Source organism: Glycine max, chromosome 10 (genome assembly GCF_000004515.6).
Source record: "Glycine max cultivar Williams 82 chromosome 10, Glycine_max_v4.0, whole genome shotgun sequence".
Classification (NCBI taxonomy): Eukaryota; Viridiplantae; Streptophyta; class Magnoliopsida; order Fabales; family Fabaceae; genus Glycine; species Glycine max.
The window spans coordinates 24404224-24460313 of record NC_038246.2 but is presented as its reverse complement, the minus strand read 5'-3'; the positions used below and the strand labels follow the sequence as shown (position 1 = coordinate 24460313).

The 56090-nt window shown below is 35.0% G+C and overlaps 3 protein-coding genes across 13 annotated transcripts; 2 read left to right on the top strand and 1 right to left on the bottom strand.

Moving 5' to 3' along the window:
- The first annotated feature begins 10228 nt into the window (after window positions 1-10228).
- Window positions 10229-14365, top strand: TFIIB1 (transcription factor TFIIB). The gene is given in 7 exon segments (NM_001251414.1): window positions 10229-10584; window positions 10851-10875; window positions 12595-12724; window positions 12815-12945; window positions 13073-13161; window positions 13823-13899; window positions 14113-14365. Coding segments are annotated over 7 exon segments (942 nt in total). The 3' UTR covers window positions 14247-14365.
- A 10141-nt stretch (window positions 14366-24506) lies between these two features.
- Window positions 24507-27501, top strand: LOC102668683 (protein MAIN-LIKE 2-like). The gene is made up of 5 exons (XM_006589909.1): window positions 24507-24678; window positions 25777-25844; window positions 26559-27163; window positions 27259-27349; window positions 27430-27501. The coding sequence occupies exons 1-5, from the start codon at window positions 24507-24509 to the stop codon at window positions 27499-27501; spliced, it is 1008 nt and encodes a 335-aa protein (XP_006589972.1).
- A 6388-nt stretch (window positions 27502-33889) lies between these two features.
- LOC102669698 (uncharacterized) lies at window positions 33890-44382 on the bottom strand. Of its 11 annotated transcripts, XR_005886827.1 has the most exons (8): window positions 42427-42494; window positions 42016-42320; window positions 41777-41908; window positions 41597-41697; window positions 39997-41489; window positions 39701-39820; window positions 38710-38921; window positions 33909-34353 (listed from the first exon to the last, which is right to left on the bottom strand). XR_005886827.1 is itself a non-coding variant. In XM_041006090.1 (6 exons), exons 3-6 carry the CDS (start codon window positions 42084-42086, stop codon window positions 41336-41338), a joined length of 444 nt encoding a protein of 147 aa, XP_040862024.1. In that variant the 5' UTR covers window positions 42087-42492; window positions 43776-43863; window positions 44061-44367; the 3' UTR covers window positions 41204-41335. The 11 variants fall into 11 exon arrangements, 2 of the variants coding, with proteins under 2 accessions (XP_040862024.1, XP_014618591.1); XR_005886828.1 differs by having other exon boundaries at window positions 33899-34353; window positions 41597-41672; window positions 42016-42492; XR_005886823.1 differs by having other exon boundaries at window positions 33900-34353; window positions 42016-42492.
- Window positions 44383-56090: the final 11708 nt, after the last annotated feature.

Here is a 56090-nt window from a genome sequence, read left to right as displayed (position 1 = left end):
CGCCGTGCATTATTATAGCTCGGGCCAGGAGTTGTATTATTGGATGGTCGGGGTGTGGCTGGAGCTGTGTGTTGGGCAGGCGTTTTTTCTGTTGTGGGAGGTCCTTTCACTTGATTTGGGAGGGAACTCCCGGCTCGGATCGAAAAGTTCGGGGGTTTGTGCTGGTATGAGTTTTGGACATTTTGGGGCGCTTTCATCCATGTTGGGGCGGTGGTGACCGCGTGGGTATCTCCTTCCTTTTTCCTCGTGCCCACCACTGGGACTCTTCTGTTGTTTTTGGGGGCAACGTTGGAGGCATATTCAAACTTGCCTTTTCTCAGTCTGGACTCGATTCTTTCTCCGGCGAAGACGAGGTCTGCAAAGTTAGCTGGCATGTATCCTATCAGCTTCTCATAGTAGAACGTAGGCAACGTATCTACCATAATTGTGATCATCTCCCTCTCAATCATGGGCGGGACGACTTGGGCTGCGAGATCTCTCCACCTTTGGGCATATTCTTTAATGGGCTCATGTTCTCGCTTGGTCATACTCTGAAGCTGGTTCCGATCAGGAGCCATATCCGTGTTGTATTGGTACTGCCTAATGAAGGTAGTTGCCAAGTCTTTCCACAACTGGATCTGAGAAGCTTCCAGATTGGTATACCATGCCACTACTGCTACGGCTAAGCTGTCTTGAAAGAAATGCATCAACAACTTTTCGTCCGTTGAATATGCCCCCATCCTTCGGCAATACATCCGAAGATGACCTTTTGGACACATAGTCCCTTTGTATTTATCAGAGCACTTGGATCCACCTCAAGGCCCTTTTTGGATAACGTGATGAGTTTCAGAACTTCTCGTTTTATAAAAAAGAACAAAGCTTTTATCTAGCCAAGATCATACAAAAGTGTTACAACAGAACCTAACGGTTTCTAATTATATGGGCCATCAAATCTATCATGTGTTGACAGTAATTGATTAGCCCGTGAATTTCCTCAGGGGCTGAACACACTTCAACGATGGCGTTCGCTTTGGCTAGTAGTCGCGGGAGGTCTTGACTTCCATTTAAGGTCAAGGCAAACCTATCCATCCACATGGTCGCTTCTTGATGCAATGCATCAATCACCCTCCCTCTTGCTTCCTTCTCGGCGTACGCTTGTGCGAAGTCCTCTACTAGTTTTTGTTCATGGGTCAACGACTGGTTTAACTCTTCCTTGTATTGCCCTATGATAGCTAGCATGCTTTGCTCCGTGGCTTCCAAGTGTTGAGCCAAACTCCTCTTGGATCTAAAGCAAGCAGCTAACTCTTCTTTTAAGATCATGCCATGCACCCGTGACTGGTCCCTTTCCTCTCTCCAGAGCTTGAGCTCATTGTTGCTGCCCCACAAAGCTCCTCGGAATTTATCTCGGCCATGTTCCTCCTTGCGGGCCCTTTTGGTTTCTTGTTCAAGGGCTCTTGCAGCGGCCGCATTTTCCTCTCGTAACTCGGTGCACTTTCTCCGGATGTTTGTAGTGGCTGACTTGAATTTTTCTTTGGCGAGTCTTGCCTTTCCTAGCTCTAATTTTAGAGCTTGGACTTCTTCATCCTCTTCCAGAGCTTTGAAGTTCTCCTCATTGATAACTTTCAACTTGGAGAGCCAATCTAACCCTCGCGTATGAACCCTCAGCCATTCATGATAACCACCGATGATGCCATTACGGATGCCCCTAAGTTCTTTATCTTTCCTCAACGGACTTCTCCAGGCCTTGTGGACTCTTTGTACAACCTTGAGACTTTGCCTGCCGAAATCTCTCACAAGGAAAGGCGAGAGGCTCTCTTCCGTTGACGCTCCCCTCATGGGGTACCCTAGCTGTCTTATGGAAAGTGCGGGATTATAGTTAATACAACCCCTCGTCCCTATCAACGGAACGTTAGGGTAGTCCCCACACGAGAAAAGAACTCCCACATTTCCTTCCTTCCATCGAGGAAACCAATTGATTGTGCTGCCTCCTATCCCAGCCAAGTGTTGGTCCCAATCGACTCTTCTCTTTTCGACGCACGAGCGATAACTTTGAAGCGGACACGGGTGTCTTATGTCTTGTTGGAATAGGTGCGAAACCAACCACACACAAAGAGCGGGTAAGCAGCAGACGATCCGTGCACTGTTCTTCTCGCACCTTCGATCAAATGTATCAAATAAGTCCGCCAAGATAGCCACCAGTGGGCTCTCCTTGCTATGGGGATATGCAAGGAAAGCATCAATTGCGGCTAGGTCCACCAAACCGTCCACGTTCGGAAAGAGGACAACCCCAAAGATTAGCAAAGCTAGTATATCCGCAAATGGGACCCACTTTTCTTGACTTGCCATATCCCTTGCCTTGCCTTCCAAGTATTTCCGCGGTAGGCCCACTACGCCGTTTTGATTTTGCTTCATACGATCCAACTCTCTCGCCGAATCTCCGACCACAGCTGCAATCTTGCTCAAGGAGGGAAGAAACCCGGAGAAAAGATACGGTTTTCTTCCCCCAAGAGGGCATCCTAATATCTCCTCAAATTCTTCAACAGTCGATACCATTTGGAAGTCCCTAAATGTGAAGCATCTCAACGGCTGGTCATAGTATTGGGCGAGGGATACAATAGCTTTCGTAAATACCTCCGCTGCGGTCAAACCTAAAATCTTTCCGTACACTTTGCGGAAGGCTTGCCTTTGGAGAGGTCCCATCAATCGTCCCAACTCCTTAAGGCTGGTGACATCTAGACCCTTAATCTTGACTTGATAAAATCTTTTTCTGTTTTGATTTGTCCCCATCATTTACCTAAAAAAGGGATGGATCAAGACTCCGATATGAATGATGCAATGCGCATGCATGAAAACAGAAAGAAAACAAAACAAGGGGTAATTTACATATACGAGACCAAAAAAGATCCATCTTTTTAATACTACGTTGTAGGCATTATGGCGCCTCAACGTATGTATTAAAAAGTGACGTATTACTCTAACAAAACATCACTAGCAAAACTATATTTTATGTGTTATTCGCAGAGAAATGCATGAGAACAAATGGCACGAAGTGTGTTTGCTCTATGCCCTTATTTGGGAACCTATAGGGTAATATCTAGGGGTCTCTAATAACTACTCCCAACGATTCATAACTCACATGGCTATTTTCACTATTATCAAGCAAGTCAGAGACCTAGCATGATCATAGATTCACCTCCACTCCTTAGATTCCCATGAACCCGGATATAGGGCCCCCTTTTTTACTCAAACCCGTGGGTGCTTAGAATGCAGTGTAAAAATGTGGAAAAGACAACAATTATTACATTTTACACAGTTCAACAAATGCACACACAAAGTTTCACAATTCCACAATTCTTTAAAATAGGCCTAACTCACAAAAAAAACAGTCCCCAGTGGAGTCGCCAACTGTCGCAGCATGCCCTTTTGCGGGCGAGCAAGGCGAGGTTCTCGGGTGCGCTTTCCAAAGGAGGAAAGAAGCGTGGAGTCGCCACCAATGTTTATTTGTGAAAAACGTCGGAAAAACCGAAGGAAACCGGTCATAAAGAATATTCCAAGTTCGGGAGTTGTATTACGTTTGAGGAAGGTATTAGCACCTCTCACGTTTGTCTCAAAGGACAACAACCTAATTTTTAGAATTGTGGAAATTGTGCTACCTTAACTTTTATTTCTTTTTATTTTTGAGGTCGACAAAAACGGGGCTCTTGCTCCTACGTACCCTCCATCGAAGAGGAAATCAGACCTACGTAGTTCTTTTTAAAGGTGAATCAAGCGATTCTTTTTACTTGGAAGGTGATCATTTTAAGGCGTTGGACCTTAAAAATGATCCATTTACTTGGTAAGAAAAACCGAGATAATAAACTTTCAAATCCTTTTTTAGTGATTTTTTGTTGACGAGCTTGACTTTGCGGATTGATTTTAGCCTTAGTTATTAGTCAATTCAATTAAGAAAGAGAAATCCCAAAGAGAAACGTCCAATTGATTTTTCTGCTTTATTTTACTAAAAGGTATTTTTGATTATTATATTATTATTTTACCTCTTTTTTTGATTTCCAACGTGGTTACGGCACGATCGAACGGTCGGATTTCATTTTAACAGAAATTAACGGATATTACAAATCAAATGATCAGTGAAAATTTATTTTATTTTTTGATTAGGCGAGAAATGACTTAAATAAATGACTGAAGCACGTCAAAAAGGGGTACAGAAAGTAAATGAAACGAGAATAAAAGTACACGAAACAAATGGGGACCACCACGGGTGCATAGAATGAATTGAAAAGCTCGATTTGGGGTACTTACCGGTTGAAGATCGAAGAACAATGAAGAACGAATGATGAATGACGAAGAACGGTTGAAAATCTTCGCGTAATTACCCACGGAAACGTTACGGAAGTGCCTCGGCTTGGATTTTCTTCACGGAAACAATTATCCTCAGCAATTTCAAGTGAATACGAAGTGCCAAGAAGGCTGAACCTTTTTCTTCTTCACTCCTCCCCCTATGTATAGCAAAATAGGGGAGGAGTTTGCCACCCAGCTCGCCCAGGTGAGCCAGGTTGCTTCCTCCAGAAGCAACCACCTTCTGGAGGAAGAATCTGGAAGGCCCAAGTGGGCCTAGTTGCTATTTACATCCCCTTTTTTTACTAAATACACCCCCTTTTACTTTTTTGGTGATTCTTTTTTCGTAATGTTACGAAACTTTACGAATTTCGTAACGATACTTATTTTCTTTCCGTAAGGTTACGGAACCTTACGGATCATGTAATTACTCTTTTTTAGCTTTCGAAAAAGTTACGAAAACTCACGGATTGCGTAACAATACTTCCTTTTGATTTCCGGCACGTCTCGGGACTTCACATATTGTGCAGCAAAGGGTGCCAAGTACTTTGAAGCGGTCAATTAAAGGTTGTATGCCATCAAGCAATAGTCCCCGGACGAAATTAGGGTATGACAGGGTCCATAAAAAATATTTGAGGTAGAATGAACTTGAAATGAGTATTGAGGCATATATGATGAGAACCCTAATGGTTGAAAACTTTGTTGACATCCTTGAGATGCGTATCCAGAGAAGGCTGCTAATTGATATTATGCTTGTGATGGATGATGTTGGGGCATATATCCAAAAACATGCACTGGAGGTACATTGGGTTCAACATATGATTGATGTTGGTGATGACCATGATAATACTGTAAATTAAGATTTACAAAGTTAGAAATAATAATGAATCATAATATCAATAATTTTTTAAAATTCTAAATTAAACTTACAACCTCAATAGATAGTGTTCCCTCACGCAATATATATCGTCTAGTTCGACGTATATACCATTGCATGTATTATGAATTTTCATGCAAAATACCTTGGTCCATTTCACCGTGAACAATATAATCATTCCAATGATTCCATTTGGCAATCTAGTGACGATGATGGTGAGGCCAAAAAATATTTGTTCTCTCTCTCTCTCATATCTATGTCATGGAGTTGATCTAGGTTTGGCGGGTCATCTGAAATAATTTGTTGCAATCCAAATTGTCTAATGACCCTATCTGTTGGATGTCATTCCATAATTGCAGAACATGTGAGAGGAACTTTTACCCGAACAATCATTGATACCTCAACATCATTAATTAATGACATTATTTCTGGTGTGTCATAAAGAGTCCACAAGAACTGCAACACATACATTATTATTTTCACATGTTCGAATAGGAAACAAAAAAATACTTAACTCATCAAAATTAAGAGATGAACCTCATTCATATGTAGTCTATCAAATATGACACATATCAATCTCACTTAATTGGTGGGAATGTTTGTTTAGGTCATTGGATGAGACCACCTTTGTGCAAGAGGAAATTCGAGTCCTTTGAACAACATACTGCATTATTTCAGCTTCACTTAAAAGGCCACAATGGTGCAGTTTTTTATGCATTTTTCCAGCACTTTAACTGACATATTGACTACTTGCAAATGGCCAAATTACTGCACCAAATGGTCTGCATTATACAAGCTTTCTGCAACGAAAAATGCCCAAATGAGCAGCACATTTTGGACAAGTTTTCAGCATGTTGAAGTCGTCAATTTACACACGACTTAAAAGTCGTTGAAATTTTCACGACTTCACTGTTTGCTTTTTCAATATTTAAATATGTTATATATTACAGTGTTATAATTTTAAATCAGTTATAAGATTTAACTTATATGTAATTTAGGGTTTAGTTAGATAAATCATTATACGTGTTAAATTAATTTTGTTTTAGTGTTTTACAAGTTAAAATAATTCATTACATAATAATATGTTAGGGTTTAGTCATTTAATAAATTATAACTGTTAAGTTAATATTAATTTAGGGTTTTAGAAATTTAAATTAGTTATACACTACATTATGTTATGGTAGCTATTATTATTTTTATTGACACAAACGTATGATGTAGTAGTAGTATTCACTATATACATTAAACTGTTCACTATGATGTAAGTTATAAAAGGAGGTCTCTTTCACACTTCGAATTCACGTTTACACAACCTTGCATCTAAATCAAAATAAAGGTTCTCTCATTTTCACTTTCTACTTAGAGTGTTATCGGTATATATTTTTTTATTTAGCGTTAGATACAAAAAATTGGGGACTTTTACTAGAAGTGTGTATTTTTTTTTTCAATTTTTCTTGGTTTGGTGTTTTTTATTTAATGATAGATACACTAAATTATTTACATTTTTACTAATAATTTACTTTTGTATTTTTTGACAGATGGCTAGCGAAGAACCCATATTAAGATATAATGTTAGTGACTTCAATGACAACGATCAACAACACGATTTTCATGAACATGGAGAACCAAGCAATCAAAGTGAGTCATCTTCATATTTGAAACTCAAAGTAGCCAACTTTCAAAAAATCAAGAGTACTCAAATCCTTATCAAAATAGAGGGGGTGCTAGTACAAATGACCTTTATGAAGGCTTGACATTTGAATCCAAACAAGCAGCTATGAATTCCATTAAACAATTTCATTTTATGAATTCATTTAATTTTAATGTGGTCGATAACAAGAGTGACAAGTACGTTGTTATGTGTAGTCAATATGGTAATGGATGTTATTGGAGGGCGAGAGTATCGTTCAACAAAATACGCAAGAGGTAGGAGTTGAAGAAATTAACGGTATTCATAGTTGCACAAATTCTTTCATATATCAAGATCATGTTAGGTTAAACTTTTCGTAATTGCTCATAATATTATTCATTTAGCAAAAACAAATCCTGGTATTGAAATCAAAATCTTGATTGTAGACATGCTACAACGGTTTGGTTAGACTGTTTCATACAAAAAGCATGGACAACTAAACAAAAAAGCCCTTGAAATGACATTTGAAAGTTAGGAACAATCATACAATTACCTGCTTGTATGGTTGACAACTGCTCAACACTTTGTACCATATACCATAGTAAAATACAAAACTTCATCTTCAATGGAGGATGGTGAGGATGAGTCTCCTAGGATGATTCTTAATCGTGTATTTTGGGCATTTAACCCATGCATTGAAGGCTTTAAATATTGCAAGCCAATTGTGCAAGTAGATGAGACATTTTTAACTAGCAAATATTGTGGTACTTTGTTGACTATCATCAGACAAGATGGTAGTAGGAACAATTTTCCACTTGCTTTTGCAATTTCTTAAAGCAAGACCAAAGAAGTTTGGATGTGATTCTTACATTATTTACAGAGATATGTTACACCACTACCAAATTTGTGTATCATATCAGACAGGGGAATCGATTTGCTAGCAGTTTTACAATCAGAACGCATTAGGTGGAATGGACCAAATGTTTCGTCTGTGTATTGCATCAAATTTCAACAAACAGTTTAAAAATGTTGACTTAAAAGAAGTCATCAATATGGGTATGCTTCTTCCCATTTCATGCATCATATTCTTGCTTTATTAAATATTCACTATATTTATTATTCATTGTTTTATCTTTTGGCATAGGATATGAGATGAGGAAACTACAATTTGTGACAAAGTTGCTCGCAATGCGAACAGAGTTTCCACAAGCAGCAGATTGGTTGGATCAAATTCCCAAGAGTAAATGGACCCAGGCCTACGATGAAGGAAAACGGTATGACCATATGACTACCAACCTTGCCGAATGTATGAATTTTGTTTTGAAAGGAGCCCGAGCATTACCTATTACTGCCTTAGTCAATGAAACATTTAATAAAATAAATGATTCATTTGTTACTAATGACATGAAAATCATGAGTATGATAAAGGCAGGACATAGGTACTCTAAAGAAGTATATGTCATGATGCAAGAAAATTAACATATTGCTACCTCGCATTATGTTTGCATGTATGTTCGAGAAACAGGGGAGTTTGAGGTTTAAGAAATTACAAATACGCGGCTTGGTCGGCGAGCAAAGACATACACTATCAAATTGAATGAATTATCGTGTGATTGTGGATAATTTCAAGTACTTCGAGTACTTTGCTCGCATGCAATTGCAACGTGTGCTTTTTACAATTTAAATTATGATGACTTTGTTAACCCTGTATACAAGTTGGAAAACATTTTCAAAGTTTATCAGCATTACTTTCATTCCCTTGGAAGTGAAGACACATGACCTCAATATTTAGGTTTACATTTTATGTCTGATCCTTCAAAACGACAACAGACGCCAGAAAGACCAACCACTACTCAAATACATAATGAGATGAACGAATCAATTCCAAATAGGCCTAAGAAATGCTCATTGTGTAGAAGTGAATGACATAATCATATTAACTATCCATACAAACAAGTAGATGACTAATATAATTTCTACTTTTCATGTTTTTCTTTAATTTGTTTTGTTCATTTTATATTAATGTATTATGTTGTGTTTTTATTTTAGTATTTATTTTTATTAATAGATTATCTAAATTTTAAATAAACAAAAAAATTTAAATAAAACAATATTAAAAAAATATAATATATTTTAAATAATAAAACATTAAAAAAATATAACATATAAAATAAAACCATAAAAAATATACACCATATTAAATAAAACTATTAACAAGTAAAATTAAAATTATTTATTTGACAATTAAATAAATATTTTTTTACAATTTTAAAAAATTAGAAACCAAAATAAAATAACCATAAAAAAATTTAAAACTTTTATAAAAAAACAAAACGAAAAAAATTTCAATTTTTTTTAAAAAAATAGTTTTATGACTTTGAAGTCTTACAAGCAAAACAAAAGTTATGACTTTAAAGTCGTAAATTTTTTTTTAATAGAAGTCGTGAAATTATTTATGATTTCAATTAAAATAAAAAAGGAAGTCGTAAAAGGTGTTATAACTTTTAACTCAAAAGTCATAACACGAGACGTCGTAACACCTGTTACGAGTTACCTCCTTTTGGGAAATTATTTAAAACTGACCTCAATTAAAAAAAAAGAAGCAAAATAGCCCCCTATTGGTAAAAAAAACCCAATACATGACATGGAGTCATTAAATCAGGTGTCTCTACAATATGTGTCTACATAGATTAGGGTTGTAAAATTTCCCTCATATAAAAGGTCAACAAATATATCACGTCAATTCTCATAGATAAAAAAAAATATCATATATGATAAGAGATGTAATTAGATAATTATGTAAAAATAAAAAAAATCTTATTTTATCTTATATTATTATTATTAGAGGAAGAGCGGTCTTCTATGTTTCTTAAAACTTTTTAAATAATAAAAAAGTAAAAGTTAAATACCATTAATAAAAAATAATAGAATAAAAAAATAATATAAAAATAGTGAGAAGTTAATATAAATTAAAAGAAAAATTTAAATTGAAGAAATAATTTAAAGGTAAAATTATTTAATGAAAGTAAAGAGTAGTTATTGAGTGATTATCTAATTTGATTAGTGATCAGATTTAAACTCTATAATTAAAGATGGTTAGCTATTGTTATTATTTTAATATTATTAAAAATAAAGATAAAATGATCTTAAAAAATATAGAGATGAAAAACAGTTACATGAAATTGTATATCCTTGGTATAAATTTTTATTTTCCTTAAATTAAAGGTAATTGGAAATTCCGAATAATGAATAAACCTACCTCATCTATAAATACCGAAAACGCAGAAGATTTTCTCTTCGCTGCGGTAGTTGGCTCTCTCTCTTTCTCTCATAAAAACACTCCGAGTACAAAGACCCTCTCTCCTCTCCTCTTTGCATTCGAGTGAAAGAAGCGAAGAAAAAGAAACATGTCAGACGCGTTCTGCAGCGACTGCAAGAGGCAGACGGAGGTGGTGTTCGACCACTCCGCCGGCGACACGGTGTGCTCGGAGTGCGGCCTCGTCCTCGAATCCCACTCCATCGACGAGACCTCCGAGTGGCGCACCTTCGCCAACGAGTCCGGCGACAACGACCCCAACCGTGTCGGTGGGCCCTCCAATCCCCTCCTCACCGACGGAGGCCTCTCGACCGTCATCGCCAAGCCCAACGGCGGCGGCGGTGGCGAGTTCCTCTCCTCCTCCCTCGGCCGCTGGCAGAACCGCGGCTCCAACCCCGATCGCGCCCTCATCCAAGCCTTCAAGACCATCGCCACCATGTCCGATAGGTCCGTTCCTCACCTAGGGTTACAATCCAGATCGGATTGAAACTAAAAGGAATTGAAAAGAAAAAAATTGTGATAGGAGTGATGATGATGATCGCGGCTTTGTTAATTGATGTGGACTAACTAATGTGGCTTTGCGAGATAAATTTTTTTAAAAAAGATTAATGTTGTTTTTTGATGCAAGTTTTTATTTAATTTTTTTTGTGAAATGTAATTGTTTGTAATGTTTATGATTGAGGGATTGACTGATGAGGTTGATGGTTTTTCAGGTTGGGACTAGTTGCGACCATCAAGGTATGTCTTGTGATTGTTTGTTTTTTGTTTTTTGTTTTACTTTTTCTTAGGAATGTCTTGTATAGGACAGTTTTGTTTTGCTTTCTTTAGCCTCTCTTTTTGTTTTTGGGTTATTATTATTATTACTACTACTACCGGACAAGGTTCTTGAAGCTGCGTATTTGTTTGTGTCTAATGTGTATAACGATTGTTGTGGGTGAGGTTTGAACCTCAAGTGCAAAGCTTGCTGAAGTTGTGTTGTGAGCCATTTGGGTGTGCAGAATGATATGGGGGTTTAATTTGTGGGAGCTTGTGTCTTGTAAGTTTGTTTTTGAGAAGCCAAAGGAATAATATATATATATATATATATAATTCCATAAACACAAGACGTGTCTGATGGAAGGCACAGGAATATCTCAGTTACAAAATCCACCTAAAAATCAAATACGGAATATTCCTATATCAGAGCCTAGAACCAATACACTAGGCTATAAACATGCTTCTCAAAAAACCAGAGGAAGATATCCTCCCAACACTATGAAAGTGCACGACTGCATATAATGCACATAGTGAACAAACCCCTACAAGTAATCAGCAACCTTCCCATCCAGGCCAATACAACATGCATACCCTCTAACATGTACAGACCACTAAAACAGAAACCAGGAGAATTGCTTTAATGTTAGCTTCACATGTAGAGACCAATTGTATAATGATACTTTAAAGTCCTGTACCTTTACTCTAGCCCACATCCTCGACCTAAGCTTAACCATATCAAAGACATGATCTGTACTTTTTGGCGTATCACCGAAAATGACATCATTCCGATGTATCCCAATATACCACAAAAACCAACGCCATATTGATAAGATTTACTGTGAAGTTTAGTGAAATAAGCAGGAATGAAGGAGATGACGGGAGAGTCACAAAACTGCGTGTATTTGTATCCACTGCATATGATTGTTGTGATTAGGATTAAGGTTTGGATCTTAAATCAAAAGTTTGCTGAAATTGTATTGTATCCAAATGAGTCACACGTTGAATTTGTGTGGAGGTTAGAGAGGTCATTGCACAAGGGGGATACTGTGCCTTAAGTTGCGTGGCTGTATGTTTGAAGGCTATTTTGGTGAAAAATAAGCAGTTGCATTGTTTATAAGAGGACATTTATTTGCATCCCTCATTTGTGTCAGGTTTGATTACAAAACAATTTTCATTTACTTGCATATCTGTATGCATTGCATGTGATCATTACTATTGGCTTAGGCTTACAAGCTTTGAATGCAAAGTTTATTGAAACTGAAATTGTACCATCCACCTAATTGTATAGTGTGCTTTTTGGCACCTCTTGCCTCATGGCATTAAAATCTTCTTCTAGGCCAGGGGCATTTCTTGTGCTCCTTGTTCATGATGCTTGATCCATGGAACAGAAGTATTCAGAGCCCAATATAAGTCTACTTTTGGAAAAATGAGTGGGTTTAAACTGAAGGTTTTTCCTGAATTTGTTGGCATGCTGTTTGAAATAAAGATATCTGTAAAGCAATAGTATGGATTTGTAAATTCATGTGGAAAAAGGATTTGATCATGTTTTGGCAGCCCTCATGTCTTGTCAAGCTTCTCAGTTTATAATCCTTTCGTTGTCTCGATTTAATCTTGAGACCTTCATTTTAATTTTTCTTTCTTATCTTCTACTTTAGTTTTAAAATAAGTTCACTTATGTTATTTCTTACAATTGCTGTGAAGGATCGGGCAAATGAGATATATAAGAGGGTTGAAGATCAAAAGTCTAGTAGAGGAAGAAATCAAGATGCTTTATTGGCTGCTTGTCTCTACATCGCTTGCCGACAAGAAGACAAACCTCGTACTGTAAAGGGTACTGCTTATGATTCTTTTAACATCTGGATGCTTCCCTTTATCTTTCTGTATATAAATGAGCTTCCCTGAACCTATGGATTTCAACTAGAAATTTGCTCTGTTGCCAATGGGGCCACAAAGAAGGAAATTGGCCGAGCAAAAGAATACATAGTAAAACAACTGGGTTTGGAGAATGGTAATGCTGTGGAGATGGGTACAATACATGCAGGGGACTTTATGGTGAGATTTCTTTATTGACTTCAAGCATATCTTGTTATTTTGGTCCGCATATTTGTGAAGCCAATTCGTCTAAAGTTTGACTATATTTCATTAATGTCACTGACAATATTTTGATCTCAAACTTCAGAGGCGATTCTGTTCTAATCTTTGTATGAATAATCAAGCTGTTAAAGCTGCTCAGGAAGCTGTGCAGAAATCAGAAGAATTTGATATAAGGTATATTTAGTCTTTAGCTCATATCTCTTTTGAATAGACTGCTCATTGCTGAATTCTGGTTTGTCATATCGATTACACTTTGATACTAGTATGAATGTCTAGTTACTACCAAACACTTATTTTTCTGTGTGAAACTTGGTGCCAACAGTTGACACACTAAAGTGTGTTAGTGATACTATGAAATTAGGATATTAACTTAAACTTAGGGTATAATTTATCATCTAAATTACTGATTAGCTATCGTATAAAACTTCCCTGTTTTCCTTGGAGAACAAGGTCAAAGGTTAGATTATGGATTAGAAACCTGCAGGTTTTACATGATGATTGCACTGGGTGAGAAGTGGAAACTGAGGAATCGGTGGCATGTGTGTAAGAAGTGGGAACTCTTAGGATTGCTATGAAAAAATAGCATATGTTTTTGCATCAAGTGGAAACTGAGGAGGATGTAGCATTCATTGAAGAAGTCAAGACCGAGAGGGTTGTATTGCATATACCATGTAGTGCGTGCCAACTTGATTTGGATTTTAATGGCCTAAATAATTGCATTGCCCTCTGCATGTGTAATCCAATCCAAGTTGTTTTAGCTTTCATCATTTTCAGAGAAATATGGTATTATGATTATTTTCTGATGATACTAATAACATCTTTCTTTATTTGTCAGGAGGAGTCCCATATCAATTGCTGCAGCAGTTATATACATCATAACTCAGCTTTCTGATGATAAGAAGCCTCTCAAAGGTTTGTGACACTCAATTCCTTGGTTAAGGCATGGAGGACAAAATATGTGAATGGGATTTTTGTTTGTCTCTTAAATTTCATTTTTTAAGGCAGAAGTTTAAAATTAGATATGAAATGAGTATCTTAATCCAAATTCCCACGGATAGATAAACTCCTCTCGTTGCTATGCTATTTCATTCATGTGTCTGGTTCTGACATCTTGTCTTAATGCAGATATATCACTTGCCACAGGCGTTGCAGAAGGAACAATTAGGAACTCCTACAAGGATCTTTATCCTCATGTTTCCAAAATAATACCAAATTGGTATGCTAAGGAGGAGGATTTAAAGAACCTTTGCAGCCCTTGAATTGTAGAGCAGAATATTACCATCCATATTAACAATTTACAAGTTATAATGTCATTAGAGCATTCTGTTTCAGATGTAACTGAACTGGTTATTACAAATCAAAGTGCCGTTTTTATTCATTGCCGTCGATCGCACCATTTTTTAAACCCTCCTAATTTGAGTACTCGTTGGGAGCAAGCAACATACAATGTATGAATTTCTTGATTATGGTAAAACATCAGAGTTATTTTTTGCTGTCATCGCTTCTTGATATGGATCATTGATTGGTTGTAGTTCTGTACATTGCGTTGAGCATTTCAAAACGTGGTTAACCTGAGTCTGCATTAAAGTCAATTAGGCTTGAAACTTTCATGTTTATTTTTGTACCATGCTGTGAACATATTGGAAGCTATTCCTTTGGAATGAGGATGACAAGCGGGTTTCTATTTGTGCACCTAGTAAAATTGTTGGTGCACCTAACATTTTAAGTGAAGTGGCAAAAATGCTTTTACTTAAAATTTTAAAAAGTTATCTCTCTCCCTCTCTAGTTCTCCTTCTCTGTTTTTGCCGGGCCTCCTTTCGTGCTGCCAATGAGTGTCTCCACTGTTGATGTTGACTTCTGAGCATCATCTCCATCGTCGCTTCGTTGTGTCTACGGATTGAAAATTCGTATGGATTATATGGATTGACAATCTCTATAATCCTTGGCTTAAACGGATTAACATTTCATGGATTGAAAATTCATATAATGTGTATGTATATTTAATTTTTTTAATTTATTAATTTATAATTAAATATTGTTGTTTATTTTAATGTGTTTTTATTTAATTAATTATATTTGTTTTTTAAGTTGGTTTTTAATAATTAATATTTTCAATACCTAAATAATTTAAGAAATTAGTTTATTAAAAAATGTGTGAATATTTTTGTTTTTTTAAATATAAGCAATTTAATAATATTTGATATTTGAAATAGTTATTTATAATTTTTTTAAATATCATTAATTCCAAATTTTTATAAGTATATATTTTAGAAATTAGTTTAACTAGAAAATATAAATTTGTAGATGATAATTTTTGTTTATTGATATAGTCATATAAATATTATTACACTAATATTATTAAATATTTATATAAATAGTCTTTGGAAGTATAAATATATTTTTTTTCATTTGTTTATAATTATTTAAAAGTATTTAAATACTAATTTGTTAAAAAATGAAATACTTATTTATTAGAAATAAAAAAATAAAATTGTACTTAGATTTTTATCATATATTTAAGTTTACTAGAATTAGAGAAGTGAAGTCTATAAATATTTTTTTAAAAAAATTCTATATTGATTTATGAATATATAAAAATATTTAAAAATTTAATTAAAAAATTATTAAATATTTACATATTAATATTAAATTTTAATTTATTAAATATTTTCAATTAAATTTATTTATTAGTCAATTTGATAGTTAGTTTATGAAACTTAATTATTATTTGAACGATGACATTAATTGTTATTACTGTTTAAATGTGTAGATTATGGTTAGAACCAGAGGATTGTATCGAGCTTTAGGCTAGGTTATAGGAAGAGTGCTAAGGGCAGAAATTAATGGTGTTGCGAATGAAGCCCTTTAGCGGCAAAGGCCGATAACATCTGCACTTAGGTAACAGGTAGCTGCAACTGTTGTTGAGGATGTTAAGCATATGAATCATGCAGCTGACGAGGTCCATGACCTGCCTCAGGAGGTTGTTGTTGATGATGTAGTTGGTGATGCCTAGGGTTTTTCAGGTGGACCCATGATATATCAATTTTGATGGACTATGTTCATCATGTGGCAGTCACAGTTTGGAATAGAAAGATATTTGTTTTGTAAAATAAATTGTATTTTCATTATTTTTTATTCAAGTTGAAATAATTTAAATTTTTATTTTCAGAAACGTTTTGAGTTGAAGTTGTCCTCCCATGGAAGGAAGATAGAGAAATTTGGAAGGCTTGCTTCAGAGTTTGAAAGCATAGTGGCTGTCACAGAATTAAGTCCTCTGATTGCATGTTCCTTGGACATTGGTGAGAGGGGACTTATATATGCTTTTGTAGAGAGGTGGCATAAGGAAACGAGTAGTTTTCATCTTCCGATAGAAAATGTGACTATCACCCTCGATGATGTGGCATCATTGCTTCATCTGCCCATTACAGGCGCCTTCCATAGCTTTGAGGCTCTTCATGTAGACCAAGTTGTGGACCTGTTAGTTGACTTGCTTGAAGTCAGTTCATAAGAAGCAAGAGATGAGACATTGCAATGCCATGGGGTACATGTTCGGTTGTCAACCAAACTGAAAGCTATGTATGAGGAGCTGCTGCAGTGGTCCATATGTATGAGAATTTGAATGATGCGTCAAAGAAAATTGCTAGGCAACTTGCAGGATATATCGCACTTTTACATATATTTATAATTTTTTAAATTTAATTTTTAGTTTTGTAGTTTATATTGAGTATTGTTTTGAATTTTTTTTATTTTTAAATATGTGCAGTGTTGGATCTACGAACATTTTCTTACTGTTGCTTCTTCCATTGCTACTGAAGATTATCATGAGAGGAAACCACATGCTTGTCGTTCAAAGTCTAGGAAGGCATTACTAGTGTCGACGTATCGTAAGCGGTTGGATAGATTGACATCTGATGTTGTGTGTTGGATTCCTTATGGTGACCATCATGCATTTAGAGAGTTTGAGTTGATTTTATTATTTTTCGGATATATCAGATGTCGTCCATCTATTATCATACATTGATCAGAGAGGGTTGTGTAGTAGTTTGGTTATGTGTAGACCATTCCTTCACACCCTGCTGCTCCATCTTTATCTATAGAGGATATTGTTGATAGATGAATTTAGTTTTCTAAATACCTTGCACTGGTGGGTCAGATTTGTGTTGCGCTTGGACAGTGTGCAACATATTACATGGAGTGGTTCTACATGATATCTCATCCCTTCATGAGTCCGACACAGTTTGGGGATCCTCCTAGACATCCACCCATGGTGTACAATGATACATTTATTGAACTAGATCCTCTTTAGCAGCCGATTGTCGCAGCAGCTATGCCAGAACCACTTGTAGTTGCACCTGTTGATGAAGACATGCCTCGACATGCACTGGTATAATGTATTTTAAATTTGCATTGTTAGTCATTTTATGTGTCATGCATTAAGTGTTTACTTTTTACCTTATTGTCAATGTCGTAGGAGGCTTGCCAAGCAATAACAGAAAGGTTGAAACGCTTGATCAACCTAAGGGTAGTCACTAAAGGAACAAAAGCATACACAGTGACCGAGGAGTGCCTAAGGATCGTCACGGGTGTGACTGTGCAAGGGAATGTATATGTTTGATCGAGACGAAGGCGGCGCATGGCAGGCACATGAAGATTGTTAGGATTTTTTAGGTTTTATATGCATTATGCATGCAATATGACTGAAAAATGTTTATTTATTTTTGTATATGTAGTATGTGAATATTAAATTATTAACCTAAGTACATTATTATGTTAAACCTTAAACCAAATTATTTAATCCCTCAACCCTAAATACATGGTTCAAAAACATTGAAACTCTAAACCCTAATTCAATCTAGTTAGTCAAATAACCCTAAATAAAAACACTAAAACTTAAGTAGTTATATACCGTTTCATTTTTTTCTAATATGACTATTTGCATAATTGAAAATTAAGTAACATATATAATTATATCAACCTTCAATGAAACACGTGTTAATTATCATATTACATGACAATCGCATAAGTATGTCACAACTATGTACGTTACAAATATAGGCTTAACAGTGACTAAATATTCAATCTTCCCCTAAATCAACAAAGTCTGTTTTCAACCTCATCAAATTTGTATATTGATGCATTCTACTAATATATGGTGTAGCCCACTGCTTTGCTTGATAATGACAATGTGTAGACCATAACAAAACTACTGGTGGTAAGGGACAACAGTCTCTTAGAAATACCTGTTACATAAGGACATACACATTCAAAATATCATAACACATTTTATTACATAAATTACACAAACAAGATGATCATGCTTTTACTTGAACAAAATGATTGTCATACACATGACTGATACATATAACGCGATGTACAGAACAATCTGTTGGTGGTTGACTTCTAAGAGGAAAAAATGTCATGCTTTGTTGAAGAGAAAGAGGAAAAAGGATGACATTATACCTTGATGAAATCTTGATAAAATCACATATCCCATGTTAGTACTTATCCATGGTAACCTGCATGTAACAATTTTAATTACAATTATTTAAAGCCAAATCAATCCATCAAAACATAACAAAAAACTTATATACCATGGATAATCCCTCAACAAGTAGGGACTGCTTTAATTCCTCAAATCTGTCTGCCACCAAGCAAGTTGATATACCATCAGACCATTTTGCAAGTTCTTTAAGAAAATGGTTACGATCCAAAGACCATGAATCTTTACCCATACCTAATAAGACAACAATTGCACGATATCCGAAGTTACCATTAGGTTTGACATCGACAATGTTTTAAATGGAATTATGAATGTATGGATGAAATTAATCCAACATCATCATGGTCCTTCTTGGTTTTGGTTATTCAGATGATGGCACACTACATTTGACTGAAAAATTACTATTTTGCATAGAATATAATGCATCAACATACTCCAAGTAAGACGGATCACGCTTTGTTGATTTTTTATGTTTGGTCATCAATTTCTTCTAAGCACCTTTTCTTTTGACCTTTTCTGGAGGAGTACACATAAAGGTTACATCTGGCTAGGCAATTTCCCGAATTTTACTCTTTAGAGTAACTTTGCCACAAACATCAAGCTCTTCAAACTATTTGGATATGGTTTCAATCTCTTTGGTTATGCTGATTTCGGGCTCAGATAACACTTGGTCTGAAAAGCTTAGCCTCCACCAAAACATATGGATTATGCTGAGAGGTATGCTACCAACAAGATATCTAGTTAACTCACATGCACAAGGAAGATCGTGAGTAGTTCTCATTACACATCCACAATGAGAACTGTCAATACCAGCATAACTTACACGCTTAAACTCAGCAACAATCTGATTTAAAGCATACCTTAATACCATGCCAAGTAGTTTCTTGTATAAGGTAACTTTAAAAACATGTCCAACCACATGTGTACTTGTCTCAAAAGATGCCTTAATTTTGGTGTGTTGCAGCGTGATCATGTTGTTCATGGCTTTACAAACACTACATAGGTCTCAAAGGCTATTTTGTAGTAGTCTCTTTAAGGCCCAATGAGCAGACTCAACCCTGCATATCAAATACACAGACAAGTAAACAAAAAAAAATATTTTTATTTATTAAATCCTAAACCTTAACAACAACAAATGCTTAGTTGTTGTGTTTCCTAAATGCATCACCTTATTCGGCTTTAACAAATCTTTCTTTATGGGGAATCAACCATGTTTGCTTGACATAGTCGACAAACATTTGCCATGGTGAGCAAGCAATTTAAACTTCATAAGGCACTCATCAAACTCTTACTCAGAAGGACAATCCACCAAACTCCCCCAGGCTTCCATGACATAATTCCATGCATTTTTTTGACCAACCAAGGCTTGACATTTTGCCTTCACATTCTTATCAATATGAAATTGACACAACAAATTGGGGAACTCAGGGAAAATAGCTTTCACTGCATTCATCAATGCTAGATCTCTGTCGGAAACAATAACTCTAAGGAGTGCATCACGTCTGAGAAAAATACCTCCTCTGTAAGTAACATACGGATTGGCAATTTGTAAGTTTCTTATGGATTGTTAATCTGTAAGTTATATAAAACTTATGGATTATCAATCTATAAATTTTATATAACTTACGGATTATCAATCCATAAGTTTTATATGAAAAAAACTAGATCGAAGTTGTAGACCTTACCTCCACCATTACCACTACAACCACCACTTGCCAACGAACCACTGCAACCAATGCACCTCGACCAAAGTGGACACAACAACGAACAAACACCTCTCACGATAACCTCTCATGAGAATGAAGGTGAAGACAAAGAAGAAAAAATTTTGTGTGAAGAAGGAAAATAAAGAAGAAGAAGAAGTTATAAGGCAGGGGTAGTTACGAAATTTTGAAATGTTGCTGGGTGCACAAGGAATATGTCTGGTGCACAAAAAAACTCCCCAATTCATTTTGTTTGACCCATCAAATTAGGTTGGGTTTAAGATTTTGTTTGGCCCATCAAATTAGGTTGGGTTTAAGTCAAAATTTTCTAGACAGGGTGGTATGGACATTACATATCTCCACCTGATACCGACACTTTTCTATTTTATAACTAGGATTTGAAAATTTGTTATATTTTTAGTTTAGGCGTTGAACTTTAAATTATAGTTAAAAAATAAGTATCACTGATTGGTATTCAAGTATCAAGTTGGACAAACTATAATTGAAAGTTCAATTCCTAAATCAACGTATCAAGTTGGACCAATTAGTTTTTTTTTATTCTTAAGAATTAACACTCATATATCCTACTCAATCAATTGAGTTAGACTTCCTTCGTTGAATAGGGAATTGGGTAAGTTACTAATATGAATAATTCAAAAAATTGTAGGAGTATGCCACTAGAAAACCAAAGAAAGTTGATTTTTTTTTTAATTTTTTGAAAAAGAAAAACCCTTGAGTGCTCTAAAATTGCAAGAAATTTCCTTTATCCTTTGTGGAAAAAGATTTCCCTTTTTTGAACTCATGGTATCTCTAGTTCTTCATTTTCCCAATCTTCGTTCAACAATATTCATTGGTGGATCTTGAAATTGTAGAAGCTACATTGGTGGATCTTGAAATTGTAGAGGTAGCTTCAAACCTCGATTACATGAAGGATTAATATAATAACACCATGAGCGTTCCACCATTTGTACACAATTTCATATCCTTGTCCATGTCAATTATGGGACTATCAATTGGAACTTCAGAAATAGACTAATCCAATATCATTTAGTAGGACAACAACATCTTCAAGTGTCACAGTGAATACCCAACGAAGTAACAAATGTGAGTAACATGGTGCCATCACTACACAAGTTTCAAGAGCGATTGATCCTTCTACGTCTCTTTTATAAAATTTTATTATCAAAATGGATTTGTTTTAAAATACATTTATGAGTTTGACTTGACCAAAACCAGACCAAATTGAAAATTTGAGAACTTGACATGCCATCTAATAGTTGTTTCATCCAAAGCATCATACTGGAGTTTTAGAACCCAAGAGATTTGCTCGTGTATTTTTTGTTTTGACCAGTTAGTATAGAAATAGCAAATTTTGCCTACGGTACAATTGTACTACTCACCCAACAACTTGTTTTTGCTCAAAATACACCTATTTACAAAATAATACCCAAACTACACCACTTTTCATCATCTTTGGGAAGTCAGGATTGGTCACCCCGACTTCTGTACAATGCTTTTTTTTAATTAATTTTTATTTTTAAATTTCATTTTAATTTAAATTATTAAAATAATAAAATATTATATTATATAAATATATTTTTAATTGATTTTAAAAATAAATTTTTACTAAAATAATTTTTTAATAAGAAAATAATATTATTAAATATAATTATTTTTCTTATATTATTTAATTTATATAAGACTTTTTTTAAGTTAACATTTTAGTTTTTTTAAAAAAAATTTGAATTTTGTTTGATAATATTTTTGCTTTAATAAAAAAATTAAAACTTTTAATATTATTATTTTACTAAATATAATTTGTTTGTTTATGTCATTAGATTTTTTTTAAAATGATAATACTTTTTGTTTAATAATTTATTTATAGAAGAACATTATATTACATTATAAATAAAATACTTAAGGGGGTGTTTGGTTTGGTTGTTTTATGTTTTCATTTTCACTGAAAATAGAAAATGGTGATGGAAATGTATTTGGTTGGATTTCTGTTTTCATTTTCAGTGAAAATATTTTCCCAAACGAACCAAAAATTGGAAAAAATAAAATCTCATTTTCAGTGTTTTCAATTGAAACCAGGAACCTCATTTTGGGTAAAATGAAAACGCAGTGGCAATGAATGTAATTTTAATCAAATTTGAAAATACATTTCCTTTTGAAAATGCATTTTCAGTGTTTTTATTTCTTGAAAGCAGAAAACAAGAAGTCAAACCAAACATGTTTTCAGAATTCTAATCTTTTGAAAATGAAAATAGTTTTTAGAAAATGAAAACAGAAAATGAAAATGCAAACCAAACACACCCTAAATTGTTTAAGAAAAAACTGAAGATGAAAGCATCTTACAATTGTTTTTGTTATGGTCCTGTTGCCGGCAAATTCCACATTTTTTTTCTTCTTTCCCATTCATTTACTTCTCCGCCCATCTCAGTAGGAATGCAAGTTGAAATCGGACGATCATTTGCAGTCCTCTTTCTCCTTGATCAGGACCCCACCGATCTCCTTCATATTCTTGCTAGTCACATTATTTCGTGTGGCAGTAAACCAAAGGAGTTGTCGTAGACGTGAAAAATGTGTTGTAAAGTGAATAGTGGCGGCACATAGTTCATCGGATCAATATTAACAAATTTACAGGCATCCATGATGTGAGAACACGGTAAGTGTTTAACCTGATATTCACTACAATCACACTTTTAAGATCGTAACATTACCCTAAACCTTCTAGGTGGTCTGGGTGTTTTTGAACATGGAATTAACTCTTAGACAAATTTTTAGTCATATGACCCCAACGTTTTCCCTCATCGAAGCATTGTACCCAAAAATTTTTGGGTAACTGATCAAGCCATTCAGCTGCACTTGGCTTATTCGCACGGATATCCCCAGGATGTCGCCAGTGCATCTTCTCCATGTATGCGTAATGGGTAAATATTCAATCAATCTATTATGTTATGAAATTTGATTCAAAGTAAAGTTTAAGCATAGATTTTGTTTGAGCAGCGATCACAGTCCCGGGAACACAAGATTGCAAAGCTCCCAAAAGTTTTAGCAGCTTGGCATATGATTCTTCCCAGTTTCCATGAATCATCTCCAACGCTCTTTACTTTGCTAACCATGTCTTTTTGTAGGATGAGGTATAATTCATGAACATTTTGATCTTTACAATCAATGTCTTCATGGAGACAGTTGAGTTTGTTTTGACAATTGGTTGGATGATTTGTGCTATGACGTGTTTGTCGAGTTGTCGATGACATTGGCACGAGACAAGTGTGATGACCTCTGATACTCTTGATAATCCATTTCTTATGCCTCTTTGAATTGGATGCACCTAAGCTCCATGTACAACCATTTTCATATGATTTACACATGAAGTTTAGCCTTCTCTGGTTCGAATGTATTGTTATGCAATCAAATTTTGATGTTGTATTATTTGACTGCTTGAATACATTGTGTTTTTTCATCGAAGGCCATGCCAACCTTGAGTGCACAAGTTGGTGGTTGTACATTATGTTGTTGCTGAACAAAATGGTGCCGATCAATGTAGTGTGGTAGGTGGTCAAGGTTCAAGTCCACTGGACACATAGGTTGGTGATATTGCAATGGAGGTGACGGAGGTGTCATTGGTCCGCCAACACCCTCGTCATCGCTTTGGTCATCGCTTTGGTGATTGATGTGATCAAGGAATTGTTGATCCTCATCCTCACTAAAATCATCCATGTTTTCCTCATGAAATCGTATAATGGGATCTTTGTTAGCGATAGGATGTTCATTTCGGTTTTATGTTTGTGGTTGTTGTGAGAGTGACGTAAATTGGGATGAAGAATGATTTTGTTGGTTATAGGAGGTTTGTTGGGCATCAAAAAAAGAATCATTTTCAAATAATAGTTGTGTGTATGAAGTATAAATGTCATAGGCGTATTGTGTTTCAAGGTTGTTGTATGAGGACACTGGATCATTGAGGTCTAGGCTGTTGTACGGTAATTGTTGTGGAGACGGTAGTTGTAGTTGTGGACATGACTATTGTGGAGATGGTGGTTGTGGTTGAGAAATAAGGTTAGTAATAACATAGAATTCAGTATAATTCAATTGTGGATTCTAGAGAATTGTTTCCATCGCGCCTCTGAGATCGTCATTGTCGAGTAGTTGTGCTAAAATACAACGTGTCTGACCCTGATGAAATGAAATAGGGACACGATATAACAATTGAGCAAATTTTTCAATTGCTCAAGTTGGGAGGCAATTGTTAATTTTCCGAATCAATTGTGTTAACATAATAGAATGATTCAGGTGATTGGGTTTGGGTACACATGAGGAAGGAGAGGTTCGCTAAACAAAGGAAGTCCAAACTTCAACCTAGAGGAGATGAACCTTTCCAAGTACTAGAGAGGATCAATGACAATGCTTACAAGATTGATATTCCAGGGGAGTATGGAGTAAGTTCTTCATTTAATGTTGCTGACTTGACTTCATTTGTTGCAGGTGATGATTTTGAACATTTGAGGGAAAATGCTTTCCAAGAAGGAGGGAATGATGAGAATCCTAAAATTGTCCAAATACAGGGACCTATGACCAGGAGTAGGACCAAACAATCAATGGATACCATCCAACAAATGGTATCATGCATACTTAACAAGGCCCAAGTGGAGAAGGATGAAGGCCCAGAGGCAAAGGCACTACCAAGAATTTTAATTGTTGCTGAAGGCCCAGAATAATTTGAAGGCACATGCCAAATGTTTTTTTTATATTTCTATTTTTTTGGTTGTCATTTTGGCCGAAACTGATTTGAAGGCCTATGTCTATTTCTATCTTTTTGTTCAAATAGACTATATGTATTGATTTCGTTTTCAATAGAAGGAACTTTTGGCATTTGATAAAATTTTGTGAGAATTTCTCTCTGGGTTCCTTGTTGAACCAATCTCGGACTTATCAAGATAATCCTTGTGGCATCTACCCTGACTTATCTTCCCTCTTTGGAAGTGGTGTCGTCCAAAACTCTGTAACCTATATCAAGCGATCCGCTCCTAGTAAGGTTCACATCACAGGCTGTCTGTTGCATCATGAGTGTTGACCATAGTGTTTTGCATTGCGCGTTGAGCCCACGCGGATTGTTGAGAACCATGTTAATGGGGTAAACATACGCATGTAAGTGAAAAGTGTGCAACACCACACATTAATGGGGTTGTCGGTGCATGTGAGGGTTAGGTAGGACATTGCTCCGCATCTCTGAAATCATGCATGTGTAGGCTATTATTATTGAAGTAAATTGAAAATAACAACTTCAAAGCATGCAACAACTACAACTATAATAAAGACTGAGAAAAACTTAAACGTAATACAACAAAAAAATATGTTAAATTATTCATTCTAATTTTAGGGAATTGTCCTTCTTCTGCTCCATCTTGGGCCAACTTAGGTCATTAACTTGAGTAGGTGATAATGAATTATAAACATCAACTTTAAGTTCCAAACATATTACACTTTCCATATTCACAAATGTATGAAACATGCACAAAACACATTCTTCTTCAATAATTTGAATTGTCTTATATTGAACTTGACCACTGAATTCATATACAGGACAACGATACCAAAGTGCAGTAATTATAGGTGTAACATCATTATCTGTAATTGATGACTGTATTGCGGTGATTATGTTTGGCAGCGTCATTGTTGGATTCAACGGTAACAATTTTGTCTTGTCACCTCTGCAAAATGCATTTGCACTTGAACTTTGAATGATTTCACCATTTATATAAGCGTACGCACAAATTGGCTTTGACCTCATTTTGCTTGCTCTCTTTGTTTGCTCTCATAATTTAATTTGAAGCAACAAGGCAAAGTCTTTGGTGATATGGTGTATTTATATATACAATCAATGACGGGTCCATGATTCACGTGAATTAGAATCTCAATGTGTGACACTAGCACATTCGAGTTAACGTGCTTTCAAATCTCGAGGCATTAGAATGAGACAAATTAAAAATGTGCTTTGGAATCTCGATACCTTACAATGAGATAAAGTGTAATGTGCTTTGGAATCTCGATGCCTTACAATGAGATAAAGTGTAATGTGCTTTGGAATCTCAACACAATTTATATGATAAATAAATGGGAGGTGCATGTCAATACCACATTTTCATCACCCAACTTCAAATTTTATATCATTTGTACTCGGTTTACCATTAGACATCGTTGTCATGACTCATAAACCTCTATTGCATCATCAACATTTTCACCATTCACGTACCATGATTAACAACTTAATCACTTCATATTATCATACAATACCTGAACCAGAACCACAAATTGTACCATTATTATTGTCTATCGGGTTCCAACATATTGCCCTAATCAAACAGTGCAGAATTGATCCTGCATTGATCACTGCATTGGTTGAACGATGGAGGCCTGAAACACACACCTTTCACCTGCCATGGGGTGAGTGCACCATCACACTCGAAGATGTTGCACTGCATCTAGGCATTGGAGTCGATGGTTGGGTTGTTACTGAACCTAGTTTCTTACATCGGGATGAGTTATGTAGCGAGTTACTAAGGAACGCCCCTCCAGAAAATGCACGTAAGGGAGCTGCACTAAAGTTGACATGGTTGTTGAGCATCTTGCGTGCACCATTGCTTGAAGAACCAACAATACACCAACTACAATGTAGGTGTAGAGCCTACATAGTGTACATGATTGACAGTGCTTTAATTCCTAATAAATCTGGAAATAGAGTTCATCTAATGCATTTAAACTTATTACGTGATTTGAACAACATAAAAAAATATAGTTGGGGTTCAACTTGTTTAGCAAACCTGTACAGAGAACTACGTCGGGCATCATCGAAGGTTGGTAGAGTTATGGGTGGTTGTGCCATACTATTGCAGTCATGGGCTTGGTACCGCATGTCTTTTATTGCACCAAGAGTCTCACGACCTGAAACAACTTATCCACTCGCTAAAAGGTTATTTACATATAGCGAAATCTAAATTTTTAATTTCTTTGACGCGTATTATAACATTACAATGAATACCTGGTTTTGTATCTTTTACATTTCAGATGGAGTGGTGGTAGATTAGAATATCGGGCCACACCTCATGGTGACTCGGTCGAATATAGATCTCATATAGATCATATGGAAAGCTATGAGGTATAATACTATCATGAACTGCACCATCGATATGTACATATTAACATTTACTAATATTGCATTGTTAGCATATATTTCAGTTTTCTTGGGTCCTATATGGAGGATTTGAAGAACACCTATCGAGACATGCATACAAAGACATGGAGATTTGATCTGCATGTACTGCAATTATTTGTTTTCCGATTATGGAATGACATCGAACAAACTGGGTCAAGCTACAATTTGGACTACAATAACATATCCCTATTGATCCCATGAATCTTGATCGACTTCACCAAATTGACATGCGAGACAATCATTACAGTGACTGGATGGAATATCATGCGGAGTGGATTAATATCTTGAAAAACAAACACAATGATGTTTTAACTGGACAATGGGTTGAAGGAATAGTGACACATTGAATATACTGACATAGAACAACAACATGATCATGACGTGGGAGAACCAGTCATACAGGAAGGAAGAAATCCGTGACGTAATCGACACATTAATGATATCCCTGTAACCATTTCATCATGAAAGACTTTATATGTTTAAGTAGCAATGTTGTGACAATGGGATCAACTATGTTTAAGTACCCCTGTAACGGTTTCATCATGAAAGACCTTATATGCCCATGTTCTGCATGTTCTGCATTTTTTTAAATTATGTTCAACACATTAATGATATCCGTGAGACATTTTTTCCATGGTTCGAACGTCAAAGAATAAATATATATATATATATATATATATATATATATATATATATATATATATATATATAATGCAACAGTTCCATGGACAACCACCTCAAAATAGGATCACAAAATCGAAAAAACTATGATTTGGACCCTTGCAACAATGCTTAAGTGCCCATGTTTTGCATTTCTTTTAAATTATGTCCAACATATTAATGATATTCGTGACACATTTTTTCCTTAGCTTGAATGTCAAATAATTCAAAAAATATATATCATGTACCAATTCCATGGACAACCATCTCAAAATAGGATCACAAAATCGAAAAAACTATTATTTGGACCCTTGCAACTATGCTTAAGTGCCCATGTTCTGTATTTCTTTTAAATTATGTCCAATACATTAATGATATCCATGACACATTTTTTCCATAGTTTTAACGTCAAAGAATCCACAAAAAAAATATTGTGCACCAGTTCCATGGACAACCACCTCAAAATAGAATCACAAAATTGAAAAAAACTATGATTTGGACCCTTGCAACTATGCTTAAGTGCCCATGTTTTGTATTTTTTTTAAAATAAATGTCCAACACATTGATGATATCCATGACACATTTTTTCCATAGTTTGAATGTCAAAGAATCCAAAAAAAATATATCGTGCACCAGTTCCATGGACAACCACCTCAAAATACGATTACAAAATAGAAAAAACTATGATTTGGACCCTTCCAACTATGATTTGAACATCAAAGAATCCAAAAAAAATATATATCGTGCACCAGTTCCATGGAAAACCACCTTAAAATAGGATCACAAAATTGAAAAAATTATGATTTGGACCCTTGAAACAATGCTTCAGTGCCCATGTTCTAAAAAATTATCGTGCACCACTTTCAGTGCCCTATATTTGAATCAGGACAACATTATATGTACACATCTTTTATTCTGTGAGATGATGTTGACGTTCGACAAATGTTCAAGATTTTTTACAACAACCCATCACTACCATTTCTGGAGTTATTTGCCATAATCTGTGACAATAATAACCCCTCAAGCAACCAGTATGACTCAACCTCTAATATTGAGGACTTATCAGATGAATACGAGAGTTGTTGGGTCAAAAATCATGGTACTGATACTGACTCCTCTTCCAGGCCCAAAGGAAGTAACATGTCTTCATCCCATGAAACAATATTCAAATGGGATTGGTAATCTATGGATGATTAATGTCTTAGTTGTTTCTGGTTTGAGGTTTTCATGTAGTGTCTTATGTCCATGTTCAGTGATCACTTTACGTAGTGAAATAAATTATATGTTTAAATTTAAGTTAGTAATTTTCAGTTTACCCACTTCTAATGTGGTAGGTGGCATGGTAACATAACTGTCGAAATTCACAACACATTGCAATTTACACTAGACTGCTTCAAAAAATTAAATGTCTCACCAGCAAAATGGACAACTCATAATATCTTTTTTCACTTTGAAAATTATAATGGGCGTTTGCTGCTTTAGTTACAAGGGAAAAATTACATCCAAATTAACAACACTATGCAATTTGCACATGTCTCTAAAAAATTAATGTCTCACCAACAAAAATGACATGAAATGGACAACTCAGAATCTCTTTTTTTACTCTCAAAATTATAATAGACATCTGTTGCATTAGTTACCAGGGAAAATCACAGTCCAAATTGATAACATTGCAATTTGCACACGTCTCTAAAAATTAAATGTCTTACCTACAAAACTGACATGAAATGAATAACTCAGAATCTCTTTTTTCACTCTGAAAATTATAATCGGCGTTTGCTGCTTTAATTACAAGGGAAAAATCACAGTCTAAATTGACAACACTCTGCAATTTGCACGTGTCTCTAAAAAATAAATGTCTCACCAATAGAAATGACATGAAATGGACAACTCAAAATCTCTTTTTTTACTCTTAAAATTATAATGGACATCCGCTGCATTAGTTACAAGGGAAAAATCATAGTCAAAATCGACAACACTCTGTAATTTGCTCATGTCTCTAAAAAATAAATGTCTCACTATAAAAATTGACATGAAATGGACAACTCAGAATCTCTTTTTTCACTCTAAAAATTATAATGGACGTCTGCTACATTAGTTACAAGAAAAATCACAGTCCAAACTGACAACACTCTGTAATTTGCACACGTGTCTAAAAAATAAAATGTCTCACTAGGAAAATTGACATGAAATGGACAACTCAAAATCTTTTTTTCACTTTGAATATCATAATGGATGTCTACTACATCAGTTACCAGGGAAAAATCACAGTCCAAATTGACAACATTCTGCAATTTGCACACGTGTCTAAAAAATAAAATGTCTCACTAGGAAAACTGACATGAAATGGACAACTCAAAAACTCTTTTTTCACTCTGAAAATTATAATAGGCGTCTGCTGCTTTAGTTACAAGGAAAAAATCACAGTCCAAATTGACAACATTCTGCAATTTGCACATGTCTCTAAAAAATAAATGTCTCACCAACAAAAATGACATGAAATGGACAACTCAAAATCTCTTTTTTTACTCTGAAAATTATAATGGATGTCTGCTGCATTAGTTACAAGGGAAAAGTCACAGTCCAAATCGACAACACTTTGCAATTTGCACATGTCTCTAAAAAATAAATGTGTCACCAGCAAAACTGACATGAAATGGACAACTCAAAATCTTTTTTTTTTCACTTTGAATATCATAATGGACGCCTCCTGCATCAGTTACCATGGAAAACTCACAATCCAAATTGACAACACTCTACAATTTGCACACGTTTCTAAAAATTAAATGCCTCACTAGCAAAACTGACATGAAACGTACAACTCCGAATCTCTTTTTTCACTCTGAAAATTATAATGGACATCTACTGCATTAGTTACAAGGGAAAAATCATAGTCCAAATTGACAACACTCTATAATTTGCACACTCTCTAAAAAATAAATGTCTCACTAACAAAACTGACATGAAATGGACAACTCAGATGTAGCATGGACAAACTCAAGGATTTAATCAAGCAAGTTGCACCTATAGGGGTTCCCCCTTATGGAATTCACGAATCATAGTTGGTTAGACGATTGTTCTTACGACAACCAGGCCATGCTAAGTATTTAGAAAATTTAATATGAAATAACAAAAGTGAAAAACGACAAAGACGTGTTAAAGATGTTAGTACAATCAAACTATTGGAAATGATTCTGCCCAATAGAAATTTTAGCTATTTTTAACAAACTAGTAACTAAAATAGAGGAAGACATGTCTTTTGCACAACATCTTTCAAATTATCATTAGTTTCATCATATTTGTGTTGCAATTGTATTTTTTTAATATGTTTCTTTATTCTCGGCTATCATCTCAGTTACCACACTTTTTAATTTTATGTCTATTGTATAAGAAAGATGTATCAATTATTTATTCATTGTGTTTTTTAATTTGTTTTAATACTACTAGCTAATTTTCTCATTTTTTAATTAACGTACATAATACAACAAAACTCTCAACGACACATAAATTTAGCCAAAAAATACATACATTGTAACTAAATTTTTTTACTATTGTTTTCACCAATTTTTACATTTTCCTTTATCTATATATATCTCTTAAAAAATTTATAAAAAAATTATTTTAATAACAAATTATTTTTAAAATCAATTAAAAATATATTTATACAATATAATATTTGTATTATTTTAATAATTTAAATTAAAATACAAATTTAAAAATAAAAATAAATTAAAAAAACAAAGCACCGTACGGAAGTCAGGGTGGCCAATCCCGACTTCCCAAAGATGATGAAAAGTGCTGTAGTTTGGGTATTATTTTGTAAATAGGTGTATTTTGAGAAAAAATTGGAGAAAGAATGTGTACTTCCATAAAAAACCTCATATTTTCCATCACTTGCTTATCAATCATCATGGTGTCTAACAACTGCAGCTTTATTAACGAAATTGATATTGTTGAAAACACAAAATGAAATGGCTGGTTTAAGTGGATGCCACATCCTCCATCTCCTTATTTTTCTTAACTATAGCAGCTACTCAAAATTGTTGGTACACTTGTTTCTTGGTAAAAAAACACACTACTAAAAAAAGTTTTTTTTATGACGCGGTTTCGATGGCGGTTGCCAGAGAATCGTCTTAAATAAAAAGCCGGTGGCACTTTCGTAAATCCCAGTATCTAAGACAAAGGCGGTTTTCAAAACCCTGTTCTAGGATGATTACTTATAAAACCATCTTAGAATCCATTGTATGAAAAATAGTAGGAAAGGAGACAAAGACGACTTTTGAATGGGACCATCTTTGTTTTTAAAGATTAAGGAAATAAGTGTATCATTGTCCTCGATCTCGTGCTCATCACTCTCCTTCATAGATCCTTTATTTTGGTTAATGTTGTTTTGTAAGATGAGCCAGGAATCCTACTCCTTGCTCGTGCTGTGGCCTGCCTCTAGCTCCCGATGTGGCCTACCTGTAGCTCCTGCCGTGGCCTGACTGTAGTTTGCATCGTCGCCTCACCGTACCTTGCGCCCTGCAACTTTGGGTCAATGAAATATGTACAACTCTATTGTTATATGTTGTGGCAACATTAGGCTAGAGTCATGTCGTTAAAAGTCTCATAGGCTAGAGGATGTGTAACAGTTCCACACTCCTGAATCAGATTGTCGACAACATCTCCAGCTGGAGTGTTTATGAAAGTCTCATAGGCTAGAGTCATGCAGTTGAAACAAACTTGAGCTGGACCAAAAAACATTATAATCCCTTCAACAACAGGATGAGAGTATGCCTCTCTTAGTATCTCTTCCAAGTACTATGCCTACTCTAGAAACAAGAATAAGAGAAAAGTAAAGGGAATACAATTAGTCACATGATATATTAAGATTTGTTTGTTTTTTTCTTTTTTTGTAATTGATAAAAAAGACAAAATTGGTGCCTTTTGCATTAAGGTGCCATTCATAAGAACTTGTGAAAATAAATTGATTAGTTTAATTTCCTTATACTTCAAGTGAAAATATTTTTATACTATGAACTAAGTAGAAATCATTCTATGATTTTTAAAATAATTATTATAAAAGTACCATACATCATAATTTGATATTGTAGACAACATAAACAACATTTACACTGCTTTTTCATTCTAATTTGATACATATAAGATGTTTTTCATACATCATAATTTCATGAAGTTTTTCTTATAGCTTAGCAAAATAAACTAATAGTAGTAAACAAATTTTGTTCTAAGACTATAAAACATCCTCAAATGGTTGCTCGAAATGAGACACAAGTTCAACTCAACCTCTAAAAGGAAAAAAAAACAGCCTTGTATACTACGCTGGAAACAAAAAATAGATATGGCAAAGTAAACTTTGAGTTGCAAAAGTCTCGTTGAAAAGTAAAAACAATGAAGAGTTGTATTTAGGCTGACCATGCTAATTTAACAAGTCTATTTTCTTGATTTAAGATGGCTTGTTCTAAAGCTCATTAACGACTTTTGCTCAATAAATCCAAATTTCTTAAATTTGGATTTTGTACTATTCAGTTATCATACCGAGAAACAAAATGATAAACTAATCATCTTTTCTTTTTTCCCTGCATATGTTTGCTTACCTTGTTTAATTGATTAATCTGAATCCTTTTATGCAACTCTTTCACATCATAAGAAACAGAAATATATTTCCCAAGAAGATAACAACCTGTGTATTACTACTTCTGAAAAAATACCAGTCCTTTAAGGCATATAACAATTTAATCAAATACAATTGGAAATGTTTGAAAAATACATTCAATACACAATTACTAAACGAATATTCAATTCCACTATTCCATATTGTGCATATAACAATCTTCATGTATTATTCTAGTACATTCAGATACTTGAATAACTTCATCTAGGAGATTTACATCCAGAACTTTGGGAATGATACCAACACCAATTCCTTGGATCAGATTCTTACCTTTTGGAACGTAACTTCTGTGGTAATTTTAAGAATCATGCTGCTTAATTGGCCTTTAACACCTATTAGTTATTATATTTTATCTTTGGTAGAATTATATACGTTGTGAGGTTGCTCTTCTCTTTTAGTCTTGCCTATAGAAAGTGATATTGCAATTTTGTATTTTACTTTGAGTGAGAGTGGAGTCCTTGCATGTTCTCATTCACACCTCAGTTTGGTGGATTTTGCGTGCAATATGGAAGATGAATTCATGTTTTTTTAGCAACAACCTCAATGTTTGAGTCTAGTGTTGTTATTGGAATTCAGTTCCCTCGTTATGTTTTAATGTAATCTTTCTTAGGCCCTGCTAATTCAAAAAGAAAAAATTATTATTATTATTTTCCAAACAAAACAACAAAGAAGATCAAACATGTGATTTTTCTCATTTTCTTCTTTATTTAACATTCTATGATCCAACAAGTCTTTAGCGAACTTTGTTTGCTTTATGTGAGATTTCCTTATCCAAACACTAAATAAAAATATGTTTAACTACTTATTTTTGTCCATATATATATATATATATATATATATATATATATTGTAAGTATAATTATCTCTAAAAGAAGAAGAAAAACTCCCTCTAAAAAATACTTTTTATAACAAACAAAAATGATTGTTTTGCATAACTTGTTTATTTAAAAATGTTTCATTTACACATCTTGACTCTTGACTATCGAGCACTTTATTTTAGAAGAAAAAAAAATGCACAAAGGGGTCCCTAACATTGAATTGATTTCAGATCCTGTAGATCCATTGAAACAACACACAAATATTCCAGGCAACACTGGTTTTAGTGCTTCACTCTATAGACATCATGGAAAAACACCAATAAAAAATGGGAACAATGAAGAACATACGAGCTGAATGGGATTTTTTATTGTTAATTCCAAAATAAAAATGTATTTAGAGAAATAAGCTAAAATTAAGCTCTATTTAGCATAATTGTTAGTTTAATAATTTTAATTTTAAGCGTTTTACTGTTTTCATTTTCCCAAAGGGTCTTTTGGAAGCATGGTTTTATTCCATGTGTTCCAATTTTAACTTGGTTCCAATTCTATTGTTCAATGCATATAACAAATTTTCTTCTATACATCTTGATAGAGAGATGAAAATATTTTCCCCTCCATTTTGGGATTTCTAAATTTTAATTGCCCTGAAAACCAAGAAAAAACCCAATAGTTATACAATGAAATAGACCAGAGAGAAATATACAGAATGGTCAGCTGACATGGCTATAGCTCCACACCATAAAGCTTGGGGGGGGGGGGGGCACAAGAAATCATAAAGTTAGTATAAGAAACTTGTTCCCAAGTTCTCTCCTAGTAAAGAAAGTATGCATGGTAAACAAATCAACCTTGATATCTTGGTTTTTCTCCTTAAGGAATCTTCCAACACCTGATATTGACCCCCCCCCCCCAGTTCCTATCCCTGCAACCAAAGCATCAATTTTCCCTCATGAGTCTCTCCAAATCTTAGGGCCTATTCTCTCATAATGAACTATAGGGACGACAAATTAAACAACTGTAATTTTTCTTAACACAAGGCAACGATTTATCTTTGTACATATTAGATTAAGGTTTCATTATTTTTGAGCCTTGTATTTAGGGTTCCATAGTGTTGGGAGGGTACCCTAGTAATGTAGAGTTTTTTAGCCCTTGTATTTTAGGACATCTAGACTAATTTTTATATTATGAGTAGTTTTGTAATTTCACATGCATTAAATGCACTATTTGATGTGTGTGTTGGAGATAAACTTAATTGAATTGGGAGAAGCCCAATCCAATTAAATTTTGGACCATCTTAAGGGGAAGGTGAGCATTTACTTGCTACACCTCATTGTCACATCATATAGTTATACTTTGTGCACGTCCTTCATGTTTTACATGTCTCATGACACCTAAGCACACTTAATGGAGAATCTTGGACTTGATCTTGGATTAGTGGGCTGAACCATAACTAAAATTTACTAATCATAATTAGTGAAATTTTGGCTCCAAATTTGGCTCCACCAATTCAAATTCAAATTCAAGTGAAATTTGAATAAAAATTCAAAAACTTTGTGTGACACTTAGACTATAAATAGAGATTTTATGTGTCCATTCTTTTCAACTTTGATCATTTGAGAATTACACTTTGGTGTGTTGCTTGAAGAAATATTTTTGAGTCTTGGAGGTTAACCATCCTAGGAGCACCATTGGATTTGAAGCAAACAAAGTCTTACCAAATCTTGAGTGAAACACTTGAGAAAGCAAACAAGCATTGAAGACAAATTTGAAGACCTTAATTGCTTTGTTAAATTAGTTGTAATAGAACAATTGAGTGTTGAATTGTTTTCTCTATTGCAATTCCTTGTGTTTGGACATTCTTCAGGGATGTATTGGGAGTCTCCAAGAGACCACCCAAACCTCTATTTGTGTGTAATAACTTAGTGTAAACCGTGTAGACTAAGTGAAGACCTAGTTGGGACCTCCAAAGGGTCATCCAAGCCTTCACATAGGAAACCATCTAGCTTGCTTTAAATTTCCTTTACCTTTTATTGTCAAACAACCTATATAACTTGTTTTTTACCAATTAGTTTTTACATTATCTTTCACACCTCTTTTAGTGTTTATTTTGACAAGTTTCAACTATAGTTTTGTTTACCTTTTATTTTCAAATCCCCAACAAGAAAGAACCATAACTTAGGAATCAATATGAGTCTTCATTCTTCATCTAGTGTTAATGGTGATGGTTCTACTCCTAAAGACCCCTTGTATAAGATATTAGATGAGTTAAAATCCCTTAAATTGTGGAAAGAAAAACAAGAGAGAAAAGAAAAAGGAAAAAAAGAGTGGAAGAAATAAGTCTAGATGAAAGAGAGAAAATAAGAGAGGAAGAAAGAAAAAAAATAATGAAAGAAATGAAAAGAGAAAAACATGTCTCCTATAGTAGTCATGACTCTTGCAAGAGTTTAAGTGAAGAACTTAGCGATTATTATAGAGGGCGCCATAAGTCACATACTAAACATCCCTCCCAAAGAAAAGAAAAGGATAGAAAGTGATGGAAGCTTGCTTGTGGAACTTCTATGGAGGCTGGATCTTTGAGCTTCAATGAGGTCCTTTAATGGTGATTTTCCACCATGGAGATGCAGCGGAAGACAAATGAGAAGAGATGAGAGGAGGCGCCATCCACTAGGGAATAAGCCATGGAAGAAGGAGTTTCACCACCAAGATGAGCCTTGGATAAGAAGCTTGGAGAGGATGCTTCAATGGAGGAAAAGAAAGAGGGAGAGAAAGAGAGAGGAGGGAGCACGAAATTGAAGGAAGAAAAAAAGGAGAGAAGTTGAACTTTGAGTTTTGTCTTACAAGAGTCTCATTCATCAAAGTTACAACAAGTGTTACACATGCTTTTATTTATAGACTAGGTAGCTTCCTTGAGAAGCTTTCTTGAGAAAACTTCCTTGAGAAACTTCTTTGAGAAAACTTCCTTGAGAAGCTAGAGCTTAGCTACACACACCCCTCTCATAACTAAGCTCACCTCCTTGAGAAACTTCCTTAAGAAGATTCCTAAAGAAGCTAGAGCTTAGCTACACACACCTCTCTAATAGCTAAGCTCACCTTCTTGATATGAAAAACTAGAGTTTAGCTACACACCCCCTATAATAGTTAAGCTCACCCCCATGACAAAATACATGAAAATACAAAAAATTCTCTACTACAAAGACTACTCAAAATGCCTCGAAATACAATGCTAAAACCCTATATTACTAGAATGGCCAAAATATAAGGTCCAAACGAAGGAAAAACCTATTTTAATATTTACAAAGATAAGCAGGCTCATACTTAGTCCATGGGCTCAAAATTTATACTAAGGCTCATGAGAACCCTAGGGCCTTCCCTTGGATCTCTGACCCAATCTACTTGGAGTCTTCTATTCAATACCCTTGCGGGATAAGATTGCATCAGAAGGCCTCAAGAAGTTAACATTAGTCTTCCATATTTCCATGGAAAAGATAATGTTGAGGCCTACCTAGATTGAAAAATGAATGTTGAACAACTCTTTGCTTGCCATCATATTAGTAAAGGAGAAAAGTTCTATTGGCTACCTTTAACTTTCAAGGGTATGCCCTTTATTGGTGGACTTCCTTTATTAGGAAATAAAAGATTCATGGGGATCTTTCAGTAAAGTATTGGAATGATCTTAAGGGTGCCCTTAGGAAGAGACACATTCTCTCCTATTATGAAAGGGAGCTTATGGACAAGCTTCAAAACCTAAGGAAGATAAGGATAATACCACAGAGAAATCCACCCCTAAGCATTTACTTGTTACACCCCAAGGAAGATAAGCATTTACTTGCTACACTCCATTGCCACATCACAGAGTCACACTTTGTATATGTCCTTCATGTTTTACATGTCTTATGACACCTAAGTACACTTAGTGAAGAATAACTTGATTTAGGATTAGTGGGCTGAACCATAACTAAAATTCACTAATCATAATTAGTGAAATTTTGGCTCCAAATTTGGCTCCACCAATTCAAATTCAAATTCAAGTGAAATTTGAATATCTATTCAAATTTCCCTCCAATTTTGTGTGACATTTAGGCTATAAATAGAAGTTTTGTGTGCGCATTTTTTTCAACTTTAATCATTTGAGAATTATACTTCAAAGTTCATACCTCATTTGAGGCATAAAATTTCATGCTCCTTCTCTCTCCACTCATCTTTTCCTACGTTCAAGCTCTTATTCATGACTTCGTATGATAGTGAACTTATTCTTGACTCATCTTTTTTTTGAAGTGACATCTCCAATCATCTTTCTTCCTTCTCCATTCCGCTGTCATTGATCTTTAAGAAACAAGAAACTCCATTGATGAAGAAGATCCAAGACCTACAAACTCCACATGAAATTACATCAATTAACTTACGCCTACCATTGAGTGACGGTAGATACAAACCATTTACTTGTACTTATATGCTTTAATCGTAGGTAAAAGTCACATAATAAAAAACTCACATTGCTCGTTATCTATTGAGATACTTTATGTTTCCAAAATACTATTAATATTATTATAAAACAAAATCCTCTTATGATATTTCCAAGTACATCACTTCTCTTTTAATCATAAGCAAAATTTTCTACAGCCTTTGACAAACCCTGGTGCAGCGGTAAAGTTGTGCCTTGGTGACTTGTTGGTCATGGGTTCGAATCCGGAAATAGCCTCTTTGCATATGCAAGGGTAAGGCTGCGTACAATATCCCTCCCCCATACCTTCGCATAGCGAAGAGCCTCTGGGCAATGGGGTACGAAGTTTTTTTAGAGGGCGAGCCCTGGTGCAGCGGTAAAGTTGTGCCTTGGTGACTTGTTGGTCATGGGTTCGAATCCGGAAACAGTCTCTTTGCATATGCAAGGGTAAGGCTGCGTACAACATCCCTCCCCCATACCTTCGCATAGCGAAGAGCCTCTGGGCAATGGGGTACGAAGTTTTTTTTTGACAAACCCAAAAGGCTTCCATTAATTTTTTTAAACATTGAATCTCCCAATTATCTTATATCTTCATAGAAGCTTTAGATCTTTTTTCATATACAAGCAGAGCATTGACAAGGTTTGTCTCAATGACTAGGTCAAGAAAACCAAGATAAAGAGGGAAATGAACAGTGCCAACAAACCCAATATCATCATGATCTGGCCCATTGCTCTAGCCTTCTTCATGACCATTGCCACTTTTTTCTGATATCATAAATTATGAGACGCACTTCAACTTTCACTACTTTCTTTGCTATGCTCACCTAATAATGTATTACAATCATTCACAAGCATCATACAAATAAAAAAAACAGAGAGAGAAGGGAATCTAATAGGTGTTGGCAATAAAAAAATGTTGATAAACAACTATACATTAGGTTGAGCAAAAATTTGATTGTATTCTCCTAACTCTTACTCAAGTTCTGCGTGTTATAGATACCTGGGTATGCACAAAATGATCTAAGGTTTCATCATTGTCATTTGATCCATAGTTCTTACAAGCCAACAAAGGTTGTTGTCAATTGTTCCCTACACAGAAAGGACAAGTAATATCTATTGCTTCCTGATTGCTAACCTGATCATACAAAATTCAAAATAGAAGCTTAATTAGTTAATAGCTGAATAATAATATCATGCATGATACAAGAATTACCCGAGTCTCAATTTTGTCCCTTTCATCTTCCCTAGAAGGCTTGTGATCAGATGTTAGGACTTCAGCCATACCCTCTTTGCTAATCACAGCATGACAATCACCAGCATTGGACACAACAAAGGTTACCATTCCATATCAACCCTCCCACAGTAAGAACCACCATTATGATCCTCCTTCTTCAAGAATTCAAAATCTGTGTTGAGGTACATACTTTGCTGCCTCCTCAATGTCACATTCATCACTTCTAACCACTTTGTCCAAAACATTCTTTTCTTATGGTATAAAAAACATCATGTTGAAGCAATCGTATATATTTTACAATGCTCAATGTGAAACTCAAATCTATTGAGGGCAAAATCTATTGATTGGTTATAGTGAAAGTAACTAAATTTGTTCACATAAGTAACATCATACTGCTAAATATTTTTAGGGGAATAATAATGGAGGAGCCTCCATAATTGATTCAAAAGTCTTATTAAAAAAAAAAAGAATTGATTCAAAAGTAAACAAGCACATAGAACTTAATCTATGTCCTAATTAAATCAATTTCTATGTTTACCTGTTAAGCACAACAATAAGAGCCTAACTTAAAAATAGATGACATTCAAACCTTAAAAATCAAATAAAAAACTATATTTTATGATAAGTTTGTTGATTTTTATAATAGTTATCTTAAAAATCATATTTATCATGATTTTTGATTAGTTAGACAATGGAAAAATGTTTACATAGACATTACATACAAATATAACTCTTCTGGAATCCTACCTTTTTTTCCAAACCATTCGTCCATTTCTTCATCATTAGTACTCTGATTATTGACAGAACAAAACTCGTTATCAGTACTCAGGTTATTTGAAGAACAAAACTTGTCATCAGTTTCACTTTGCCATGAAGGCCTTTTGCACTGATTTGGCAACTCAGTCTTGTATGCTTCTCTCCTTTGTACCTTAGTCAAGTGAGTCTTACCTCCAACAATAGGAAAATCTATAAATTCAGAAGGATTATTTGATTTATTTAAGCACTTGTTATTTTCATTTCAATCCTCTACAAATCTCCACATAGGTGAATCTTTGTTCCTATTTTTTCTTTCAAACACCATTGGTGTTTCATCACTTCTATTACCCTAATGTGCCACAAAGGCAAATTTGCTATTCTTATCGTGGTCTATATCTTCTGGCTGAGGTTGAAGGGAAGAGCTTGAAGCCTTTGACACTATAAGGCGTCTATGATCACATTTCAGGAAAACCATGTTTCTTCTGAAATTGATGTAGATGCACCTGCACACATACAGGAATTCAATAATTTCAATAGTGAGTAAATACAAAAAGACTCTGGTCATTTCTTACAGAAACTGAAACAAAATACCAGTATAGTTGAAAAGAACCTGAGTCACATTACCACTCCCCGGGATTAATTTGACGATTGGAAGTCCTTTCTTTGCATTGCAAACATCTTGTATTCTTTGCAAAATTTAGGAAATTGCATCTTCAAAAATCAAAATTGATTATAATTTAAAATTAAATACTAGTGTCATATAAGCCTACAAGATAATAACAACCATTACTTATTGCATATCCAGTCTCCCTTCTTCAAAGGAAGGTGATTATTATCCTCCTTCAATTGGTTGATTCTTTCCTCAAAGAAGCTGTCACAGCGCAAGCACCTAATGTTTCTAGTAAAGTTCATGAAATTGCATCTGGCCAATGAAAATTGAAAATGAAAACATAAACAAGTGCAGGAGAAACTAGCACAAGATTTCAATTTAATACAATAAATAATTAGTAGATGGAAATTAAGTTCTACTTCGGGCAAAGCCAGTCGCCTTGCTTCATATTTGAAACATCTATTTTTCCCTTGTCTTGCTCATTTAACATGTCCAGTGACAACCTCTGTGCTGTCTGGAAAATTAGAATTTTCCGCTTTGTTACTGTGCTCTACTATTTCTTTCAGCAGTCTTCTCCCAGATTCTTCTACCCTTTTCGTTAGACATGGTTTGTTCTCCACTGAACCATTAATTGGATCAAGCCCATAAGTTAAAATAATACGCATAATGTCCACTGTTTGTCCACCTTCATCTTCACGTGCCTTCCACTGTTCAATTTCACTACCTCCACAATTATAATTATTATCTAAGTTAGTAATTCAACTTATCCAACCTCTGATTCTGCACCGAATCTAAACGCAGAGCCTTATTTGAACCTTGTCAATGCTTACTGATTAGCAAAGGATTGTAACGGTGCTGGTTTCCATTCATTTCAGTTGTGTTCATCCAACTATAGCCTAGAAATGTAGTTGAGGATAATTTTTTTTAGAATCAGCCAAGAGAATATATAGATAATAACAGAAAAAACAAAAGATAAGTAATATCCATTACGAATTATAAGATCCGATAACTAATTCAAGATCATCTAATACAAACTATATATATTGGAGGTTATAAAAATATGAATAACATAACACCCAACCCAAATAATCTATAACCAACAGCAAATATAACCCCAACAAAACCAAAATAATGCCCCCCTGCATAAGACAGAACACAGGCATAGACTAGAAAATGAGCATGTTATTCCTCAAACACAAAAAGAGGCTAAGCCCACCATTTCATTGAAATCATCATAGGCGAACTTACGCCAAGTTTAATTGAGCTCCAAAAGGGACCTCATAATTTGAAGGAAATAAAATATTATACTATTTTTTCCAACCACTTTAACATCCAAGGATTTTTATGTTGAGGATAATATGAAAAAAGTTTTCTTGTGATCGATATAAAACCAGTCTTTAACTAGCTCCCCTCACAGTTGGCCAGATCAGTAATGCATTTAGTATATAACTGATAGTGGATCTTTGAGTTCTTCTAGTTGTCTCTTGGGACAAAAGAAGATAAAATATTACTAATGTAAAAAGGCAATTATGTGAGTATTAAACAAGATTTCAGGGCTGCCATTCCTGTTATCATGACGGGTCAAAAGTGATCAGAATTTACCTACAGGATGATTGGAAACATCTAATAATAAATTGATATAATGCAAACATATCTAGAGTCCACTTATGTAATATATGTTTAAGTATCAGAAAAGTATAAAACTTATAAGGACACTATTCAAGGTCCTGCAGTTCAGCCACCAGCATAGAAATAAGAATGACAACAAATTTGTCGAGTTTAATTACCATCCTTGGTGAAATACACTTGCTAATCATCTTCTCAAATAATTTTAAAAATGATACTGATGAATGATATTAGTTAAGAACAGTAATGTCTTTCACACAGAACAGGTTATACACTTCCATTTACCATAATATTTAAACCATAAGTGCAAAATTTCTTAAAATTTGAAAATCACAAAAAAAATAGTTGGCCTTTATCTCGTCAGCCATCAACTCGCCATTAGTATTCTGCACACCTCTCTTTATAGCATATGGTAAAAATACTATAAAATGATTGAAATGCTCAAAGATCCACATGCGTAATAGATTTTAGACTTTTTTTAAATAAAAAAATCTATTCATTACGCAGAGATTTTAAAATTAATGAACATAAAAAAAATGGATAAGATTCTCGCCTTCATCAACCTCCAGAAAGAGCCAAAGTGCCACAACTCTTACTACCAGAGACTTCGTCCATCGTTAACGACTTTACCTTCTTAGTATCTAAATCAACAACAACAACGACGAAAATTATAAACCAATCTTTAATTTTAATTTCGAAGAAAAAAAACGAGAATGAAAGAAAAAATTCAAACCATTCGATTCATAAAAAATAACAGAAAACGATACGGTTCAGAAACTTGATTAGACGTATATTCTAAAAACCACGAGGAAAAGAATTTAAAAGGAAGACTAGTTACCGGTGAGAGGGAGATCGAATAGAGAGCAGCGGAGAGTGCAACGGTGGCACCACCGCGAGCGGCGGCTGTGAGATCCAAAGAGAGAGGGAGTGATGTGTATTGTATTGATAGATAAAAACTTCCATAGACATATATCTTTTTTCTTGTAGTGTTTTTTCCTACATATGTGTGTATGTACACTCATTCTTTTCATATGTTCCATATTTTATAAATTGAAACAGAAGTTGTCAAATATTGCAGAAAATTTACTAGTAAAATTATGACCTTCAATCAATTAATATTTTAATCTTTCAATCTTGGAAGCAAACTAGTTGAGTTATAGTTCTACCAAACCAGTCGCTTACGCTATACATGTAAAATGATAGGTGTTTAAATACAGTGGCGGAGTTTGATAAAAAAAAAAAAAGATTGGAGGAGCCAAAATAATTAAAATTGTAATCTATAAATTAAATATAATAATTTTTTAATATCATTTTTATAGGTGATTTTAAGCATTTAATAATATTTTTAAATATTAATTATTTTCTTAATTAATAATATTTTATGACACTAAAATATGTTTTTTTACAAGAATACACAAAAAAATAGTAAAGTTCTAAACGAATTTTTGAATGAATTCAAGGAAATAATCATATTTTTTTTCCAAAATCAAAACAAGTTTTGCATAAAGCAATTGCAAGAAAATCACAAAAATCATTAAAAAAAAAACATTGCATGAAAAGCCTATAAGAAAAATTCACACAAAAGATATAGATTGTTCGTATATCACATCTTGATCACTAAATGAATCCTTAAATTATCATAGAAGTTTTTCTATACATAACAAAGATAGAAAAGTTACAGAAAAATGAGATTGATGAATGCAAAAAGTTGTTTTCATTATGAATCACCCCTTTAATTGTTATAATTTTTTTTTTCATTTGACAAAGTTGTAAATTATATATTATTCCATCATCTAATGGTTACTAAATATTTATGTAAATATTATCATAAATATTTAATAACCACCAAGTAATAAAACATTTCTAGCTATGATTGAAATGACAAACCCAAACTACACATGCAACACCACATTTAGTATGTTTGAATATTTTCAAACAAAAAATGACCCCTCATGTCATGCTAATAACTAAGGAAATTGCAAAAAAGTTTGTGGGTCATGGCCCCCTCTGTCCCAACGTAGCTTTGCCACTGTTTAAATAGTTTGTTGAACTTATACTTCTTTAAAACCTAACACAAACAATTCATGGGATATGCTAGGTGCACCCAGCATTATTGCTGGTGCACCCAGCAATTTATTGAAAGGTCAATTTTGCCCTTTATTTAAAAACATAAAAAACTTTTTCCCTCTTTCGGAAGCATTCCGTTTTCTCTCTTCCGCGAAAAAGCTTTTCTCCTCTCTTCTCTCTTCTGCGAAATTCCTTGGTGGTCTTCTTCTCTGCGAGGCTTCTCCGGCTTCATCTTCCATTTGCATTCGAGGTAGGTGGCCTTCTTCTTAGCTTTCCTTTTGTTTTGCACTGTATGTATAGCATTTAGGGTAGGTTAGTTGAACCTTAGGGTAGATGAACCTTAGGGTAGAGGACGCCGGAAAAAATGGCGGAAGCTTGGTGACGGTGAGCCTTCCGGAAGACCCGTTAGGGGTTCTTCAGGAACTTCCGGAAGAAGATCTTCCGGAAGATTTCCGGAAGAAGGGTTCTTCCGGAGGTAATGAAACGACTTCCGGAAGAACAGGTCTTTCGGAAAGCTCTCGGAACACCTCTTCCGGAATGTTTCCGGAAGATGTACTTCTTCCGAAAACATTCCGAAAGAGGGTTCTTGCAGATGACCTTTCAGTGGTTTCGGAAGCACTTTCCGGAAGACCCTTCTTCCGGAAGTTTTTTTTTTAAAAAAAAATATTATTATTGTTAATTGTTTTAGTTTATTTTTTATATCATTTTAGTTGACTAATTTACTAATTATTTAATTTAAAATTACTTATGTATTATTTTATAAATGAAGTAGTTTATTTGTATAAATAAAGTTGTGTATGTTTGGAAATATTTTTTTCCTATTATTGTTTTATTTGTATATATAATTTTAGTGGTGTATGTTTACTAATTATATATTTTGAAAGTAGTTGTTTTTTTTTGTCTATAAATAAAGTTTTTTATTTTATTATAAATAAAGTTGTTTATTTGATTATAAATGAAGTATTTTTTTTTATAAATGAAGTTGTTTAATTTTTTTTTAAAATTAAGTTGTGGATGTTTAGTAATGAATTATTTTTATATTAGTTGTTTTTTTTTATAAATGAAGTTGTTTATTTTTTTTAAAAAAAATTAACTTGTAGATGTTTACTAAGTAATTTAGTTGTGTTTTTTTTTAGAAATGAAGTTTCTTATTTTTTTTTAAATTAAGAGTTGGATGTTTACTAATTAATTTTTTTTACATTAGTTGTGTTTTTTTTTTTTATAAATGAAGTTTGTTTAATTTTTTTTTAAAATTAAGTTGTGTATGTTTAGTAATGAATTATTTTTATATTAGTTGTGTTTTTTTATAAATAATTGAAGTTGTTTATTTTTTTATAAAAAAATTAACTTGTGGATGTTTATTAAGTAATTTAGTTGTGTTTTTTTTAGAAATGAAGTTTCTTATTTTTTTTTAATTAAGAGTTGGATGTTTACTAATTAATTTTTTTTTACATTAGTTGTGTTTTTTTTTATAAATGAAGTTTGTTTAATTTTTTTTTTAAATTAAGTTGTGGATGTTTAGTAATGAATTATTTTTATATTAGTTGTGTTTTTTTATAAATAATTGAAGTTGTATATTTTTTTTTAAAAAAATTAACTTGTGGATGTTTACTAAATAATTTAGTTGTGTTTTTTTTATAAATGAAGTTGTTTAATTTTTTTTTTAAATTAAGTTGTGCATGTTTATTAATAAATTTTTTTTTACATTAGTTGTGTTTTTTTTATAAATCATGTTGTTTAATTTTTTTTTAAATTAGGTTGTGTATGTTTTAAAATAATTTGATTTAAGTTAGTCTTATTTGTTTATAAATAAAGTTGTTTTTTTATAAAGAAAATTGTGTATATTTTGACCGAAAGAAATACGTGTTCGACATGATTTACAGATCATGGCCAGAACACGAGGTTTAGGTCGTGCCATAGGTAGAGTTGTAGGCAGAGATAGACCTGCTGGCGATGTTCCCGAGAGGCGTAGGCCTACTGCCTCAGCCCGTAGACTACGCGTTCATCAGATGACTACGGAGGGACGTGATATGGCTGAGGACGTCGCTGACATGACTGATGATGTCCCTGAGCAGCCTACGGAGGCACCTGAGATGCGTGCGGACGCACAGGGTGCTGATAGTGGTGAGGGGTCAGATGGTGATGATGCTACAGAGGGATTCGCTGGTGGTCCACGTGACCCGTCAGTGCTCACATCATTTGCCGAGCATGTTGCACATGCCGTGTGGAGTGGTCAGGTATTTTAATTTGTTAATTATTTGTCATTGTTGATTTATTTGTTTATGATTAATTTTTTTTAATAATTGTATAATTTGAACTTCAAATCAGGAACGTCCTGATTTGAAGTTAGTGTCACATGGGAGGAAGGTGACACTGATTGGGAGGCCAGTGCCTGAGATTGAAGGCATGGTGGCTGTCACAGGATTAAGTCCACTGATAGATTGTTCAGTTATTACTGGCGATCCTGGACTTATATCCGCATTTGTGGAGAGGTGGCACAGTGAGACTAGCACCTTCCACCTTCTTGTAGGAGAGCTGACGATCACATTGGATGATGTGTCATCCATCCTACATTTGCCCATCACTGGCGCCTTGCACAGTTTCCACGCTCTTTCTACGGAGGAGGCCAGATTCTTGCTTACGGAGTTGCTGGAAGTGTCTGCCGAAGAGGCCAGAGCCGAGACAGCACTCACATGTGGAGCATATGTACGATTAGGATGGGTTCGTGACATTTATGAGACCAGATGTCAGGCCCGGCGGTGGATTGTCGCAGCTCGTGCTTATCTGCTGCACCTTGTCGGTTGCACTCTTTTTGCTAATAAGAGTGCAACATACGTGCATGTGGTCCACCTTGACGCTTTCCGGGACCTCGCTCATAGTGGTGGTTACGCTTGGGGGGTTGCCGTGCTGGTTCATATGTATGACCAGTTAGATGAGGCTTGTAGGACCACCACCCGACAGCTTGCGGGGTACTTGACGCTACTTCAGGTAAATTTTGTGTTTATTAATATGTTAGGTTCGATTATGATTTAAACATGTTTTTATGTTATGTTAACCTCAATTATTGTGTAGTGTTGGATCTATGAGCACTTCCCTAGTGTGCACCAGTGTGTGATTGACGACACATACCAGGAGACGTCCCCACGTGCTTCCCGGTGGTTGACGTCGAAGGCGCACATGAAGGGCATCACAGGAGCACCCTACAGGGCATGTTGTGATGGTTTGACCGTCACAGATGTGTCCTGGTTGCCGTACACTGAGCATCGGGGGGTTAGGGCGTTTCAGGAGATTTCATCATTCCAGGGTCCACTCAGATGGGGTCCTATGATCGTCACAGTTCGACCGGAGAGGGTGGTACGCCAGTTCGGTTACATCCAGAGCATCCCTCCGCTGCCTGTTAGTGCACGATTGTCACACGATCAGATAGATGACAGGTGGATGGAGTTTGCGGATCACTTACTACCTGCGGGTCAGCTTTGTCTAGTGCCTGAGCAGGTATCTGCGGATTACATGGAGTGGTTTTTCCGCATATCTCACCCTTTCATGACACCGACCCAAGCAGGTGACCAGCAGAGGGATGCACCAGCTGTAGACCCTGAGGACTACATACAGCCGTCCAGCCCCCAGGTTCCAGTGGCATTTGACCCCCCTCCACATGTGGTAAGTATATTTGCGCGTTTAATGTTTTATGAGTTGTTGTTTATTTTAAATTTCATAATAAATATTTTTAATGACTTTGACAGGATGATTACGAGGGATATGAGGCGATTGCACAGAGGTTGGAGCGTGTGCTCAACCTTAGGATAGTCATTGCAGGCACAGAGTTATATGACATTATGCAGGACTGCCTGACGATCGCGAGAGGGGGACCCAGTGTTGATGGGACGGTCAGGGCTCGTCAGAGACACCGCACGGACCATTGATCATTGTATTTATTTTGTTGTGTTGTAATTGACATGAATATTTGTAATTATTACAGTTTTTGTTTAATATAGTAGACGTGTTTTGCACAGTTTATTATTTTATAATATAGTTTATTATTCCGATTGTTTGTGGTCCTTAAGCGAAGTTTACGGTTGTTTTAAATTTACTTTTAAAAAAAGGGAACCTAGAATCATGAGTTTTGTTTGTAAGAATTACATAAAAAATAAAAGTTTTTAAAATGATTAATAATTCATAAGTGAACCCTTTTTCCATGTTCAAGTACCCATGTTTGTAAGAATTACATAAATGAACCCTTTTTCCATGTTTGTAATAATTACATAAAAAACATAAGTTTTTAGAATCATGAGTTTTGTTTGTAAGAATTACAGGAAATGGACCATTTTTCCATGTTCAAGTACCCATGTTTGGGATTTTTTTGCGTGGGTGTGTCAGTGCCCTGAGACAATGGAGGGCGGCCATTTGTCATGTTTGGACGTCAAAGAACCCAAAAAAAATAGTCCCGTTCCCCGGTTCCGTCAACTAACACGTCAAAACAAAGCCTCAAAATCCAAAAAATAGGAAATGGACCCTTTTTCCATGTTCAAGTACCCATGTTTGAGATTTTTTTGCGTGGGTGTGCCAGTGTCCTGAGACAATGGAGGGCGGCCATTTGTCATGTTTGGACGTCAAAGAACCCAAAAAAAATAGTCTCGTTCCCCGGTTCCATCAACTAACACGTCAAAACAAAGCCTCAAAATCCAAAAAAATAGGAAATGGACCCTTTTTCCATGTTCAAGTACCCATGTTTGGGATTTTTTTGCGTGGGTGTGCCAGTGCCCAGAGACAATGGAGGGTGGCCATTTGTCATGTTTGGACGTCAAAGAACCCAAAAAAAAAGTCCCGTTCCCCGGTTCCGTCAACTAACACGTCAAAACAAAGCCTCAAAATCCAAAAAAATAGGAAATGGACCCTTTTAACAAGTAATTTTTTGGACCACTGAAACAACACATTCAACTTTATTATGGGAATTAAACACGCCGTAAACAGATAAAGGTTACATCAACGAAAAAACAAAAAATTAAACATCACATTCAGTTGTTTAGCGACGTCCCACTGACCTCGTCTTCAACATATTTAGTAAAGACAGCTAAAATTTCTATGGGTCCATATTTTTTCCAGTAGTTAGATTGTACTAACACCTTCAGCAGTTCTTCGTTGGTGATCAGCTCATTTATTTCATATTTTATAACCGTATCTGAATACTCATACCGACCTGGTTGGCGGAAAAACAATCGTCTTACCGTTTGTGATTCGTGAATTCCAAGAGGGGGAATCCCTTTAGGTGCAACTTGCTTGATTAAATTCTTCAGTTCATCGATGGTACATGTTGAAGGAATTTGAAATTTCTTAGGATTTTTTCCTGTAACAAATTTGTTCTGCGGTGGCATGTTCCATTTGCCGTTGTAATACAGGATCGCGTCATGAATACGAGGCATAGTGCATTCAAGTAAGTTTATTATTCCATCTGGTGTTCTTCCAACGGTGCATAATAACTCAATCGGACCAATACAAGAAAATTGATCATTACACATTAACATTGTGTTGACATCGTCATCATTTATCAATTTGATACACTCAAAGCGAATTTGGTTACCTGTATCGGTGAATGGCTTCCGGTAGTGAATTTCATCCAAAAATTGTTTGTCGGATAGCTGAAGGGTATTGTGTATTCTGGTTTTTAGGCTTGCAAAATCACACCAATTTGGTACTCGAATGGGCACCAGAGTTGAAGTTTGGAAGTAAACCCCAGTATCATTGTGAATAATCGATCCATTTGGATAAATGAAAGCCAACCTTGAGTTGACAATCGTCTGACTGCTAGTTTCTCCTAGAAATGCCATAGTTTGTGTATCAGTTGGGAGATTATTTGAAAGCAAGATAATGTGTGATTTAGTAGCCTAGTCTGCCATATATATAGATGGTTGTGACCGAGCCTTTGTTTAACTTTGTTTACAAAAAAATAGACACGCGTAAATGTGTAGTCAAGTCAGCCAATGTGTTGTCGCTAATGTGTAGTCAAGTCAGCCAATGTGTTGTCGAGCGACTGCTAGTTTCAGAATGTGTACTGAAGTCAGCCAATGTGTTGTCGCGCTCAAACTGTAATACACATGCATGTCATTATGTGTTGTCAATTATGACAATGATGTATGCTTCATTTAGGTCTACATAGTGTGTTTTGAATGACATCAAGCTTGTGTATTGTTGCATTCTACTAATATATGGAATTGCCCACTGCTTTGCCTGAGAATAACAATTGCTTGACCACAACAGTGCTGGAGGCGGCAACGGACAATGGTCTTTCAAATAAACCTGTTGTACATGAACAAACATTATATCATGCGCTGACCGTGCCAAACGAACCAGCGAAGTCATTGCATAATTGTTACACTAACTATATTCAATGTACCTGAACAAAATGATTTCCAAACACGTGACCGACACATATGATGCGGTGGCCAGAAGAGTCAGGTGGTGGTTGACTTCTAAGAGGGAAAAATGTCATGCTTTGTTGTTGGGACAACGATACAAGGATTACGTTATACCGTGAAGCAATCACATATCCCATGTCTGTTATATCCATCCACTTGTCCACACTAACCTGAATGAACCAAACATACACATGTAAGTAATTTAAACATTGTTATTAAAAAAAATTAACCTAAAAACATACCTTTGAAAAGCCATTAACAAGTAGGGACAACTTTAATTGTTCAAATCTCTCTGTGCCACCGAAGAGGTTCATGTACTCATGCGACCACCTGCCAAGTTCTTTAAGCAATTCATTACGCACTAACGGCCACGAATCTTCCCCCATACCTAATAAAGCGGCAATGGACCGATATCCACAGTTACCGTCCGCTTTCACATCCACAACGTCACGAATGAAACCTTGAAAGAATGACGCAAATTGATCCAACATTGGGATGATCCTTGTTGGTTGACGCGGTTGAGAACATGATGCACTTCGTTTCACTGGAGAGTTGCTGCTTTGAACAGAATGAAAAGCATCAACATACTCCCAGTAAGACGGATCACGCTTTGTGGATGTTTGACTTCTTTTCATCGGTTTCTTTGGTGCACCTTTAGTGTTCACCTTTGACGGAGGAGGGCACATAGAGTTATGATCAGGGTATGCAATTTCTCGAAATTTACTCTTCAGAGTTACTTTGCCAGCCACATCAAGTTCATCAAACCTTTTAGATATGACCTCTATTTCTTCCTTGATGGTGACTTCCGTCTCACATAACCCTTGGTCTGAAAAGCAAAGTCTCCTCCAAAAAAGATGGACTGACTCCAATGGGATGCTGCCAGCAGTATACCTAGAAAGCTCACATGCACAAGGAAGCCCGTGCGTGCTTCTCATCACACAACCACAAGAAGAGAGATTGTTGCCGAGATAACATAGACGGTCAATCTCAGAAGCAATCTGATTTAAAGCATCCCTCGAAACCATCCCAAGAAGCCTCTTGTATAAGGCTTTTTTATATACATGGCCAACCACATGCGTACTGGTTTCAAAGGATGCTTTAATTTCGACGTGTTGCAGCGTGATCATGTTGTTCATGGCATCCCAAACACTACATAGGTCTCCAACGCTATTTTGTAGTACTCTTTTGAGAGCCCAATGAGCTGATTCAACCCTACATTTAAAATACACAACAAACATGAAAATATACAACAATTAAATACTAATCGTTACTAACAAATAAAATCAGTTGTTAATACCTGTTTGTTGTTGTGTTGCCTAGGTGCATGACCTTATTCGTCCATGCTGTAATAAATTTTTCCTTGTGGGGGATAATCCATGTGTCGTTAACATAGTCAACGAACATCGGCCAAGGCGAACAAGCAACTTGAAACTTCTTTTGTGACTCATGGAACTCGTATTCAGACGGACAATCAACCAAAGTACCCCAGCTATCCATTACATAGTCCCACGCATTTTTTTCCCCGATTAAAGATTTGCACTTCGCCTTCACATTCTTATCGATATGAAACCTGCACAACAAATTAGTAGACTCGGGAAACACAATTTTCACTGCATTCATCAGTGCTAGGTCTCTGTCAGTGACAATAACAAGAGGGAGGCGATCGTGTCTTAAAAATAGGCCTCGAAATCGTTCCAAAGCCCATACAATATTATTAACACGCTCAGCCTCCAGATATGCAAACCCAGCAGAGAATGTCATCGCCGTTGGTGTCACTCCAACAAAGTCAAGTAGTGGGAGTCTGTACCTGTTTGTTTTGTAGGTACTGTCTATAAAAAACACCAGATGACATGCATTGCATAACTTTACTGCATCTGGGTGACACCAAAACAGATCACGCACCACAACTTCATCCTTCAATCTATGCCAATGAATGTATTGATCACGTTTGAGAAGCTTCATCAGATGCTGCATTTCGGTATCAGCTCCTCTTATTGAAGAACGATATGCACTTCTTGCATTGTAAATTTGCTTTATCGTGGTGTAAATGTCGGCATTGTGTTCCTTCAACGTTAGCAAGATGTTTTTCGGTTTCACCATCGACTTTGTCATATCAGCAATAATTTTCTTTTCTTCCTTAGTCAATCGCCCGGCGTATGGATGTCCAACTAAGGACTTCGCCAATTCATGATTATGAATCCCACATATCAACTTCACCATCCAACCTTCCCCTCCATGCACTGGTTTCCCAGGAAGCCTGAAGGGACAACCACATTTCCTACTCCCGGTGTCTTTTCTAACGAATTCTTTATTTCTACACTTGTACGTACCACTCCTTTCACACCCAATTAACACAAATGAACTTCTTCCTCTGCTACCGGTCTCTGTGTCAGATCTCATAATCACTGCAACAAATCCATTTTCATGGGCAACTGTTCGAGCCCATTGCAAAACATCATCTCGAGTAGCGAATACCTACAACGCAACCCTAACATATTAATTTTCATACAAACCATCAATTCAACCAATGACTCAAATTATCTATGATTACCTGAGATGTATTAAAAGCATTTGAACAATCGACATGTGGTTCATTCACTCCACTTTCTTCTTGATTATCATAATCATAATCCATATGAACTTCTTGTGACATCGCAAAGTCATACCTCCATTGATCTTCGTCCATCTTAAGGACATATGCATCATACACAAGTACATTCAAATTATCATATAACCACATCCAAAAAATTTACTACACCTTAAATAACAAACATATTAATAGCACATATGCATCATACACGACTATATTAAAATTATCATATAACCACATCGATAAATTGACTACTTATTAACTAACAACTAATACAAATATATTCTAAATTTATAACTATATTATTTACTTAAACTAAACTTATCACTATAATAAACAACTAATAAAACATTTTTGTACCATTATACATTTAAGTTACCTAAATCATTTAATATTATACCATTATACCTAATTAAATCAATAATCCACAACATATATAAAACAGAAATAAAAAAAATTATAAAACAGAAATATATATATATATACCATTATACCTAATTAAACAAATAATCCATTAATCCATTATTAACTAACAGAAATATATATATATATATATATATATATATAAATTATAAAACATTCCGGAAGACCTTCTTCCGGAATGGGCCTCAGTAACTTCCGGAAGAAGGTCTTCCGGAAGTTACTCAGACCCATTCCAAAATAAGGTCTTCCGGAAGTGTTTTCAAATAACACTTCTTCCGGAATGCGCCTCAGTTGTGCCTAAAATTTCTTCCGGATACACTTTTTTTACTGTTTTTCTTCTCTAAATACTAGCCGGAAAAGAAAAAAAATACCCATAAAAGCGTACCTCCGACGAAATAGGAAGAACAGCCACTAACAAAACTTCAAATACGGAACACGGGACCACCGAATCTCCAAATACTTCACGGGACCACCAATGGAAACTGCAAAAGGGACCACCGAAACAACAGCAAGCAACCAAAACGGAAGAAACAAAGCAGAGAAGAAACAAGCAGGGAAGAAAGCGCAGTAAAAAGAAGCGTGTACGCGTTAATTTAAAGAAAATTACACAAGGGCAAAATCGTCATTACATACGCATTAAATATTATTTTATTTTTACTTATTATTATAAAATGAAATTTCTTTTTTCTTCATTTCGTCATTACATACGTTCACTAATTATTTAATTATTTATGTATAATAATATTAATTATTTTATAATTTAGTTTATCCATTAAAATTAAATTATTATAAAATAAATTTTTTTTTAAAAAAGGTAATTTCCGGAAGAAGGTTCTTCCGGAAGCTTCCAGAAGAAGGTTTTTCCGGAAACTTCCGGATGACGTTCTTCCGGAAGTACTTTCTGGTACTTCCGGAAGTCACAAATTCTTCTTCCGGAAGAAGTTTTTTTCCGGAAAACCTTTTTCCGAAAATTTTTCAGAAAAACTTCTTCCGGAAGAAGAATTTTTGAAGGACAATTTCGCCACTTCACTGTTTGCTGGGTGCCCCAGCAATAATGCTGGGTGCACGTAGCAACTCCCACAATTCATTAGACTCATACCTTCTACCTTCTGTTAATGGATCCTTCCTTTTCAGGCCGGTATATCCAATTTAGAACCTAAAGAGGTGAGAATATTAACTTGCATATCTTAATAGTTTTTAAGTCCTTAAACTATTTATTTTTTTAATTAGATTATTAAATTGTTTATTTAATAGGATCCTGAACCTGTATTTATTTATTTTAATTAAGTCTGACATGAACTTAATTAAAAAAAATAAGTACAAATTCAGATACCAAACTAAAAAATAAATAATTTAGAGATCTAATAAAAAATTG

Bases quoted from the DNA above. Each gene is read 5' to 3' on its own strand.
- LOC102668683 (XM_006589909.1), top strand. From the start codon at position 24,507: ATGAGGAAGGAGAGGTTCGCTAAACAAAGGAAGTCCAAACTTCAACCT. The intron at 25,845-26,558 runs GTGATTATGTTT...CTAATCAAACAG, and splicing joins TAATTGATGACTGTATTGCG to TGCAGAATTGATCCTGCATT. The intron at 27,164-27,258 runs GTTATTTACATA...TTTACATTTCAG, and splicing joins ACTTATCCACTCGCTAAAAG to ATGGAGTGGTGGTAGATTAG.
- LOC102669698 (XM_041006090.1), bottom strand. From the start codon at position 42,086: ATGTTAAATGAGCAAGACAAGGGAAAAATAGATGTTTCAAATATGAAG. The intron at 41,698-41,776 runs GTAATGGTTGTT...TGATTTTTGAAG, and splicing joins GGAGACTGGATATGCAATAA to ATGCAATTTCCTAAATTTTG. The intron at 41,490-41,610 runs GTAATGTGACTC...GTATGTGTGCAG, and splicing joins CAAATTAATCCCGGGGAGTG to GTGCATCTACATCAATTTCA.